The sequence below is a fragment of the Budorcas taxicolor genome, chromosome 15, assembly GCF_023091745.1.
Source record: "Budorcas taxicolor isolate Tak-1 chromosome 15, Takin1.1, whole genome shotgun sequence".
In the NCBI taxonomy this organism is placed as follows: Eukaryota; Metazoa; Chordata; class Mammalia; order Artiodactyla; family Bovidae; genus Budorcas; species Budorcas taxicolor.
This window is the reverse complement of record NC_068924.1, coordinates 76,384,892-76,456,980: the sequence shown is the minus strand read 5'-3', so window position 1 is coordinate 76,456,980 and position 72,089 is coordinate 76,384,892. Positions and strand designations below refer to the sequence as shown.

The 72,089-nt window shown below is 38.1% G+C and overlaps 6 protein-coding genes and 1 pseudogene across 6 annotated transcripts; 3 read left to right on the top strand and 4 right to left on the bottom strand.

The window, feature by feature from the left end:
* Positions 1-11,779: 11,779 nt before the first annotated feature.
* On the top strand, positions 11,780-12,706 carry LOC128060513 (olfactory receptor 5W2-like; the record flags this gene model as incomplete). The annotated part of the gene is made up of 1 exon (XM_052652916.1): positions 11,780-12,706. A coding segment is annotated over exon 1 (924 nt), but the record flags the coding sequence as incomplete, so codon positions are not given.
* A 5,332-nt stretch (positions 12,707-18,038) lies between these two features.
* LOC128060455 (olfactory receptor 5W2-like) lies at positions 18,039-18,968 on the top strand. Its single transcript, XM_052652859.1, has one exon. The coding sequence runs from the start codon at positions 18,039-18,041 to the stop codon at positions 18,966-18,968; it is 930 nt and encodes a 309-aa protein (XP_052508819.1).
* Positions 18,969-34,262: 15,294 nt separating this feature from the next.
* Positions 34,263-35,189, top strand: LOC128060469 (olfactory receptor 5W2-like). Its single transcript, XM_052652874.1, has one exon. It carries the CDS (start codon positions 34,263-34,265, stop codon positions 35,187-35,189), a length of 927 nt encoding a protein of 308 aa, XP_052508834.1.
* A 6,990-nt stretch (positions 35,190-42,179) lies between these two features.
* LOC128059954 (olfactory receptor 5D13-like) lies at positions 42,180-44,021 on the bottom strand (annotated as a pseudogene).
* Positions 44,022-50,088: 6,067 nt separating this feature from the next.
* LOC128059953 (olfactory receptor 5D13-like) lies at positions 50,089-51,039 on the bottom strand. The gene has a single exon (XM_052652194.1). It carries the CDS (start codon positions 51,037-51,039, stop codon positions 50,089-50,091), a length of 951 nt encoding a protein of 316 aa, XP_052508154.1.
* Positions 51,040-59,078: 8,039 nt separating this feature from the next.
* Positions 59,079-62,624, bottom strand: LOC128059952 (olfactory receptor 1165-like). Its single transcript, XM_052652193.1, has 2 exons — positions 62,615-62,624; positions 59,079-60,034 (listed from the first exon to the last, which is right to left on the bottom strand). The coding sequence occupies exons 1-2, from the start codon at positions 62,622-62,624 to the stop codon at positions 59,079-59,081; spliced, it is 966 nt and encodes a 321-aa protein (XP_052508153.1).
* A 5,241-nt stretch (positions 62,625-67,865) lies between these two features.
* On the bottom strand, positions 67,866-71,044 carry LOC128059950 (olfactory receptor 1165-like). The gene is made up of 2 exons (XM_052652192.1): positions 70,139-71,044; positions 67,866-67,973 (listed from the first exon to the last, which is right to left on the bottom strand). Exons 1-2 carry the CDS (start codon positions 71,042-71,044, stop codon positions 67,866-67,868), a joined length of 1,014 nt encoding a protein of 337 aa, XP_052508152.1.
* Between the last annotated feature and the right edge of the window lie 1,045 nt (positions 71,045-72,089).

Below are 72,089 nucleotides of genomic sequence, written 5' to 3'. Positions count from 1 at the left end.
TATTATAGTATCTAAAGACTAATTTCACCTAAAATTGGCTCATTTTATTAGATCTACTTGTGTGGTATAAAAAAGAAAAAAGAAAAACAAGCCCATTAAATGGAAGGCCAACATGGAATTGACTGACTGATTCTGCCTCTCCCAGAATTTGCATGGTTGCTGCTGCTGCTGCTGCTGCTAAGTTGCTTCAGTCGTGTCTGACTCTGTGCAACCCCATAGATGGCAGCCCACCAGGCCCCTCCGTCCCTGGGATTCTCCAAGCAAGAGTACTGGAGTGGGTTGCCATTGCCTTCTCCTTGCATGGTTGAATAACCAATTATGAGAAAATTATTTTTGGAATCAAAAACTAAAATTTTAAAAAATGTATAAGAATGTATAATAACTCTTCCATCTTGAGATTTTACAAAATAAGAAATCTGCACTAAAGACATTGATGTGTTCTAGCCTATCTGCTTCAATCTCATCACTTCACTCCCCTTCTTACATCACTTCCATCTCGTATATCCACCAATGACTAATAGAAAGTGTCATCGTACAACTGCAGTGTTATCAAAGACAGTGTTCAGTACACTAATTTGTGTTTGTATACTCAGTCCCTCAGTTGTGTCCAACTGTTGTGGCACAATGAACTGTACCCTGCCAGGCCCATCTGTTCACAGAACTTTCCTGCTAAGACTACTGGAGTGGGTTGCCATTTCCTCCTCCAGGGGATCTTCCCCGCCTAGGAGTTGAACCTGTGTCTCTTGTGTCTCCTGCATTGACAGGCATATTCTTTACCACTGTGCACCTGGGAACCCCGTTGGTAGACTACCACTATAGTCAAGTTCCTGTAGTTTGACCCCTTCATCTTTGCAACTGAAATGTGTGTATGTGCTTAGTTGCTCAGTCATGTCTGACTCTTTGCAGCCCCATGGAACCTGCCAGGCTCCTCTGTCGATGGAATTCTCAGTCAAGAATACTGCAGTGAGTTGCCATTTCCTTCTCCAGGACATCTTCCAGACCCAGGGATCAAACCCACAACTCCTATGTCTCCTGAATCGCAGGTAGATTCTGTAAGTGTTGAGCCATCAAAGAAGCATCTGTCACTGAAATACTTAAGTACAAATATGATGCAACAATGATAGATTTGAGCATATGTCCAATGCAGAAAATAGAGAGATACATGTGGGTCACTGGCTGTATAACTATATTTGTGAAAATAGAGCAGTATGAGTGTTCAGCAATTCAATAAGCACAAAGTTCTGTGTTAAATACAGAGGCAGCAACATTTAATGTCCCTAGATATCTCTCTCTAGAAACGTGCTATGATTCAGGTAGCAGTGCAACTCTAAAGCAAAACTTCTTTTCAATGCCTCTGAGCCCCCTGTGTAAAACAAGACTTCAACTAGATTACCTGTAATGTTCTCTCCAGCTGATACACTCTTTGTCTATAAAATATGACTCTGCTGATGTTTCAATCCATGCCTACTATTGAAAAGTACTAGAAATTTGGAAAATGTTTTAAAAAAGTCATTTAATTTCAAGGGAAAAAATTATACTATTAATCTAGGCTGTATTAACCTGCAATAATGATGACATGAAGCTTTGGGGATAGAATGAGTTTCAGGAAGCCATAAGCTTTTAATCATGGCTCTTTGGTGTGGCTTGTTATTCAAATTCAGAATCATATAGACTCCTCACAGAAGTGGATATCCAAATTTAGTAGCCCTCCAGTGCCAGAAGCCAGTGTGAGGAATCCCACCCATGACAAGGTCATGAGGAAGGAAGCTGACATATGCAAGGTCCTGATCAGACTTCAGGAGGTCCCCCTGGCATTTCCTGAGCATGTACCCACAAAACCAAAAATCTGCCGGCCTTTGTACTCTGCATTTCCACTCTTCTGATATTCTCCGGAAAAAAAGTCAATTCAGGGCTTTAGTCTTCTGCATTTGAAAGGGATGTTTCAGTTAAACCTCCTCTGATTGCTCTCTAGCTTGCCTAATAGCTTCCCTGACCTCTTACAGCTTGTGAATTGCTTGCAGCCCCCAACCGGGAGAGGCACAAAGCTTAAAAGCATTTTAAAGATACAGAGCCTTTTCTAAAGAGTTAAAAATCATATTGGTGACAGGTTTTCACTGTTGACTCAATGATTGCTGCCAGGCCTCCATATTCTTTATCTTTTAGGCACCTGGGAGGATGTTAATCAATGTAAACGGGATATGGAAAAAGATATATAGTAGTTTTGATGTTAGCAACACTAGACTTTTGAGTTAATTACTTTTCTCTTTGTTATATATCACTGCATTCCTCTTGTGTCCTTGCTATGTAAGAATGTAACTTTATTTAGTGCTTTCTGAGAATGGCACCAGACTTTGGGAAGATCAACACAAATAAGGCTTCTGGTTGGCAAACCCTTATCAGAAAAAAGGCTGTAAAAAGTTAATTGGCCCTTTTGGCTGGAAGATGATGTAAATTACCTTAGACTTGTGTATACAACTAGGTATGCAGAGAGAAAAGCCTGGTTTTGATAAGAGTCTGGGCTGCTAACGCTGCATAACTTTGTGTTACCCATTGATCTCCATGTTTTATCAAAAGTATAAAAGGCCTTCTGAACAATAGAGGACGGAGCCAGTCGCTGGACTGGTTTCCCCCGTGTCTCTCTCTCTCTCTCCTTTTCTCCCTTTCCCTCCCTCTCCTCTTTACTTTAATTTCAGGCTGAATTCCCATCTGGGGCACGGAGACTCGCCAAGTCTACTTACTTGCCCTGGCTGTTAAGACCCGTGCGAAAGGGAGACTAAGGTGAGGCACCCTTAGATATTCAAGCGAGCACCGGTGGCCCAACGTAGATGGTGCAAATTCCTTGTCTGGAATTTTATTGGTCTTCCACGTAATCCAAGTTATTCAGCCCTCTTTCTCCACTTAATTTTCCTACTATACTATTGTTTCTTAATCTAATCTTATATCAATAAACAAATAAGTCTTTCCACGCCAATGCTGTCCCCGCTTCGAGTTCCCTGGATCCACTGGGGCTGGACCCAGCAATCCAGTAAGTAAAACAAATTAAAAGATAACAGTAAATAAACACAGTATTATGATCCATCTAGAGATTTTCTTCATTGTTCAGTCACTAAATCGTCCAATTATCTGTGACCCCATGAACTGTAGCACCAGGTTTCCCTGTCTTTCATGATCTCCCAGAGTTTGCTCAAGCTCATGTCCACTGAGACAGTGATGCCATCCAACCATCTCATCCTCTGTCACCCTCTTCTCCTCCTGCCCTCAACCTTTCCCACCATCAGGGTCTTTTCCAATGAGTCAGCCCTTCACATCAGGTGGTCAAAGTATTGGAGCTCTGTTTTCAGCACCAGTCCTTCCAATAAATATCCAGGGCTGATTTCCTTAGGATTGACTGGTTTGATCAAATTGATCAAATTAATCAACCTAAAAGATTGCAAGATGCAAATATTTGAATTAGAAACTCTTGGTGAGGATGTGGCACAACCATGACTTTGACACATTAACAGCAGAATAAAAATTGTTGCTACACTTTGTAAAACTGAAGTCGCTCAGTCATGCCTGACTCTTTGCAACCCCATGGGTAGTAGCCTGCAATGCACCAAGCTCCTCCATCCATGGGATTTTCAAGACAAGAGTACTGGAGTGGGTTGCCATTTCCTTCTCCAGGGAATCTTCCCAACCCAGGGATCAAACCCAGGTCTCTCACATTGTAGACAGACGCTTTATCATCTGAGCCACCAGGGAAGTCTTGTAAAACTATAAGGGGGTTTAATACAGCTGGACATGTACATGCCATACAACTCAAAAAATGCAATTCTTTGAATGTTACCCAAAATAAATGAGTGACTATGCCAACCAAAAGATGTACACAAACTATTCTTCATTGCTTTATTTATAATAATATAGAACTAAAATTTTCTTCAGCTTTTCTTCTTAAACTCAATTTTCTTCAACACATTAAAGACCTAACAAACTTTTAAGTAGTGTTCATAATGTACATTTTAGAGGTCACAGTTCATAAACTTTGTCACAACCCTCAGGTTTTCTCTGAATCATGAAAGCAACCATGAATAGCATATAAATAAATGGTATGTTCAGTTCCAATGAAAACTTATAGGTCAAGTATACTGACACCTGCTCTTGATTAAATAAATTACTATATGGTACGTTTATAGCTTGGAAGACTACACAACATTGAGGATGAATGAACTGCCTTGAGACACAAAAGTGTAGAGAAATTTCATAAAAAAATATTGAGTGGAAGAAGTCAGAAATGAAAATATAAAACCTATGATTATACTACTATATAACTCAAAATATTAAAACTAACTTATTGTGGTGGTGGTGGTGGTAGTTTTGTTGCTAAGTCTTGTCTGACTCTTTTGCAATCCCATAGATCCACAAGGCTCCTCTATTCATGGGATTTCTTAGACAAGAATACTGGAGTTTGTGCCATTCCCTCTTCTCAGGTGATCTTCCTGACCCAGGGATAGAACCCGTGTCTCCTGCATTGCAGGCAGATTCTTTACCACTGAGCCATCAGGGAAACACAAAGCACTGTATTGGACATCAATTTGTGACAGATGTGGGATGACAGTTTCTGAGACACTAGGCGCGTTTTATCTTTGGTGTTCTGGGATTAGCATCTTTTCATTATTGAAAATTTTCTTGTAGTATACTTTTATAGGAGAATGTTTTCTTTATGTGTATCATACTCTAAAAAGAAATTTCCATAAACAAAGTATGCTCACTGCAGGTTGTTAACTTTTTATCTAACAATTTCCTGTGCAAATAAGTGTTGATATATTTGTGAAAATGATGTGGTGCATTGTTTCATAGATTATCTCAGTGCATAATTAATCTTTATGCTTCTAGAGTGTTGATCTGTTTGTGGAACAGCACAGTCTGTATCCGTTCACAGGTTCTCCTAGTCTTACTCCCACCAACAGTGGGACATAATGAACTTTGGTGCCCGATCATGCAGTGAACTCTGCATCTCAATACTCCAAGTGTGAGGAACATACAGCTGTGTCCTGAAAAAGTGACCTTCTGGGTAGACATTTACCTACACACAATTGTACTGTCACCAGGGGCACTAGAAAAACTCTAAGTATAGATTGCTTTTCTCTCACTTGTTTGTACCAGAGGAATATATTTTCTCCTTAAGACATGTTTTCCAATTATTTAAGGTCTCCATTTGTAATGAGACATAGATCCCTTTGGGAAATACTTTAGTTTATCCAACTTACAATTGTAATGTAGCTATCCAACCTCAGTTTTAAGTGGCTAGGTGGGACCAGATTGAAGCCACAATAGTCTACATGGTTTTGAGGAGCTGTTACAAAGCTAAAGTCAGGTTCTGGGGGAATAAAATGCAACTCAAGGGATTTCTGAATCCCAGAAGATCAGGAAGTACCTGAGGGAAAATTAATTTGGATAGAAATAGAATTAGGTAATCAAGGACAATTCTACATACAGCAAATATGTGCCAGAGAGGTTAATAATGACACTGAAATTCTTTTGTGACATAAATGCATCAATTCCTTGATTTTAACCAGTGGAAAATTATTTTGCAATTAGCCATGTGGTTTGAGCTTTGTCTCAACAATATCTCCACAGTAATACATTAGATATTCGATTTTTTTCATAAGTCATAGTTCTTTTATTTTTTAATCTTTTTGTTTTGTATTGGGGTACAGCCATTTAACAATGTTGTGGTAGTTTCAGGTGAACAGTGAAGGGACTCAGCTATATCTGAGTATTGGGTTGATCACACCAAGAATGGCAACACATTAAAAATGAATCAACAATTGTCCCTATAAATCTTTCTTCCCAAATTAAAAATGTGCTAATGATACAAAATTTAGCTTGATGAGTTTCTTAGGGTTACACACACACACAAAAAGCAGGAAACAAACAAATAGAAATGTAACCCAAACAAATAAAAATATAATCTTTGTTCCTGTTAAATACCAAATGAAAATTCAGATAAAACAGAAAATTAGGCATGATCATAATTTACTTTATTGTCTTGTCCCTAAGAAGTAAAGATGCTGAGCAAACTGTTATACATGACCTTGCTATTTATACATCTTCTTGGTGAGATTACCTATCCAATCCTTTGTATAAATTTTATTAATTTGATTTTTATTATTTATGAGATTTTCATAAAGTTTGGATACAAGTTCTTTGTCAGATATATACATACATGATTTTCAAACATTTTCCTCACTTTCCAATATTGTTATTATTGTTCAGTTGCCAAGTCATGTTGGACTCTTTGTGACCCCATGAGCTGTAGCATGCCAGGCTCTCCTATCCTCCAGTATCTCTCGGAGTTTGCTTAAACTCATGTCCAATGAGTCAGTGATGCCATCCAACAATCTCATACACTGTAACCCCCTTCTCCTGCCCTCAATCTTTCCCAGCATCAAGGTCTTTTCCAGTGAGTTGGCTCTTCATAGCAGATGGCCAAAATATTGGAGCTTCAGCATCAGCATCAGTCTTTGCAATGAATATTCAGGGTTGATATCTTTCAGGATTGACTGATTTGATCCCTTTGCTCCTAAGGGACTTTCAAGAGTCTTTTCCAGCACCACAATTTGAAAGCATCCATTCTTCAGCCCTCAGCCTTCTTTATGGTCCTACTCTCGCAACCTTACATGACTACTGGGAAAACCATAGCTTTAGCTGTTTGGGTCTTTGTCAGCAAAGTGGTATCTCTGCTTTTTAATACACACTCTAGGTTTGTCATAGCTTTCCTTCCAAGGAGCAAGCATCTTTTAATTTCAATGTCCATAGGGATTTTGAAACCCAAGAAAATAAAATCTATCACTGCTTCCACTTTTTCCCCATCTATTTGCCATGAAGTGATGGGACCAGATGCTGTAATCTTTGTTTTTTGAAAGTTGAGTTTTAAGACATCGTTTTCACTCTCTTCTTTCACCTTCATCAAGAGACTCTTTAGTTCCTCTTCATTTCTGCCATTAGAGTGGTATCATCTGCATATCTGAGGTTGTTGATATTTCTTAAGGCAATCTTGATTCCGGCTTGGGCTTCATCCTATCTGGAATTTTGAGCAATGTACTCTGCATATACAAGCTAAATAAACATGGTGACAATATACAACCTTGATGTAAGTCCAATTCTGACTGTTGTTTCTTGACTGCATACAGGTTTATCAGGAGGCAAGTAATGTGGTCTGGTATTTACATCTCTTTAAGAATTTTCCACAGTTCTTTGTGATCCACACAGTCAAAGGCTTTTGCACAGTCAATGAAGCAGAAGTAAATGGTTTTTTTTTTCTGGAATAACTGATGTTGGCAATTTGATCTCTGGTTCCTCTGCCCTTTCTAAAGCCAGCTTGTACATCTGGAAGCTCTTACATCATGTCTGTTGAAGCCTAGCTTGAAGGATTTTGAGCATTTCCTTGGCAAGCATGTGTAATGAGCACAATTCCATGGTAGTCTGAGCATTCTTTGCCATTGCTCTTCTTTCAGATTGGAATGAAATCTGACCTTTTCCAGTCTTGTGAGTTTTCCAAGTTTGCTGGCATATTGAATGCAGCACTTTAACAGCATCTTTTTAAGATTTGAAATAACTCAGCTATAATTCCATCACCTCCACTAGCTTTGTTCATAGTACTTCTTTCCAAGGCCCACTTGGCTGCACACTCTAGGATGTCTGGCTTTAAGTTTGTGTCCACACCATCGTGGTTATCCAGGTCACTAAGACCTTTTTTTGTATAATTGAGCTATATCTGTAGAAAAATTTTCAAAGCAGGTATACTACTATTTTTACATTGTTTTCCCAGGTGGCTCAGTGATAAAGAATCTGCAAGCCAGTGCAGGAGATGCAGGAGACACAGGTTCCATCCTTGGGTTGGGAAGATAGACTGGAGGAGTATCAGTTTTCTTGCTGGGAAAATTCCATGGACAGAGGATCCTGGCTGATTATGGTCCAGGGGGTTGCAAACAGTTGCACATGATCAAGCAACTGAGCACAGCACATTATTTTCTACCCTTATAGTCATAAATATTTAATGGCAAATATTTAGAAAGTACTACCTTTTCAAATCCTTGTGCCATTAAGTTTAGAAAATACAAAATAATCAGTGTTCTAATTTACGAGGTCTTAAATTTAGCAGAGATTCTTACAAGAACAAATTAACATAACTCAGAAAAAAAGTGCATAGTTTAGAGAATGTGAGGGAGACATAAAATCTATGAAATATCCTTTGGTATGTGGTTGGACGATAGGAGTAAGATAATGTTTGGTGATGATGCCTGCCTTGAAAGGTAGCATTGACAAGAATAACATAGCATCATTATCCATGACAGATAAAGAGTAGAAACAACCCAACATTTATCCAACTGAACAATGGGTCAATAAGTGTGTAATATCCATAAAAGGAAATATTGTTTTGCCCTTCAATGAAACAAAATTCTGATTCTGACACATGAACAACATGGATGAGCCTTGATAATATTTCACTGAAGAAAAGAAGCTTGAGAGAAGAAAAAATACAATACATATTGCATAATTCTGTTTATATGCAAGACTAAGAAACTGCTCAGAGTCAGAATATAGATTAGTGGTTGCCAGGGCTGGGGTCAGCAGGGATAGGGAATGAGAGCTAATAGGTGTGGGCTTTTTACTGAACTGATGCAAGTGTTCTGGAGGTAGATACTAGCGATGACTGAAAATCCTTGACAACACAATAAAACTAAAAAAAAAAAACTATCTACATTAAAAGGGTGAATTTTATGGTATATGTGATATGAGTATTATATTTCAATATAAAAGAAAATACAATAGGAATGTAGTAATACTCCTAAATGAGGTATGAAGAGAATGTTTCAAAAACAATGAATAATGTGAAGAAGTTAGAAGTGATGGAGGGAGGGACCTTTTTTGAGTTTCCTTAGGTTTCCTGTTTTACGAGAGAAGGAGGAAATGGTTTCAGGATAACTGTTAAGCAGTCCTAAAATTTGCAGTTTTCTTCCTAACACAAAGCAACTTGGTAACAATAGTGAAGCACAAAAACTCAGCTGGTACTAAGTTGTTTTGAATTCTCAAGGGAATATAGAGAAACAGAAATATAATTAATGGAGTGTTTATATAACATCAAAGCCTAAGGGCAGTAGCGCTAGGATTTAAGTCCTAATGTACCTGGTAAAATAAAAGGCCACCTGCCTGTGGGTCTTCCCTGGTGGCTCAGATGGTAAAGAGCCTGCTTGCAGTACAAGAGACCGAGGTGTGATCCCTGGATGGGGAAGATCCCTGGGAGAAGGGAATAGCAACCCACTCCAGTATTCTTGCTTGGAGAAGTCCATGGACAGAGGAGCCAGAGAGGGTCACACGGGGTCACAAAGAGCGGGACACGACTGAGTGACTAACACACCCTGGTTGTTGTTCAGCTACTCAAGCCCTGCTCATCTCAGGTAAGTTTCTAGATCCTAACTTAAGGAATATAGGAGCGAACACTTAACTTTTTGAGAAAAAGTTTTGTAAATGGAATATTTTATACCTCCTATTCTCTAAAATCTGCATTTAATGGCTAGTAATATTTTCTTCTCAGAACTGAATGAGTCTGAACTTGATAATATCCACACATAATTATTTTTAATTTATTTCATTTTATTCTTGGTTCATGGGAACACCTTCACTCTTTTTATCATTTTGTAAGTAATAAAAAACAATTTAAGGTATATATTGTTTTATTGAAAAAATAGTGTAGGTACCACAGTAAAAATAAAAACATGTAGAAATTCATCTCCACATGAACCATATGCCCTGGGGGTCACAAAGAGTCAGATATGACTGAGCAACTGAACTGAACTAAGGGAAAAAGTCTATTACTTATATTCTGTTCTCAGATACATTAAACATGTATATACACATTCACACACATAAATACATACGTATAACATAGGGAGAAGTCTATGTATTTTAGAAGTATTTATTGTCACTCTTTTCATTTATATTTTATTAAATTAAAGGAGATTTTTTTGTATTTAAAATCACTTTACTGCTAAAAAATACCAGAACAATCACAACAGTAACATCAAAAATCACTGATCACCATAACAAACATAGTAATAATGAAAAAGTTTGAAATATTGTGAGCATTACCAACATGTGACCCCAAGACACAAAGTGAGCAGATGCTGTTTGAAAAATGGCGCCAGTAGACTTGCTCAATGAAGGAGTGCCACAGTCCTTCAATCTATGAAACACACAACATGCAAGAAGCACAATGAAGTGAAGCCCAACAAAACAAGCTATGCCTGCACTTTGGGGAGTTGCGTAACATTTGCTGATATACTCATGAAAGCTCATATGGGGTAACAGGATCTGAGATTTCAGGGGAAAGAACATGAGGTACCTGGCAATGAATAGATACATGGCTGCTAATGCCTTGCTGGTCCAGGCTCAGGGACAGCTCTGCACCCAGGAAACCTTAATCCCAGACAAACTGGGACGGCTGGTCACCCACACCACCCTCTGTTCTTACAGAACCATCCCGGTGCTAAACCTTTCCCCTTTCCTTCAGCACTGCCTTCACCTTGGCAGGCCTGCAGGCCGGGCCTTCTCCTAACCACAGGAATGATGCTATTTTACAGGGGAAAGGCAACTTGGTGACTTAGCCTCAAGGTCAGGCCTAATTAATTCTCTCCCAGGCTTCCCACAGCCCCAGAAAGTGCACCTTCCTCTGGGAAGTCCCTACAAATCCTTGTTGATGAGCCAGAAAGCGCATTTGGCTTTTTCTTCAGATTTCTTTTTTATGGCATGCTGTTGTTCCTACACTTTTCTATTGCTTTCTCACTCGTGGACTCCATTTACCTCCAAATTACTTTTGCCAACTGCTATGCTGAATCTTTTTTTAGACTACTGATTTGATACTTTGGTGCTGAAATAACTAAGCCATCTCTGAACGGTCCAGTGTTTACAAACTGAGATAGAAATATGTTCCTATCATAAATTGAATCCAGAAAGGAGATTTAAAATCTAAAGTGATGCAAATGTATGTGGTACATTCTGTTGCTTTTATTTCTTTTTAACTTTTTTCTTCCACTGGTCAATAGATTCATCCCTTGACTACAACTATTACAAAAGAGATAATGAGCATTGTGGAAAAGCAATTATAAATTTCTAGCAAAAAGGTAAATGATACTTCATGTATCTCCAAATACTAAACACAACATAAACTAAAATCTGTACCATAATTATTTTTTTATTACTGCTAGACAGTGTTATACTCATTGTTTCTGGAACTAAGTTAAAGACTCTTAAATTTATCATGTGTTTTTGAGAAACATAAATTTTGTAATTATCTTTTCTAATCATTTTTTGTATTCAAGTGAATATTTTCAAGCATAGAAAATGCTTAGTCTCATGTCTTAAACCTGGCTTCTCTATCACTGGTGTCTCTTACAAATTATTTTGAAGAGATAAGGAGAGTGGAATTTGTTGATATCTACCCACTGAGATAAGGAAAATAATGCTCAGAGAAGAGCTTGTAGAAAGGAGCATACCTCATGAATGATATCTAAATTTACATCACTATTTCTCAAAGCTCAATTCTAGATAATTTTTATTACTGCTTAGCATACAGATATCCCTCTTCAAGCGTACATACACCTGACATGAATTATTTTCTAAATATAAAAATATAGAAAAAAATCATGCTCTATCTTATATTTTGCAGATGTGCAGAAGTGTTACACATCCAGGTGTCATTTTCTTGATCACTTGCTAAAACTTTAGACAAGAACAAAGAAGAATGAGTAGAGAGAATTGCTCCTCCTTGACTGAGTTCATTTTCTTAGGAATTACTGATAACACTGAGAACAAAGTGATCCTATTTACCATGGTTCTCCTTGTTTATCTCATCAATCTTCTGGCAAATCTGGGAATGATCACCCTGATTAGGATGGATCCCCAGCTGCACACACCCATGTACTTTTTCCTCAGCCACCTCTCCTTCTGTGACCTCTGCTATTCCACAGCCATTGGCCCTAAGATGCTGGTGGACCTATTTGCCAAGGACAAGTCAATCTCTTTCTGTGGCTGCGCTCTGCAATTCTTGGTCTTCTGTATCTTTGCCGATTCTGAGTGTCTCCTGCTGGCAGTGATGGCCTATGACCGGTACAAGGCCATCAGCAGCCCCTTGCTATACGCAGTCAGCATGTCCAGCAGGGTGCGCTCCCTGCTCGTGGCTGGGGTTTACCTGGTGGCAATGGCAGATGCTCTGATACACACGACATTAGCATTCCGTTTATGTTTCTGTGGGTCAAATGTGATTAACCATTTCTTCTGTGATTTACCTCCACTTTTCCTCCTTTCCTGCTCTGATATACAGGTCAATGAGTTGGTGGTGTTTATTGTTTTCGGTTTCATTGAGCTGAGTACAATTTCAGGAGTCCTTGTCTCTTACTGTTATATCATCCTTTCAGTCTTGAAAATCCACTCTGCTGAGGGGAGGTTCAAAGCTTTCTCCACCTGCACTTTCCACCTCACTGCTGTGGCCATTTTCCAGGGAACCCTGCTTTTCATGAATTTCCGACCAAGCTCTTCCTACTCTCTAGATCAAGACAAAATGACCTCATTGTTTTACACCCTTGTGATTCCCATGTTAAACCCTCTGATTTATAGTTTGCAGAACAATGATGTAAAAGAGGCCCTAGAAAAATTGAAAAATAAACTATATTTTTCAATATTTTATTATATATCTGTACATATGGCTATACACATATAGTAATTGCTTAATTAAAATTATATGGCATGATACAAGAGAAACATAATTTTTCCAGATTCCTAAATGAACAATTATTTGTATTAAACCCCGCTCTTAAGAGATATTGCAGTTCCCTTCAAATGTTATGCTTAGTATGTGGCCACAGTTTCTATAAGGCACTTGCTATTTTTGAAAAAGCTTTTGACATTTCTAGTTGTGCTAATTCTGAAGTAATTTTCCATTCAAACATTATTTCAATTTCACTAAGACATTATGCATGTATTGAGCAATCTTCCACCACTTAGGTTCTTTATATTTTATATAGTACATTTTTTTAGATTTTAATGAACTTAAGTTGGTGCTAATATTAGACAATAATGAACTAAACAGTCAAGTAAGTCATAATTAGACTTAAAATCATCATGGAATAAAAAATTGAGTGCTATAAATCCAAAAGCAAACTATATAAAACTAGTATAAAGTAAAAGCATCTTTGGATAAAGATATTCCATCTCATATCTAAGAAAGATCCATTTTGGGTGATGAACAGATAGCAGTCAGAGGATGTGACCATTGGACAAGTCTTGAAGTAGAGAATCCCCTGTCTTTAGCGGTAAAGAAGTCATGTTTTCTGCAACATGGAATATTCCAAGGATGTTAGCCTAAGTAAACTATGTCAGTCGGAGAAAAACTAGTAATGTATGATCTCATGTACATGTGTGATCTAAAAAGGTAGAATGAACTCATAGAAACAGAAAGAAGATTATTGGTTGCTAGGAGTTGGAAGGTGGGAGAAATGGGTGATGCTGTTCAAAGTGTGCAAAGCTTTTGTTATTACATTTGACGAATAAGTTCTGGGGATCTAATATCCATGGTGACTCTAGTTAACCATGCCATATTATAAGCTTGAAATTAGCTACAAAAGTGGATCTTAAATGGTCTCACTATACACACACTACAATGGTAACTATGTGAGGTGTGAATGCGTTAACCAATTTTAGTGTGGTAATCATTTCACAGTGTATACATCTATCAAATCATCACTTTGTATATCTAATGAATGTAAATGCTATTTGACAGTTATATCTCAATAAATAAGGGGAAAAAAGAAGAAAGGAAGTTGGAAATTAGGTTACAAAGAGCAGTGGGGAAAGCCTTGGTAATCTGCATTACTGCGCTGCCATTATCAGCTATCAACACTGTGTCATATCACCTAAGACAATTTCCTTTCCTTTTCCCCCATTTTCCGCCATTGTTAAACATCTTTCTTTGTCTCTTTGAGTTCCACAAGCAACCATCTACTTAAGGCATTATTTTACTTTCTGTGACCTTAGGAAGCAGCCCAGTCACACCAGATACCAAGATGGTAGGCCATGTTTGAGGAGTATGGAGAATTCAGTTGCTATCTGTTTGGGAGGGCTTAAGGAGGACATAAAGTGTAATGTCCAAGATGTTTTTTCCAATTTTATATATAACTAATATAAATAATAGAAAACAAATTATTTTAAGAAAAACATTACAACTGGACATGGAACAACAGACTGGTTCCAAATAGGAAAAGGAGTGTGTCAAGGCTGTATATTGTCACCCTGCTTATTTAACTTCTATGCAGAGTACATCATGAGAAACGCTGGGCTGGAAGAAGCACAAGGTGGAATCAAGATTGCCAGGAGAAATATCAGTAATCTCAGATATGCAGATGACACCACCCTTATGGCAGAAAGTGAAGAGGAACTAAAAAGCCTCTTGATGAAAGTGAAAGAGGAGAGTGAAAAAGTTGGCTTAAAGCTCAACATTCAGAAAACTAGGATTATGGCATCTGGTCCCATCACTTCATGGGAAATAGATGGGGAAACAGTGGAAACAGTGGCCGACTTTATTTTGGGGGGCTCCAAAATCACTGCAGATGGTGATTGCAGCCATGAAATTAAAAGACACTTACTCCTTGGAAGGAAAGTTATGACCAACCTAGATAGCATATTCAAAAGCAGAGACATTACTTTGCCAGCAAAGATCTGTCTAGTCAAGGCTATGGTTTTTCCAGTGGTCATGTATGCATGTGAGAGTTGGACTGTGAAGAAAGCTGAGCACCGAAGAATTGGTGCTTTTGAACCGTGGTGTTGGAGAAGACTCTTGAGAGTCCCTTGGACTGCCAGGAGATCCAACCAGTCCATTCTAAAGGAGGTCAGTCCCAGGTGTTCTTTGGAAGGAATGATGCTAAAGTTGAAACTCCAGTACTTTGGCCACCTCATGCGAAGAGTTGACTCATTGGAAAAGACTGATGCTGGGAGGGATTGGTGGTGGGGGCAGGAGGAGAAGGGGACGACAGAGGATGAGATGGCTGGATGGCATCACGGACTTGATGGACGTGAGTCTGAGTGAACTCCAGGAGTTGGTGATGGACAGGGAGGCCTGGTGTGCTGCGATTCATGGGGTCACAAAGAGTCGGACACGACTGAGCAACTAAACTGAACTGAATGGAACTGAACTGAATAGAATGCTGCTGATTTAGAAAAAATCGTCACCATGCACAATTTTTAAAATGAGACATCTTCACTCATGTGATCTATATACATAAAAAATTCCCAAAACAAGTATGTTTTTATCCTTGTAATTGTTCTCTGTTCTTCATTTGATAGTGAAAAATGCATAACAATAAATATTTAGAAACCACTAACTTTACAAATCCTAGTACCATTAGTTTAGGAAGTACAAAGCAGCCATTGATTTCATTCCCGTGGCCTTTAATGTAGTAAAAAAAAAAATTTTTTAATAAAGAAAATAAATATAATTCAGAAAAGAGTGCACTATTTAGACAATGTGATGAAGTCACAAAAGCAGTGAAATGTCCTTGGATGATATGTGGTTGGAGAAAGGGAAAAAGCTGATATTTGGTGAAGAGGGCTATCTTGACAGGGATTGACAGGAATGTTTACAGGGTCATTAGTCATATCAGCTGAATAGTAGAAGCAAGCCAGTGTCCATCCTTCCGAAAAATGGATCGCCAAATTATATTATATCCTTAACATGAAATGCTATTCAGCCACATAATGAAACAAAATTCTAACGCATGCAACAACATGGATGAAACTTGCAAATATTTTACCGAAGAAAATAAACCTGACAAGAAGCACACACACACAGCATGATTCTCTTTATACGCAAGGCCAATAATAGGAAACCACACAGGATCAGAAAGTAGATTAGCAGTTGCCAGGCCCGAGAGGGAGGAAAGGAGAGTGAGAGCTGGAAGGTGTAGGCCTCTTCCGGGGCTGATGAGGATGCTCTGGAGGTAGCCTGTAGTAATGAGCGAGCAAATCCGCAAGTGCACTAAAAATCAAAGAACTGCATACACTAGAAGGATGCTTTACGGCGTAGGATTATATTCCAAGATAAAAGAAAATGCGATCAGAGTGTAATATTCTGACATGAGGTAGTGAAGGAGAAGATTTTGTGTTCAAAAACACAATGAACAATCAAAAAGAGCTGGATAAAGGGGGATCGTTTAGAATCTCACTAAGTTTCCTCTTTGACTCGAGAAGGAGCAGGTAGTTTTCGGGTAGCTGACACACACCATACACACCATTTGCTGTACCCTTCCTTCCATAGAGCAATTTGGACACAATAATGAAGCACAAAAAACGCCGCTTCTGCTAAATTGTTTCTGAATTCACAGGGGAATGTTGTGCTGGTCGTCCTGTTTCAAAGTCTGTCTGACTCTGCACCCTCAGGGATGGCAGCGCACCAGGCTCCTCTGTCCTCCACTATCTCCCAGAGTTTGCTCAAATTAACGTCCATTGAGTCAGTGATGCTATCTAGCCATGTCTTCCTCTGCCAGGGGAATATACGGAAGCAGAAATATAATGAATGAAGTGTTTGAATAACACTACAGCCTAAGGGCCATAGCACAGGGATTTAAGTCCCAATATACCTGGTGAAATAAAAGACCAAATGCTCATTACTGTTCAGCTACCCAAGACCTGCTCTTTCCAGGTACGTTTCCAGATCCTAACTGAAGAAAAATAAGAGAAAATATTTAAACTGGGGGGAAAATAAAAGTTTGTAAATGAAGGACTTTATGCCTACCTACTCACCAAAATCTGCATTTAATGGCAAATAATATTTTCTTCACAAAATTGGAAGAATCTGTCTGAACTTGTTAACATTCATAACGTAATTTTATTTTCATGCTGGCTCACATAAAAGTCTTTGCTCTTTTTTCAATGAGCAACTGTACATGAATTTAAAGTGTGTTTTGTTTTACAGAAACAAAAAAATTAACGTGTGTTTTCTTTTATAGCATAGATATCACAATAAAAACAAAAACATTTACAAATTCACCTCCATGTAGACCAGGTACTATATTTACTTAGGTCTAAAGAAAAAGTCCATTGCTTTCAATTACATTAAAATATATACACAGGCATTCACATAAACACAACAGAGAGAGCAAAGTCTTTGCATTTTAGAAGGATTTATTGTCCCTTATCTAATTTACATTCAATTAAATTGAAAGTCATTTAAAATCTAAAGTGATGCAAATATATGTGGTACTTTCAGTTGTTTTCACTTCTTTTAGCTCTTTTTCTTCCACTGGTCAAGAGAGTCATCCTAGACGGTAACCTCTCCACAAAGAGGTAATGAGCATTATGGGAAAGCAATAGCAAATTTCTAGGAGCAGGTCAGTAATAACTTATTTCATGTCTCACCAAATGCTAAGCAGATGATAAGCTAAAACCAGTAACACAATGATTTTTTTTATTACTAGTCAGGGATGTACTCACTGTTTCTGGAACTAAGAAGAACATTCTTAAACCAATCATGTCTTTTTGAGAGACGAAAAATAGTTATCTTTTTTGTATTCAAGTGAATATTTTTAAACAAAGGGAAAGCTCAGTCCGAAGTCTTAGAATCTGGTCTTGCTAACACTGGTGTCTCTTCCATGTGGTTTTAAAGAATTGAAGAAAGGTAAAATCATCCAGCTCTTCTCTCTGATATAAGAAAAATAAGGCTCAGAGAAGAGTTTGTAGAAAGTAGCAACCCCATGAATGGCATCTGGATTGACTTGAAACGTTCTCAAAGTCTTCCTCATGTGCCTTTTATTATTGCAGAATAGACAGTTATGCCTCTTTAAGGAGTAGATACAAGACTGGATTACTTTCTAAGAATAAAAAGACAATTAAGGGAAAAAAAACAGCTCTGCCTTATGATTTGTTGTTGTTGTTGTTGTGTAGAAGCATTAAACATGCATATGTGATTTTCTTGATAACTTTCTCAAAAGTTTGCACAAGATCTAAGAAGAATGGAAGGAGAGAATTGCTCCTCCTTGACTGAATTCATTTTCTTGGAAATTACTGATAACACTGAGAACAAAGTGATCCTATTTACAATGTTTCTCCTTGTTTATCTCATCAATCTTCTGGCAAATCTGGGAATGATCACCCTGATTAGGATGGATCCCCAGCTGCACACACCCATGTACTTTTTCCTCAGCCACCTCTCCTTCTGTGACCTCTGCTATTCCACAGCCATTGGCCCTAAGATGCTGGTGGACCTATTTGCCAAGGACAAGTCAATCTCTTTCTGTGGCTGCGCTCTGCAATTCTTGGTCTTCTGTATCTTTGCCGATTCTGAGTGTCTCCTGCTGGCAGTGATGGCCTATGACCGGTACAAGGCCATCAGCAGCCCCTTGCTATACGCAGTCAGCATGTCCAGCAGGGTGCGCTCCCTGCTCGTGGCTGGGGTTTACCTGGTGGCAATGGCAGATGCTCTGATACACACGACATTAGCATTCCGTTTATGTTTCTGTGGGTCAAATGTGATTAACCATTTCTTCTGTGATTTACCTCCACTTTTCCTCCTTTCCTGCTCTGATATACAGGTCAATGAGTTGGTGGTGTTTATTGTTTTCGGTTTCATTGAGCTGAGTACAATTTCAGGAGTCCTTGTCTCTTACTGTTATATCATCCTTTCAGTCTTGAAAATCCACTCTGTTGAGGGGAGGTTCAAAGCTTTCTCCACCTGCATCTCCCATCTAACTGCTGTGGCCATTTTCCAGGGAACCCTGCTCTTCATGTATTTCAGGCCGAGTTCATCCTACTCTCTAGATCAAGACAAAATGGCCTCATTGTTTTACACCCTTGTGATTCCCATGTTAAACCCTCTGATTTACAGCCTAAGGAACAAGGATGTAAAACAGGTCCTGGAAAAATTGAAACATAAATGGTTTTAGTTATTTGTATTAGGCATTTGTGTACACCTACGCATTCATATACATATATTGTTTGTTCATTTACTAAAATTAAATGATAGGATACATGAGAATAATAATTTCTCAAATTTTTAAAGTGATATTTGTATTAAATCCTAATTTTATTCCCCCACACATGTCATGTTTCATTATGCTTTAAGGATTTGTGTGTGTGTGTGTGTGTGTGTAGCACTTTGTGTGAAAAATTTTCTGTCTTTCCCATTGTAGTAATTTTGTTCATTGTTTAATTCAAACATCGTTTTCAACTACACTAAGATTTACTGTGCATTTACTCAGTGATCTTTGAGCCTGTAGCCTTTTTGTATATTATTCTAGATCTTATAGTTTATGCACTACGGAAGTTAGTACTAAAAACAAATTTTAAAAATAGTCAAGTAATTCATAATTGGCTTCAAATTCATCATGACATAAAATATAAAGGGATGTAATTTCAAAACAAAAGTATCTAAAACTATTCAAAAAGAAAAGCTACTTTGGATAGAGATCTTCAGTCAAATTTTAAAAAGATTCAATCTGGGAAATGAAAAGGTTGTAGTCAAAGGATCTGACAGTTATTCAGATCTCAAAGTGGCATTACTGACTCGATGGACATGAGTTTAAGTAAACTCCAGCATTGGTGATGGACAAGGAGGCCTGGCGTCCTACAGTCCATGGGGTCCCAAAGAGTTGGACACAACTGAGTGACTGAACTGAACTGAACTGAGGTGTACATGTCTATGTTTTTAGAAGTCATGTTTTCTACAACGTGGAAGAACTGTGAGGTCATGTGTTATGTGAAATATTAATAGAGAGGAAGACAAGTACTATATGATCTCACATATGTGTAAAATCTAAAAGGTCAAATTCAGAAACTCCCTGACAGCCCAGTGATTAGAACTCAATGCGTTCACGAACTGGGTCCAGTTTGATCCCTGATCAGGGAACTAAGATCTCGGCAAGCTGAGTGCTACAGTCCAAAAAAAATAAAAAGATGAAATTCACAAAAACAGACTGAGTTGAATGTTGCTAGGGCCCAAAAGGTAGGGGAAATTGGTGATATTGGAGAAAGTGTTCAAACTTTGTTATTTGATGAATAATTTAGGGGGATCTAAATGTATATGGTATATCTAGTTAGCAATAATGAAAACATGAGAAATTTGCAAAAAAAAGTATATCTTAACTGTCCTCACCATACACACACTCAAAATGGTAACACTGTGAGATGAAGCCTGTGTTAATCAACCTTATTGTACTAATCATTTCTCAATGTATACATTACATCACATTCTGTACTTACAATTACACATGGTGTTAGCCAGTTACGTTTGAATAAGTTCACTTCAGTTCAGTCGCTCAGTCGTGTCTGACTCTTTGTGACCCCATGAATCGCAGCACGCCAGGCCTCCCTGTCCATCACTAACTCCCAGAGTTTACCCAAACTCATGTCCATTGAGTCGGTGATGCCATCCAGCCATCTCATCCTCTGTCATCCCCTTCTCCTCCTGCCCCCAATCCCTCCCAGCATCAGAGTCTTTCCCAATGAGTCAACTCTTCACATGAGGCAGCCAAAGTGCTGGAGTTTCAGCTTTAGCATCAGTCCTTTCAGTGAATATTCAGGGTTGATTTCCTTTAGGATGGACCGGTTGGATCTCCTTTCAGTCCAAGGGACTCTCAAGAGTCTTCTCCAACACCACAGTTCAAAAGCATCAATTCTTCGGTGCTCAGCTTTCTTCACAGTCCAACTCTCACATCCATACATAACCACTGGAAAAACCAAAACCTTGACTAGACGGACCTTTGTTGGCAAAGTAATGTCTCTGCTTTTGAATAGGCTATCTAGGTTGCTCATAACTTTCCTTCCAAGGAGTAAGTGTCTTTTAATTTCATGGCTGCAGTCACCATCTGCAGTGATGTTGAAGCCCCCAAAAATAAAGTCTTGTGACACTGTTTCCACTGTCTCCCCATCTATTTCCCATGAAGTAATGGGACCAGATGCCATGATCTTTGTTTTCTGAATGTTGAGCTTTAAGCCAACTTTTTCACTCTCCTCTTTCATTCTCATCAGGAGGCTTTTTAGTTCCTCTTCACTTTCTGCCATAAGGGTGGTGTCATATGCATATCTAAGGTTATTGATATTTCTCCCAGCAATCTTGATTCCAGCTTGTGCTTCTTCCAGCCCAGCGTTTCTCATGATGTACTCTGCATATAAGTTAAAGTTAGATAAAAATAAGATATCTAAAGATTAGAGTTTAAAGACATACAGAAGAGCTGTCTACTTGTTAAAGTACAATATCGTGTTGTTGTTATCAACTATCAATTCTCCTGCACTTCTTCCAAGATAATTTTCTTTCCTGCCTCCTCATTTTCAACCCTGGTTAAATGCCCACCTCTGTGTGGTTTACAAATGATCACCTTTAAGGCATTGCTTTATATCACCCTTTTTGTGAGCATTCTTTGCTAAAGAACTAGTATTTCATCCTTGTTAACAAGCACTGAATTTTGCCTGGGATATAAAATAAATTAACATGAATTTACCTAAAAATAGTCAGCAACATTTTTTGACTATTACTTATGTCTCAATAACACAAAATTCATTGAAGATTTGTTAAGTATCTTAACACACACACACACACACACATAGACACATATCTCACAACAGTGTATATATATTGTATGTATATACACAACAGTTTTTTGGAAGGTGCATAAAATTGTTATGGACACTAAGATAATATTCTTATAAAGACACATGTATTTGTTAATTGCACTAGAAGTAAGAAGCTATAACTTCTTGATATTTGACTATTACATCTGACTTTAATATGGCTTCCTGAAGGCTAAAACACTGAATCAGTTTGCTGAGGAAGCTAGGCTACAATCCAATCATATATTTGAAATGCCATAAACTACTGAAGAACAGTCTTATTTACACATTAAAATTGCAAAGTTAAAAGCCTCAGATGGTCTTAAATTTTCCAGCTGCCATTGTAAATAAAATGTCCTTATGTAAAACTATTTCAGAATGAAAAAATAAAGCCAATGAAATTCCTTTGTTATTCATGGTGGTATTTGTAAAACACTATGGTGATTGCAGCCATGAAATTAAAAGATGCTTACTCCTTGGAAGAAAAGTTATGAGCAAACTAGATAGCATATTCAAAAGCAGAGACATTACTTTGCCGACTAAAGTCTATCTAGTCAAGACTATGGTTTTTCCTGTGGTCATATATGGATGTGAGAGTTGGACTGTGAAGAAGGCTGACTGCTGAAGAAGTGATGCCTTTGAACTGTGGTGTCGGAGAAGACTCTTGAGAGTCCCTTGGACTGAAAGGAGATCCAACCAGTCCATTCTGAAGGAGATCAATCCTGGGATTTCTTTGGATGGAATGATGCTAAAGCTGAAACTCCAGTACTTTGGCCACCTCATGCGAAGAGTTGACTCATTGCGAAAGACTCTGATGCTGGGAGGGATTGGGGGCAGAAGAAGGGGACGACAGAGGACGAGATGGCTCGATAGCATTACTGACTTGATGGACGAGAGTCTGAGAGAACTCTGGGAGTTGGTGTTGGACAGGGAGGCCTGGCGTGCTGCAATTCATGGGGTGGCAAAGAGTCAGACACGACTGAGTGACTGAACTGAACTGAAGTGATGGCATGTTAAGAAGAGTTATCATGGTAAAAACACCGTAAAATAGCTATTCTATAATATAAAAGATTTATGGGTTTCTGTTTCTAGTATATTTTATTACTTCACTCAAACTTCTTTTCAACTGTTGCTTATGAAGAGTAACGTGGCAGAAAACATTGGCTGGAATATATTAAAGTCAGATAAAATATGGTGTCAATGAGTGAGTGAAAGGCATTCAGTCGTGTCTGACTCTTTGCCACCTCATGGACTAAACAGTCCATGGAATTCTTCAGGCCAGAATACTGGAGTGGGTAGCTGTTCCCTTCTCCAGGGGACCTTCCCAACCCAGAGATCAAACCCAGGGCTCTCGCATTGCAGGCAAATTCTTTACCAGCTGAGCCACAAGGGAAGCCCATGGTGTCAATGTTATGCCATTAATTATTGGCTTACTAATATATGTTAACACTCTGTCTATCTCAAGAGTCTTCATTCTTTTCCTATTTAATCTTTCTTTTTTTTTTAATTTTTATTTTTACTTTATTTTACTTTACAATACTGTATTGATTTTGCCATGCATTGACATGAATCCACCACAGGTGTACATGAGTTCCCAAACATGAACCCCCCTCCCACCTCCCTCCCCATATCATCTCTCTGGATCCTCCCCATGCACCAGCCCCAAGCATCCTGTATCCTGTATCGAACATAGACTGGTGATTCGTTGCTTACATGATAGTATACATGTTTCAATGTCATTCTCCCAAATCATCCCACACTCTCCCTCTCCCTCACAGTCCAAAAGTCCATTCTATACATCTGTGTCTCTTTTGCTGTCTTGCATACAGGGTCATCATTACCATCTTTCTAAATTCCATATATGTGTGTTAGTATACTGTATTGGTGTTTTTCTTTATGGCTTACTTCACTCTGTATAATCAGCTCCAGTTTCACCCACCTCATTAGAACTGATTCAAATGTATTCTTTTTAATGGCTGAGTAATACTCCATTGTGTATATGTACCACAGCTTTCTTATCCATTCATCTGCTGATAGACATCTAGGTTGTTTCCATCTCCTAGCTATTATAAACAGTGCTGTGATGAACATTGGGGTACACATGTCTCTTTCAATTCTGGTTTCCTCGGTGTGTATGCCCAGCAGTGGGATTGCTGGGTCATAAGGCAGTTCTGTTTCTGGTTTTTTAAGGAATCTCCACACTGTTCTCCATAGTGGCTGTACTAGTTTGCATTCCTACCAACAGTGGAAGAGGGTTCCCTTTTCTCCACACCCTCTCCAGCATTTATTGCTTGTAGGCTTTTGTATCACAGCCTTACATGTGAAATGGTACCTCATTGTGGTCTTGATTTGCATTTCTCTGATAATGAGTGATATTGAGCATCTTTTCATGTGTTTGTTAGCCATCCATATGTCTTCTTTGGAGAAATGTCTATTTAGTTCTTTGGCCCATTTTTTGATTGGGTCATTTATTTTTCTGAAATTGAGCTGCAGGAGTTGCTTGTATATTTTTGAGATTAGTTGTTTGTCATTTGCTTCATTTGCTATTATTTTCTCCCATTCAGAAGGCTGTCTTCTCACCTTGCTTATATTTTCCTTCTTTGTGCAGAAACTTTTAATTTTAATTAGATCCCACTTGTTTATTTTTGCTTTTATTTCCAGTATTCTGGGAAGTGGATCATAAGGGATCCTGCTGTTATTTTTGTCGGAGAGTGTTTTGCCTATGTTCTCCTCTAGGAGTTTTATAGTTTCTGGTCTTACATTTAGATCTTTAATCCATTTTGAGTTTATTTTTGTGTATGGTGTTAGAAAGTGATCTAATTTCATTCTTTTACCAGGAAATTACTAGAGCTAATCAATGAATATAGTAAAGTTGCAGGATATAAAATCAACACACAGAAATCCCTTGCATTCCTATACACTATAGTGAGAAAGTAGAAAAAGAAATTAAGGAAACAATTCCATTCACCATTACAATGAAAAGAATAAAATACTTAGGAATATATCTACCTAAAGAAACTAAAGACCTATGTATAGAAAACTATAAAACACTGATTAAAGAAATCAAAGAGGACGCTAATAGATGGAGAAATATACCATGTTCATGGATTGGAAGAATCAATATAGTGAAAATGAGTATACTACCGAAAGCAACCTACAGATTCAATGCAATCCCTATCAAGCTACCAGCGGTATTTTTCACAGAGCTAGAACAAATAATTTCACAATTTGTATGGAAATACAAAAAACCTCGAATAGCCAAAGCAATCTTGAGAAAGAAGAATGGAACTGGAGGAATCAACCTTCCTGACTTGAGGCACTACTACAAAGCCGCAGTCATCAAGACAGTAGATACAAAGATAGAAATATAGATCAAGGGAACAAAATAGAAAGCCCAGAGATAAATCCACACACCTATAGACACTTTATCTTCGACAAAGGAGGCAAAAATATACAATGGAGTAAAGACAATCTCTTTAACAATTGGTCCTGGAAAACTGGTCAACCCATTTAATCTTTCAACACCACATTCTTCTCACACAACCAGTGCAGTGTGTGATGGTAAATATCATTGTCCAAATGCAATTTATCAATGAGTGTGACATGTGTTAATATTATAGTCATATGTCTTGATCTCTTCCTTCATCCTTGCCACTGAAATAAAAAGTGTAAATATGACAAAAACGATGTTAGATTTGGGTAAATGTCTAACTCATCTCACACGCTAGTAATGTTCAAAATTCTCCAAGCCAGGCTTCAGCAATATATGAACCATGAAATTCCAGATGTTCAAGCTGGTTTTACAAAAGGCAGAGGAACCAGAGATCAAACTGCCAACATCCGCTGGATCATGGAAAAAGCAAGAGAGTTACAGAAAAACATCTATTTCTGCTTTATTGACTATACCAAAGCCTTTGACTGTGTGGATCACAACAAACTGTGGAAAATTCTGAAAGACATGGGAATACCAGACCACCTAACCTGCCTCTTGAGAAACCTATATGCAGTCCAGGAAGCAACAGTTAGAACTGGACATGGAACAAGAGACTGGTTCCAAATAGGAAAAGGAGTGTGTCAAGGCTTATATTGTCACCCTGCTTATTGAAGTTATATGCAGAGTACATCATGAGAAATGCTGGGCTGGAAGAAGCACAAGCTGGAATCAAGATTGCAGGGAGAAATATCAATCACCTCAGATATGCAGATGACACCACCCTTGTGGCAGAAAGTGAAGAGGAACTAAAAAGCCTCTTGATGAAAGTGAAAGAGGAGAGTGAAAAGGTTGGCTTAAAGCTCAACATTCAGAAAACGAAGATTATGGCATCTGATCCCATCACTTCATGTGAAATAGATGAGGAAACAGTGGAAACAGTATCAGACTTTATTTTTTTGGGCTCCAAAATCACTGCAGATGGTGACTGCAGCCATGAAATTAAAAGACACTTACTCCTTGGAAGGAAAGTTATGAGCAACCTAGATAACGTATTCAAAAGCAGAGACATTACTTTGCCGACTAAGGTCCATCTAGTCAAGGCTATTGTTTTTCCTGTGGTCATGTATGGATGTGAGAGTTGGACTGTGAAGAAGGCTGAATGCCGAAGAATTGATGTTTTTGAACTGTGGTGTTGGAGAAGACTCTTGAGAGTCCCTTGGACTGCAAGGAGATCCAACCAGTCCATTCTGAAGGAGATCAGCCCTGGGATTTCTTTGGAAGGAATGATGCTAAAGCTGAAACTCCAGTATTTTGGCCACCTCATGCAGAGTTGACTCCTTGGAAAAGACTCTGATGCTGGGAGGGATTGGGGGCAGGATGAAAAGGGGATGACAGAGGATGGGATGGCTGGATGGCATCACTAACTCGATGGACCTGAGTCTGAGTAAACTCCAGGTGGTGGTGATGGACAGGGAGGCCTGGCATGCTGCAATTCATGGGGTTGCAGAGAGTCGGACACGACTGAGCAACTGAACTGAATTGAACTGAAGGTGTCTGAGGCTTGTCTTAGTCACATATTTTCTTTAACCCCAGAGCTAATGATTACACAAAACAACTCCTCTTGCTCAGGGGTGTGTTTTTACTTAAGCTCTGTACTAAAATGGCACCCCACTCCAGTACTCTTGCCTGGAAAATCCCATGGACTGAGAAGCCTGGTAGGCTACAGTCCATGGGGTCACAAAGAGTCAGACACGACTGAGCAAGTTCACTCTCTCACTCAGTGATTATGTAACAACAATGTATCTCGCTTAAGGACATGTTTCTCCTTCTTAACAAGAATCTTCTGACTAATCTTGCTCTTTTAAAACCTATGTTGTGGGAGTGTGGTGATAAGACCTTTCTATTGCTAGTTTTAATCTTGTTTACTTAAGATATATGTTGGGGGAATGGGTTTGGTAAATGTATATAAAGTGAAGTTGCTCAGTCGTGTCCGACTGTTTGCAACCCTACCAGGCTTCCCAGTCCATGGGATTTTCCAGGCAATAGTAATGGAGTGGATTGCCATTTCCTTCTCCAGGGGTTCTTCCTGACCCAGGGATCGAACCCAGGTCTCCCACATTGCAGACAGACACTAAACCGTCTGAGCCACCAGGGAAGTCCCTGGCTCAAGGTATATAAGGGCTTGATAAAACTAGTGAGTGGGACACTCTCCACCCCCTTCTGATGCCTGTGTCAGAAGCTTTCTCGGTCTTTTTTTCACTGTATTAAAACTTCTGCCACACAAAAGCTCTGAGTGATCAAGCCTGGTCCCTGGTCCTGAAGCAAAATCTTCTTTGGAGATCACAACTCCGACATTGTTCACTGTAAACTATCAGTATGAGATTGAAGGATGGGAATAAGCTGATGTTTGGTTTTGAAGGCTGCCTTGACAGGCAAAGTTGACATAAATGTTAAAACATCATTGTTCATAATAGATAAAGAGTAGAGACAAGCCACATCCATCCGTCTGAAGAATGGATCAATAAAATGTGTTGTATCTATAAAATGCAGTATTGTTGTGCCATTTAATGAAACAAAATTCCAATGCATTCAGCAACATGACTTAACCTTAAAGACACTGAACTGAAGAAAAGAAACCTGACAGGACACATACATATATACACATTATTTCATGATTCTTTGTATGTGAATTGGCCAGAAGATGCAATTACTTAGGCTCAGAAAGAAGATTATTGTTTGCCAGAGCTGGGCAAGGGAAAAAGAGGTAGTGACAGACACTAGCATGAGTGTTTCATTGATGCAAATGTTCCAGAAGGAGATAATGGTGACGGGTGAGCAACCTTGAAAATATATTTAAACCCAAAGAACTATTTATATGAAATATATATATATAAAACATTTAAATAAAAATAAATATGGTCAAAGTGTAGTAATATTTCCACATGAGGTAGTTAAGGAGAATGCTTCAAAAACACAATGAACAATCCAAAGAATTTGGAAAAGAGGGATCTATTTGATTTTTACTAGATTTCCTCTGACTAAAGAAGGAGAATATTGATGGAGGTGTCAACTACAAATTAGCACTTGCCAAAAATCTTTGCCAACAACTGAACAACAACAAGGGCATTTGCCACCTGCCTGTGTGGAGATTGAACCCCGTGCTGCAGCTGCTGCTGACCTGTGACACACCCTGAGGGGAATTCAGGGTGGAGAGGGAGGCACTCTGTGCCCCAGGGAAACTGGTGGAACTTGGTCTTTAGATGTTAGATATTTTCAGAAACTGATTTTATGATCCAAATCCTTGCATCCATTCATACCTAGAAAATCACTAAATCCCTTCATGGAGACATTAGCTCCTTGTGACCATCAGAAAAGCTTTTGTAAAATAAGCATTTGATTGCATAGAACTCTCCCTTCATCAAAATTTCATATATTGATCTTTTGCCAGTGCCTCTTTGGAGAAATCTCTCAGAGCTACCTGAGCTGCTATCTCCAGGCTGCAGTCCTCATTTTGCCCCAAATAAAATTTAACTCACAACTCTCAACTGGTGCACCTTTTTGAGCAGATAGAGCACAACTGTGGGGAGCACCTTAAATACCTTTGCGGTCTTCTTCATACCATAGATTAATTTGGTGACAATAGTGAAGCATAAAAGTTCAGACTTTGCTAAGTTGTTTCTGAATTCACAAGGGGACACAGAAGCAGAAATAACTTTAATGATGTGTTTGCATAATGTCAAAACCTAGACACACTAGCAGAGGGATTTAAGTCCCACTGTGCCTGGTAATGTGGAACAAAGCAAGACAAAGACTAATCAAGTTTTGCCAAGAAAATGAATCGGTCATAGCAAACACCGTCTTCCAACAACACAAGAGAAGACTCTACACATGGACATCACCAGATGGTCAACAGCGAAATCAGATTGATTATATTCTTTGCAGCCAAAGATGGAGAAGCTCTAAACAGTCAACAAAAACAAGACCAGGAGCTGACTGTGGCTCAGATCATGAACTCCTTATTACCAAATTCAGACTTAAATTGAAGAAAGTAGGGAAAACCACTAGACCATTCAGGTATGACCTAAATCAAATCACTTATGATTATACAGTGGCAGTGAGAAATAGATTTAAGGGCCTACATCTGATAGATAGAGTGCCTGATGAACTATGGAATGAGGTTCGTGACATTGTAAAGGAGACAAGGATCAAGACCATCCCCATGGAAAAGAAATACAAAAAAGCAAAATGGCTGTCTGCGGAGGCCTTACAAATAGCTGTGAAAAGAAGAGAGATGAAAAACAAAGGAGAAAGGAAAGATATAAGCATCTGAATGCAGAGTTCCAAAGAATAGCAAGAAGAGATAAGAAAGCCTTCTTCAGTGATCAATGCAAAGAAATAGAGGAAAACAGAATGGGAAAGACTAGAGTTCTCTTCAAGAAAATTAGAGACTCCAAGGGAACATTTCATACAAAGATGGGATCGATAAAGGACAGAAATGGTCTGGACTTAACAGAAGCAGAAGATATTAAGAAGAGGTGGCAAGAATACACAGAAGAAACTGTACAAAAAAGATCTTCATGACCCAGATAATCGCGATGGTGTGATCACTCATCTAGAGCCAGACATCCTGGAGTGTGAAGTCAAGTGTGCCTTAGAAAGCATCATTATGAACAAAGCTAGTGGAGGTGATGGAATTCCAGTGGAGCTATTTCAAATCCTGAAAGATGATGCTGTGAAAGTGCTGCACTCAATATGCCAGCAAATTTGGAAAACTCAGCAGTGGCCACAGGACTGGAAAAGGTCAGTTTTCATTCCAATCCCAAAGAAAGACAATGCCAAAGAATGCTCAAACTACTGCACAATGAAATCATCTCACACGCTAGTAAAGTAATGCTCAAAAGTCTCCAAGCCAGGCTTCAGCAATATGTGAACTGTGAACTTCCTGATGTTCAAGCTAGTTTTAGAAAAGGCAGAGGAACCAGAGATCAAATTGCCAACATCCGCTGGATCATGGAAAAAACAAGAGAGTTCCAGGAAAACATCTATTTCTGCTTTACTGACTATGCCAAAGCCTTTGACTTTGTGAATCACAATGAAAGAGATGGGAATACCAGACCACCTAGCCTGCCTCTTGAGAAATCTGTGTGCCAGTCAGGAAGCAACAGTTAGAACTGGACATAGAACAACAGACTGGTTCCAAATAGGAAAAGGAGTATGTCAAGGCTGTATATTGTCACCCTGCTTATTGAAGTTATATGCAGAGTACATCATGAGAAACGCTGGGCTGGAAAAGCACAAGCTAGAATCAAGATTGCTGGGAGAAATGTCAATCACCTCAGATATGCAGATGACACCACCCTTGTGGCAGAAAGTGAAGAGGAACTAAAAAGCCTCCTGATGAAAGTGAAAGTGGAGAGTGAAAAAGTTGGCTTAAAGCTCAACATTCAGAAAACGAAGATCATGGCATCCGGTCCCATCACTTCATGGGAAATAGATGGGAAGACAGTGGAAACAGTGTCAGACTTTATTTTGGGGGGCTCCAAAATCACTGCAGATGGTGATTGCAGCCATGAAATTAAAAAACACTAACTCCTTGGAAGGAAAGTTGTGAGCAACCTAGACAGCCTATTCAAAAGCAGAGACATTACTTTGCTGACTAAGGTCCATCTAGTCAAGGCTATGGTTTTTCCTGTGGTCATGTATGGATTTGAGAGTTGGACTGTGAAGAGGGCTGAGTGCCAAAGAATTGATGTTTTTGAACTGTGGTGTTGGAGAAGACTCTTGAGAGTCCCTTGGACTGCAAGGAGATTCAACCAGTCCATTTTGAAGGAGATCAACCCTGGGTGTTCTTTGGAAGGAATGATGCTAAAGCTGAAACTCCAGTATTTTGGCCACCTCATGAGAAGAGTTGACTCATTGGAAAAGACCCTGATGCTGGGAGGGATTGGGGGCAGGAGGAGAAGCGGACGACCGAGGATGAGATTGCTGGATGGCATCACCGACTCGATGGATGTGAGTCTGAGTGAACTCCGGGAGTTGGTGATGGACAGGGAGGCCTGGCGTGCTACGATTCATGGGGTCGCAAAGAGTTGGACACGACTGAGCGACTGATCTGATCTGTGCCTGGTAACATAAAAGCCTATCTGCTTATTCAGCTGCCCAAGACCTACTCATCTCAGGTAAAGTTTCCAGGTAATGATTTCAAGACTCTAGAACAAATAGCTACTGTTTTGGTAAAATAAATTTCTTAATAAAACATTTTATGCCTGCTGCTGCTGCTGTTAAGTCACTTCAGTCGTGTCCAACTCTTTGCGTCCTCATGTATTGTAGCACACCAGGCCTCCCTGTCCATCACCAACTCCCGGAGTTCACTCAAACTCACGTCCATCGAGTCAGTAATGCCATCCAGCCATCTCATCCTCTGTTGTCCCCTTCTCCTCCTGCCCCCAATCCTTCCCAGCATCAGCGTCTTTTCCAATGAGTCAACTCTTTGCATGAGGTGGCCAAAGTATTGGAGTTTCGGCTTTAGCACCAGTCCTTCCAATGAACATTCAGCACTGATCTCCTTTAGGATGGACTGGTTGGATCTCCTTGCAGTCCAAGAGACTCTCAAGAGTCTTCTCCAACATCACAGTTCAAAAGCATCTATTCTTTGGTGCTCAGCTTTCTTCACAGTCCAACTCTCACATCCATATATGACCACTGGAAAAACTATAGCCTTGATAGACGGAGCTTTGTTGGCAAAGTAATGTCTCTGCACTTTAATATGCTATTTAGGTTGGTCATAACTTTCTTTCCAAGGTTAGTCCTAGCTTTTCTTCCAAGGCACAGTGAAGTGAAGTCACTCAGTTGTGTCCAACTCTTTGCGACAACATAGACTGGGGCCTACCAGGCTCCTCTAACCATGGGATTTTCCCAGGCAATAGTACTGGAGTGGATTGCCATTTCCTTCTCCAGGGGATCTTCCCAACCCAGGGCTCGAACCCAGGTCTCCTGCACTGTAGACAGATGCTTTACCACGTGAGCCACCAGGAAAGTCACAAGCATCTTTTAATTTCATGGCTGTAGTCACCATCTGCAGTGATTTTGAAGCCTAAGAGGACTTAAATTCATCATCAATTCTCTTTACACATATCTCAAATACACATATCTTGTTTTTGCCTTTTTAATAAGAGAGGGAATTGTGAGTCATAAAAAGGCTTTAACACCTCAGTCAATCTTTGTTCTAAAAAGATAAAGTGCAGGTATAAAATAAGTGCATTTTCCCCACTTTTCATTTCTAATGTTTGTTAGTGGAATCCAAGTATCCCCACAAACTACATCAAATCATTGCTTTAATCAAAAATAATTGATTTTAGGTATTGATTATTTGAATCTATTGGCTTTTCATGCATTGCTTTGACATTTCTTCATATACTTTTATTACTGGAAATATTGCCAAATGACATAGAGAAGGTGAATATTTCAAAAAGGAAGAAACCAAATGAATAATAGGAAGATGTAAATTACTAAGTTGGGAAATCTTGTAATTCATCGGATCTCTGCTTTGACTAGGTAAGGGGAGTTTAGATTCAGTGTAACTGTGCAGCTTAGACTAAACATAATCTGTATTTTTCTTACTGTCAGATCAATATGTTGACAATAGTGAAGAAATAAAGCTTAATTTTTGCAAAGGTTGTTACTGTTTTCACAGGGGAAAATACAGAGCAGAAAATAGAATTAATCAAATGTTAGCAAACACTGAGCCAGAGGGCGGATTCTTCAGAGACTTAAGTCCCAAATGCTACCTGGCAAAATAAAAGGTTAGCTGTTTATTTTTTAGACATCAGTAGCAAGGACATGGAGTCGCACAGAGTCGGACACGACTGAAGCAACTTAGCAGCAGCAGCAGCAGCAGCAGCAAGGACAGAAAGCCCTGCTCATTCCAGGTATGTTCTTGAGTCTCCAGATTTAAGAATACAGGAAAAAAGCTTAGCATTAAAAAATGAGAAATTTATCAATTAATTACTTATGCCTACCAATTCAATATAATAAACTCATGAGTTTAAAAATCAGAAGATATTTTCTTCTCAGAATTGGAAGAATCTGTCTCTAGCATCTATAAAATGACTGTTTTAATTATTTTCTTTTAATTTAGATTCACAGGAAAGCCTTTACTCTTTGTCACTGGGGAAGCATATACATACTTTTTTAAAATTTTATTTCAAACATAATATAGGTAGAATACTATAAATAGCAATATTTGGAAACTTAACTCCATGTAAATCATATGCCAATATATACTTAAAGAAAACCTGTCACCAATGTGCTAATTCTTAAATCAATAGAGACATACAGACATGACGCAAGCAGATACATACACAAGGACACTCGACACATCGGAAGTGTTCATTACACCGCATCTCATTTTCTTTTTAATACAAAAGTCAATTAAAATCAAAGACACACAAATGTGTGTGTTAAATTCTGTTGTTTTCACTTCTTTGTGTCGTTCTTCTTTGGCTGGTCAAGGGATCCACCCTCTGGCACCAGGGCGAAGCAGAGATCAGTAATGAGAAGTGTGGCGAAGGAGCAACACGTTTCTACAGTAAAGGTCAATAAGGCCTATTTTATGTCTACCAGATGCTGAAGGTAACAGACCAGGACAGCAACATAGTAATTTTCATTATGAATGGTTGCTGATATGCTCTAGAATGTATAGACAATCGTTTCAAATCAACATTAGCTGAGCTGTATTCTGAGAAACATAACAATGGTAACAAATTTTTCTGCCCGAATGACTATTTCCAGAGATGGAAAATGCTTAATCCTATACCTGACAGCCAGGTCTCTCAAACATTGGTGTGTCTTCTATGGTATTTTGAACATGAAATAAGACATTAATTCTTCCAATTATACCTCCAGAGATAAGAAGGCAAAAACCTAGGAAAATGAAAAACTCGTAGAGTTTTATATACATCATAATGACATGCAGACTTAGATAAAACTTTTTCAACGTGTAATGTAGTCTTTTGTTTGTTTTTATTTTTCCAGGTAGGTAACAATGTTCCTTCAAAAAGTAGGGACATGACTGGGTGATTTTCTGAGTATAGAATGACATTTACACAAAGAGACTGTGCTCTCCTTTGCAGATATCCGCACATTTATCTATACTTTTCCTGATCATTTTGTCAAAAAATTAGATAAGAAAAATTAAAGAATGGAGAAAGAAAATTGCTCCTCTGTGACTGAATTCATTTTCTTGGGGATTACCAGTGATCTGGAAGTGAAAGTGACCTTATTTGCCATGTTGCTGATGGTCTATCTCATTAATCTTCTGGGAAATCTTGGAATGATAATTTTGATTAGAATGGATCCCCAGCTGCAAACGCCAATGTACTTTTTCCTCAGCCACCTCTCCTTCTGTGACCTCTGCTATTCCACAGCCATTGGGCCCAAAATGCTGGTTGACCTTTTGGCCAAGAACAAATCAATCCCCTTCTACGGCTGTGCCCTACAGTTCTTGATTGCCTGTACCTTTGCAGATTCTGAGTGTCTCCTGCTGGCAGTGATGGCCTATGATCGATACAGGGCCATCAGCAGGCCCTTGCTCTATGCGGTCAGCATGTCCAGTGGGGTGTGCTCCCTGCTCGTGGCTGGGGTTTACCTGGTGGGAATGACAGATGCTTTGATCCACACGACATTAGCATTCCACTTATGCTTTTGTGGGTCAAATGAGATTAACCACTTCTTCTGTGACTTACCTCCACTCTACCTTCTTTCCTGCTCTGATACACAGGTCAATGAATGGACAGTGTTTATTGTTTTCGGCTTCATTGAATTGAGCTCAATTTCAGGAGTTCTTGTCTCTTACTGTTATATCATCCTAGCAGTCTCAAAGATCCATTCTACTAAGGGGAGGTTCAAAGCTTTCTCCACCTGCACCTCCCACTTAACTGCTGTGGCAATTTTCCAGGGAACTATGCTTTTTATGTACTTTAGGCCAAGTTCAATCTACTCTTTAGATCAAGACAAAATGACCTCATTGTTTTACACCCTTATGATTCCCATGTTAAATCCTCTGATTTATAGCCTACGGAACAAGGATGTGAAAAATGCTCTAGGAAAACTAAAAAATAAAAGATAGTTTCAAAGATTTATATAACACACATGCACACACATACAGTAGTTATTATTTTTGCAAAATTATATGGTATGATGCATGAGAAATATAATTTTATCAAATTATTTAATAAATGAGTATCTATACTAAAGTTCAGCCATAGGAAATTGTTGCAGTTTTCAAAACTTGTCATGCTTCATTTTATGTCTTGACCTTATCTGTGAAACCCTGTGTAAAACTTCCTGGCTCTTCAAATTCTATCATACGTTTTGTATGTATCCATTCATTCAAACATTATTATTTCAAGTGTATTAATATTTATCAACTATTTAATTCTTCTTTTTCTGCCTCTAAGTGCTTTACATTTCTTTAAAAACCCATTAGTTTGTATAAAAATGAACCGTATAATCTAGATGAATAAAGAAACATTTACTAACTAACCACACATAAAATTCATAGTAAAGTTTAAGACTTTCATTAATTAAAAACAAAAACAAAAAAAAAGTAGGGTTAAAAATCTAGGAACAAATGTCAAAACATAGTGTGCAGAAGAAAGGTTTTCTTTAAAGGAGATATTGTCAGATCTAAAACTTTGGGAAGGAAATGATTCTAGGAAGATAATTTGACACTTATAGAGGTCTTGAGTTGAGCAGCTGTATACCTTTTCAGGGGATTCCCAGTGCCTCAGTGGTAAACAATCTGCCTGCCAATGCAAGAGATGCAGGGGACTCGGATTTAATCCTTGGGTCAGGTATATCCTCTGGAATAGGAAATGGCAACTTGCTCCAGTATTCTTGCTTGGAAAGTTCCATGAACTGAGGAGCTGGGCAGGCTGTGGTTCCTGGGGTCACAAAGAGCTGGATGCAACTGAACACACAGACACATACATACACACACCTTTTTAGAATTAAGAAATCCAAAACTGAAAGCAATTTGAACTCTGTGGGAGAGGGAGAGGGTGGGATGATTTGGGAGAATGGCATTGAAACATGTATAATATCATATATGAAACGAATCACCAGTCAAGGTTTGATGCAGGATACTGGATGCTTGGGGCTGGTGCCCTGAGACTACCCAGAGGGATGGTACGGGAAGGGAGGAGGGAGAGGGGTTCAGGATGGGGAACACGTGTATACCTGTGGCGGATTCATGTTGATGTATGGCAAAACCAATACAATATTGTAAAGTAATTAACCTCTAATTAAAATAAATAAATTTATATTTAAAAAATAAATAAATAAATAAAATTACATTTCCCTAGCAGAAACAAATAAATAAAAAATAAGGTGCCTTGGTAAATTGCATAGTTTTCCTTAATAGTTAGCTATCAACTCCTCCCATTCTTAGCTCTGATTAAATGTTCCTTTTCATAGTTCACAGACAACCATTTTCTTTAATCATTCTATTTAATATTGTCCTGTTTGTGAAATCATGGCCTACAGTATGAGATTGTGAACAATCTTTGCTCAAGGATTCTACATTCTGTCTGTATTATCCAAAGAACTTACCTAATGTTTGGGACACAAATGCAGAAAGAGAGAGAGAGAATGAAGTAAAGAAAAAGAAAGGAATAAAAAGAGTACATAACATTTGTGAGTGTTTATTAGACATCAATAATTAACAAAATAAAAATTAACTGAAGATACAGTATGTGGCTTGAACATATATATATATATATAATAAATTTTAAGAAAGAATATAAAATGGTTGTGAATACCAGGGTGCTGATCTATAAAGAAGATACGTATTACACTAGAAGTAAAGAGCGTTCATCTGGATACACTCTTAATGTGTATCTATTTTGTGGGTTTCTGCTCTAGAATCTGATGCTAAAGCACTGAATCAGCATGTCTAAACAATGCAGATATATTTGAAGAAACATGTAAAATTCATGTACTTATTTATTACAGTTGCAAAAGTTAAAAAACCCACTGTTTGTTAGATTTTCTAGCTATTATTGTAGAGTGACTTTGTGCAAAAAACATTTCAGAATGAAATTAAAGCCCAAGAAGATTCTCTGGCTTCCACAGGGGCATTTGTGAGAAACTGACCTCTTCCACAGAATCATACTGGAAAGAACTTATGAATAATTTTTTTTTTAAAAAAAGAATTCAGGGGTTTTCACCAGTACTATGTTTCCTCATTTTACACACAATATTTTAGAACTGTTATTTATCAGCAGAAACATGGTAGAAATCATTTTTTGAGCTATATTGTCCAAGAAAAATGGAGTGTTGGTGGATTGTTGCTAATTTAGGGAATATAAATGTGTAATCTGGTTAAGTAATCTCTCTCTATTTGACTGCCCTGTATCAGAGCATGTAAAAATTCATTTGATCTACAAATTGGCTGTTATTATGAGATCTAGTGGATGTGAACTAAAGGCTAGAATATTTTAAGTCCTATAAATGGAATTATAAAATTAAAATTGACTTATTCAATTGTCTGAGGGCTTCCAACCCCAATTTACCAGTATCTCCCTGGAAGGAACTTGTACACATAGATATACCTCAGCTTTTGTGACTATCCTTAGGGATATGGTAAAGAATCTGCCTGGAATATGGGAGACCTGGGTTTGACCCCTGGGTCTGGAAGATCCCTTGGAGAAGGGAATGGCTACCCACTTCAGTATGCTTGCCTGGAGAATTCTGTGGACATAGGTGCCTGGTGGGTTACAGTCCATGAGGTCACAAAGAGTCTGACGTGACTGAGTGACTAACGCTTTAAGGGCTGACACATCTCCAGATCATCTGACTCTGGCAGACAGTGAGACCTTCATTCAAGGATATCACAGAAAATCTAAGCCATATCCAACACTTTCCCAACCCCGACAGTGTAAAACTAGAACTCAGCTAGAGAAATGAGTTTTAAAATTTACAAATGTATGGAGATTAAACATATCTGTGAACAACCAGTAGTTTAGAGAAGAAATCAGAAAAGAATTTAAAAATATCCTGAGACAAATGGAAATAGAAAAATATCATGACCAAAATCAGAGGACAATAACAAATTACAATAAACACAGCTTTAAGAGAAAAGTTTGCAGTGAAAAAATGCTTACATTAAGAAGAGGAAGAAAAAAAAAGCTAGACCTTTTATTCCCCAAGGAACTAGAAACGCAGAACATGCTAAGTCAAAAGTTAGTAAAAGAGAAGTAATAACAAAGATCAGAGTTTAAAAAAATGAAATAGAAAAAGTCAATCAACATAAAGGCTGTACTTTTGAAAAGGTAAGCAAAATAGAAGAAAAAATAGCTAAATTTATCAAGAATAAGGGAGAAGTCTTAAATAAATAATACTATAAATGGCAGAAGGGATATGACCATTAATACTACACAAAAACCAAGGGTCATAAGAAACTGCTATGAACAATATACATCCCTTCCCCCCCCAAAAAAAAATAATCAAATGACTTAGAAGAAATTGTTAAATTCCTAAAGCACAACACCCTACAAAGACTGAATGATGAAAAAATAGAAAATCTGAATAGACAAAATACTAATAAGAAGAATGAATCAGTTATCCAAAGCTCCCCCAAAAGATAAGCCCAGGACCACATGGCTTCATTGGTGAACTCTAACATTTGAAGAATTAATAATTTTTAAACTTTTCAAAAAAAAAAATAGAAGCACAGGCAGTACTTCCAAACTCATTTTATGAATCCAGCATTACCTTGATCTCAATACCAGACAAAACACATCAAGGAATGAAAATTAAGAGTCAATATTCCCGATGAACATAAATGCAAAAATTTCTCTCAGAAAACCAAATTCAAAACTGCATTGGAAAGATCATACACTATGATCAAGTGTTATTTATTCCAAGCATGCAAGGACAGTTCAACATGTGCAAATCAATTAATGTGATATACCACATTAATAAACACAAGTAAAAGTAATTAATCATCTCAATAAATGCAGAAAACAAATGACAAAATTCAAATTTTTTTGATGATGAAATTCTCAGTAAACCAGTTAAAGAGGGAACCTATCTCAACATAAATAAAGGACATATGTGACAAACTCAGCTTACATGACATTAAATAGTGAAAAGGCAAAATCTTTCCCTCAAAGATAAGGAACAAGACAAGAATTTAAGTGCTTCTTAACAGAGTGAAAGCCTAAGAGATCTGCTATCCCTGGAAATAGAGAAGTGCCTGATGGAAAAAGTGATTTTGGAAAATAATCATAGTGAAGTAAGCAAGGATAAACTCCAACGTTCAAATATGTGACTAGAGAAGTAGATAATGGTAGCTAAGCTCTTGAGTGACACAAACACCCTCAGTTTCAGTTCAGTTCAGTCGCTCAGTCGTGTCCAACTCTGTGCGAACCCATGAACCACAGAGCGCGAGGCCTCCCTGTCCATCACCAACTCCCGGTGTTTACCCAAATCAATGTCCGTCGAGTTGGTGATGCCATCCAACCATCTCATCCTCTGTCGTCCCCTTCTCCTTCTGCCCTCAATCTTTCCCAGCATCAGGGTCTTTTCAAATGAGTCAGCTCTTCACATTAGATGGCCAAAGTATTAGAGTTTCAGCTTCAACATCTGTCCTTCCAATGAACACACAGAACTGATCTCCTTTAGAATGGACTAGTTGGATCTCCTTGCAGTCCAGAGACTCTCAAGAGTCTTCTCCAACACCACAGTTCAAAAGCATCAATTCTTTGGCCCTCAGCTTTCTTTACAGCCCAACTCTCACATCCATACATGACTACTGGAAAAACCATAGCCTTGACTAGATGGACCTTCGTTGACAAAGCAATGTCTCTGCTTTTTAGTATGCTGTCTAAGTTGGTCATAACTTTCCTTCCAAAGAGTAAACGCCTTTTAATTTCACGGCTGCAATCACAATCTGCAGTGATTTTGGAGCCCAAAAAATTTAAGTCAGCCACTGTTTCCACTGTTTCCCCATCTATTTCCCATGAAGTGATGGGACCAGATGCCATAATTTTAGTTTTCTGAATGTTGAGCTTTAAGCCAACTTTTTCACTCTCCTCTTTCACTTTCATCAAGAGGCTCTTTAGTTCTTCTTCACTTTCTGCCATAAGGGTGATGTCATCTGCTAACTGAGGTTATTGACATTTCTCCCAGCAATCTTGATTCCAGCTTGTTCTTCCTCCAGCCCAGCATTTCTCATGATGTACTCTGCATAGAAGTTAAATAAGCAGGGTGACAATATACAGCCTTGACGTACTCCTTTTCCTATTTGGAACCAGTCTGTTGTTCCATGTCCAGTTCTAACTGTTACTTCCTGACCTGCATACAGATTTCTCAAGAGGCAGGTCCAGCGGTTTGGTATTCCCATCTCCTTCAGAATTTCTCACAGTTTATTGTGATCCACACAGTCAAAGACTTTGGCATTGTCAATAAAGCAGAAATAGATGTTTTTCTGAAACTCTCTTGCTTTTTTGATGATCCAGCAGATGTTGGCAATTTGATCTCTGGTTCCTCTGCCTTTTCTAAAGCTTGAACATCTGGAAGTTCACGATTCATATATTGTTGAAGCCTGGCTTGGAGAAATTTGAATAAACTCTTCAGGTTTTCTGAAATCGGTATTAGCTTAGAAAGGGCAAGATCTCTAAATTGAACATAACCAGTGTTAATAAACTACATTCAAGGACTATTTGTGAGATACCCTTTTGATAATGGAAGTGTCATTTTGTGGTTCTGAAAATTGCAGGAGAGTCAAATGTTTATAGAATGTGCAGCTATAGCTAAAGAGTTAAAAGTAGACAAAGAAATATACTTCAAGTTAGAGTACTCAGCAATAGAAGCACTCGTATAAGTCATTGAGTGTATTATGTATGCAATTTTAGCTTTCTAAATCTCATGTGACAACTATATTCATTAAGGAGACATCATCTAAAGTCTTACCCAGGTGAAGAGTTAGTCACCTAGTCGTGTCCATCTCTTTGTGACCCCATGGACTGTAGCTAGGCTACTCTGTCCCTGGGATTTTCCAGACAAGAATACTGGAGTGGGTTGCCATTCCTTCTCCAGGGCATCTTCCTGACCCAGGGATTGAACCTGGGTCTCCTGCATTGCAGGGAGATTCTTTACCATCTGAACCACCAGGGAAGCTCCCTTACCTAGGTGAGCACAGTAGTAAATGTTGTGAATTTAGTCAGAAATTTTCATTTTTATTCATCCAACAAGTATTCATTGAAGGCCAAATGTGTTTTCTAGGTAAATTTCTAGGCATTAGAGATATAAGATCCAATAATAATACCAGAAATTTCTACTCTCTTGGAGTGTATAGAGGGAGAAGGAAATGAGGCAAATAAATTATTGCATGTATTTAACATATCATCTGTTCCTACAAAAAAATTATCATTAAGGGGGTAAAGAGTAATTATCTCATTTTATTAGATTTTCAGAAAAGACCTTTCTTGGTAGGTGGTATTTGAATAGGCACATACATGATTTAATAGAAATATATTTATTAACAGTAGATTGAGCACTAAAATATTTTGGAGCCTATTAACTTCCTTACAAGGTGTTTCATCTTTCTCCATTTCAAGCTATTATGTCAGTGAGTGTGGCAGTATGTATACTGTATGTCACTGAGTTCAGTGTGAGGATTGGCATGGTATAAAACAGACTCTACTTGAACAATCACTTATGAGCATTTGGAACTGAGCATACTATAGAGGGCTTCCCAGTTGGCACTCGTGATAAAGTACCTGCAGGAGACATAAGCGATTCTGGTTCAGTCCCTGCGTCTGGGAGGTGCCCTGGAGGAAGGCTTGGCAACCAACTCCAGTATTCTTGCCTGGAGAGTCCCATGGGCAGAGGAGCCTGGCAGGCTACAGACCAGGGTCTCAAAGAGCCAGACATGAGTGAAGTGACTTAGCACACAGCATGCACGTGCTATAGAGGGAAAGGATGATGATGTGTGGAAGGCACAGGTAGACAGGACTCTGTGATGCCCACAGGTAGAAGGTATCTTTAAAATAGTGACAGAAGGGAAAGCTAGGAAATGATGGCTATGAACTTTCTTAGTTCATTGAATTGGCTAAAGTAAAACAAGATCCAAAAGGGCAGCAGAATACTCATACAAAATATGTTTACTAAGATGGACTAACAGTAGGGAGTACAACTGAAAGGATGAGTGTAAGAAACAGTCTATGCTCAGCTGTAGCACCAGCCAGAAGGATGGAACACAGCTTCTGGGGCACAACAGCTGTGTAAAGTGCAGGTTTACAAACAACCAGGAAGCAGTTATGTACAACAATACTAAAAATTAGTTGTTGTTGTTGTTTAAGAGTTGTATGTGGTTTAGGAGGAAAGAGAGAGAAGCGGAAGTCACACACCCTCCTTCCCTGTGTCTCTGTGTATCTTCTGTCTCTTATAAGGACACTCTCATTGGATTTTGGGTTCACTTTAAGGTCATCTTGACTCTTACTTTAATTACATCTGCAAAGCTCTAAATTCCAAATAAGGTGACATTCTGAGTGCTGGGTGACATGGATATTTGGGAGACACTCTTCACCCACAGCGCTTCCATGTTGGCTCAGAAGTTGAAGAAGCTCCCTGAAATGCAGGAAACCCAGGTTTAATCCCTGGGTCAGGAAGATCCCCTGGAGAAGGCAATGGCTACCCACTCCATTATTCTTTCCTGGAGACTTCCATGGACAGAAGAACCTAGCAGGCTATAGTCCGTGGGGTGGCAAAGAGTCAAACATGACTGAACAACTCACAGTTTCACTTTTCATACACGCACAACACACATCATTTTACACATGATATACAGCGATTTTATTTGATATTGAACTGAACAAAAACTAAGATATCAAATAGCCAATTTATGGCTCTAAATTTACGATCTAGTGAGTTGACTACATAATTTGACTCATCATCTCTACAACAAGATTTAATCAACACTATGTAATAGATCATATTTCTTTTGGACATAACAGATCTTCGACCAAATTGTATTAAGTGATTCATTAATTTCCTGACACTCTCTTTCACATCTTTGTTCCTGAGGCTATAGATCAGAGGGTTCAGCATGTATATAAAACACAGAACCTACTTTGACCCTGAGCCATGAGTTTCTGGGCCTGGGTACACTATAAAGGAACAGGATTATCCCGTGGAACATGATGATGGCGGTCAGATGGGAGGCACAAGTAGAGAAGGCTTTTTGGTGCCCCCCAGCAGAGGGCATTTTTATGATAGTGCCAAAAATGGAAATATACGTAGTGAGGATAATTGCCAGGTTGCTCACCTCGTTGAATATGGAGATGGCAAAAGAGATCACTTGGCTGATAAAGGGGTCAGAGCGGGAGACGGAGACAATGGCAGAGTGCTCACAGGGGAAATTATTCATGATGTTAGACCCACAGAAGGATAATGTCTGGAGAGGACAGGTGAGTGTCAGGGAGGAGACTACACCCCACATGTAGGGACAGGCCACTAAGGATGCACAGAGCTTTGGGGACATGACTGCTGTGGAGAGCAGAGGCTTACAAACGGCCACAAATCAGTCATAGGCTATCACTGCCAACATGAATGCCTCTGCCACTGCAAACATACAAGCCGAGAACAATTGCATGATGCATCCCGTGAACGAGAGGGTTCTGTCTTCCACAACCAAATTTTCCAAGAGTTTGGGTGTAACTGTGGTGGAATAGCAGAAATCAACCAAGGACAAGTGACTGAGAAAAAAGTACATGGGGGTGTGGAGTTTGGGACTGATACTGATGATGGTGACCATGCCCAGGTTCCCCACCACGGTGACTGCATAGATGGTGAGGAAAACCAGGAACAAGGGAACCTGGAGGTCGGGATATTCTGAGAAGCCCAAGAAGGTGAACATGGCTCCAGCACTCTGATTTCCTTCAGCAAACCACATAATTGTTGTTGGAGAAAATCTGAGACAGTGATAATAAAATGATAACAATGATAATGATGACAGTGCATGGATATCTCATTTATCGTGCAGCAGACATTGTCTTAAAATATTAGCACCTTAGTTTTGACCACTTCGGAGAAGGCAATGGCAACCCACTCCAGTACTCTTGCCTGGAAAATCCCATGGATGAAGGAGCCTGGTAGGCTGCAGTCAATGGGGTCGCTAAGAGTCGGGCATGACTGAATGACTTCACTTTCACTTTTCACTTTCCTGCATTGGAGAAAGAAATGGCAACCCACTCCGGTGTTCTTGCCTGGAGAATCCCAGAGACAGGGGAGCCTGGTGGGCTGCCGTCTATGGGGTCGAACAGAGTCGGACACGACTGAAGCAACTTGGCAGTAGCAGTTTTGACCACTAAATAAGTCTTTGAAAAAAAAGACTTTGAATTTCAAAACAAGCAGTCTCATATTTTACAAAGGGAAATGGAACCATATCTGAGTTAAGACACTTGTTTGAATTAACACAGCGTGCTAGTGATGAGTTAGGTTTGAAGTTGATCATGAGTGACAGAAATTGAATTTAGTGTAGAGTGAGAGAGAAATATTTTCTATAGTGTTGCAGAAAAACATGTTTTTCACAGTTACACCATTCTGAAGGTCTGTGTTGTTTAGTGGGAGTAACAGAACAATAAAGGAAAACATGGCACTCAGATTTATTTTTAAAAGCAGGAGGCCGTAGTACTTCTATCGTTACGTTCTAACTGAAGATCATTGAAAAGGCAGAGGTCATGAGTCACCACAAGAATTTTCACAACTTGGAAAGCATAAATGGACATTGAAGAAAATAAAACTCTATCTTCAAGTTTTCCAGTGATTGCAGTTTGATGCTAAAATTACTGGCCTTGGGTTCAACACAGCGACCTGGTAAAGTCATGAAGCTGTATTATAATTTGTACCCTCCCTTTTGTTTCTTTCCTATTTGTGACCATTTATCATTTTATCTCACACAGCGCCATTGATGTCTCTCAGCTTCTCACTGATGCTCTCAATATAGCCTTTTAAACTCTTTGATCAATATCTCTTAACCTGCTATCAATATTTCTAATCCAATAAATTTATTAGGAATCTTATAGCATTAAAGGCTTATAGAATATCTGAATTACAGAGTAACTTAAAATATATTTTGCTCAACTCTTTCACATTCTATACTGTTTCTCAAGAAAATCAGAGAATATAGTAATAAATACAAGAGGTTACATTATCACCCTCAAAACTTCTGGTGACAGGAATATTGAGTTTGATTAAAACTACAGGTGATAATCTTGCTTTGAGTCATACAGTCATTATTTGTATACATTATTTTGAGAAACCAAAAGCATCTTGTACTGGTAAGCAGTTTATAACAACAGAAGTATATTTATTTAGCAAAGATTTTTAAATAAGTTTAACCAATAACAAGCACACATCTGAAATATTCATTAATAAAGGGACTATTAGTTCGAATCTCATAAACACAGAAGCAATTTTAGTTTTGTCTGACCCTGTGAAGGGAGAAAAAATTCATTATTTCTTAATAGCTTCACGGTACTTTTGACACTCAAAAAAATGTTTTTCCTATATGCAGAAAAGGGAATTGGTGGGAAGTGAAAGAGAGTTAGTGACAGACAGACTGGCACAGTGAAAGAAGCAAGGAGTTGGAAACATAGATTTAAATTCAGCTCCAAGCTTTGGCAATTACTGTATGATCTTTGGTGAATCACTCAGATTTTTTGAGCCTCAGCTTCTTTATCAATAATAATGACATGATAATATATATTTTATAGGCGTATAAGTATTAAGTTAGGAGATGACATTAATATAATTAGCACAAAGTCTGACAGTTGTGCAATTCAAAATATATAGGTTTTCCCACCCTCATCCATTTTTATTCTTAATACTCTGAATAATTGGTATTATTTTTAAACACCTATTATTTTTAACAATCTAAGAAACAGATCAAGATTCAAAGTTGGCAGCAACAGAACTGCAGGAACAGTTTGTGAGGTCAAAGAGTAGCTCAGCTCTTTTTCTGAATTTCCTCTTGGCTCTGTTCATGCTAATTCATCAATCACTGTCCTTCAGTAAACTGTCTCTGTTTCCCCTGTGTTTTCTCATCATTATCTGACTCTTATTAATCATCCCTTTTTAATCTTGTGGTCACCGAGGCTCAGCCAGCTGCTCTGTGCTGCTGGTAACCTGCACTGTGAGAAAATCACTTTCTTCTTTTCTTGATTACTGTGGCTGTTATGACAGTTTCTGACTCTTAAAAACTTTAATTTCTCCCCATTAACTAATTTATCAAATCTAAATTTCTCTGCTCCATTTTACCTAAACCCTTATCCTAGCTATATTCAATTTTCAACCCTCTTTAATCAAGTCAGTATTCTCAGAAGATAATGCCTGCAATTTCCTTTTTTCTTACACACCGATGCAGCACTTGAACAGTATATAAAGCATTTTATGCAAATTACTGTCACGAGGACATGTTTCCTTTTCACTTCAGCCATATTTTCCACACCCTTGACATACCTGCACACATTACTGTCAGAAAAATGGAATTGTATATTATGGGGTTCATTGTTATTTTATACAGATGATTCTTATCTTCTTTCGAGTCAATTTTGAGGTGTTGAGGAATTATAATATTCTTTTTAAAAAGTTCATTGTGACTACTCTGCAAAGCACAGTGTGGATATTCTCAAAGCAAAATCCAGGATGATACCCCAGTGACGGGGGAGGAGATCAAAGCTCAGCCTTCAGGAAAACGGACTTGGGAGACATTACCACACGGAGACTGACAGTGTCCACTGCTTTAGAGGTTTCAGGATCTCAGTGTTCCCCAAAGGAGGGAAAAGAAACAAGATAGATCATCCCACCTGAACCAACTCACCTGAAGATTCTGTTTCTACTATTAATTGTCTCCAGGGGAGTTTCCACTCAGAATTCAAACATCATGTAAAACCATAAGGAGTTAACCAATATAGGAGGATCCCACAAAATTTAATGTGACCAGAATATACTTCTTTCTTAACATCCAGAGAAACTCAGAGAAAAGAAGAAACAGAGAGAGGGGGAGAGAGATGTGGAAGCTGAATCTGATTCCTATGAACAAAACGTAGGGCTTGTGTATGCTTCCAGGACCTCGGGGATTTAGGCCCCAGAGAGTATTTCTTGAGGTATTTATTTTTATATCACACATGAATAAACTAGCTTGAATGCTTTTTTCATGTGGCAATTTGCAAGAAGGTAGTTCCTTCTGAATCACTGGAGATGGCACCTCAAATAGCCCATTTCATTAATTTCTTTAAAAATAATTATAAAAAAGTATATGAACTGAATAAGAAAACTTGGTGACTATAATAAAACCCCAAACAAAAGATAAATAAGCTAAAATGAAACTGTTCAGAGATATTAACTGCTATCATATATATTTCCAGTGTGATTTTTCTTTCCCATTCTGTGTATGAAGTGCATGTGTTTTGAGATATATAAACAATATAATTTGGTCTCTGATTTTATTGCTTAACCTAAATAAATATTATTGTCTTCAGAAACAGTGATGTTCTTTACTGAAACTAAACTGTGTTTTCTTATAAGCAATACATATAAGCAATCCATACTTTCAGGCTTATATTAATACAGTTAAATAATACAGTCTCATAAATGGAAAATGCATTTTGGAAACATGTTTAAATCTCTAAAACCTCTGAGTGTCAATCAATCCACTGGTTCTACCATACTGAAATATCACACAATTAGATCCACTGTCTTGCCTGGTGGCTCGGTGGTAAGAAAAAAAAAGAAAATCATCTGCAGTGCAAGAGACATAGGTTCTATCCCTGCTTAGAGTTGGGAATAACCCTTGGTAGAGAAAATGGCCACCCACTCCAGTGTTCTTGCCTGGGAAATCTTTTGGACAGAGAAGCCTGGTGGGCTGCAGTCCATGGATATGCAAAAGATTTGGACACAATTTAGTTACTAAACAGCAGCAACAAATGCTTTCCCTAGGCTCCTGACAACCTGACTAACACTTGCCAGACTCTACCATGAAGGCATAACACGCCAAAGGCTGTTTCCCACCAGGCATAGTAGTATTGTACATAGTATGGCTTGATCCAAAATCCCACAAGTCTGCATGGTTATTCTTTCACTGAGATAGGCTTGAGTTCCACAAGGCATCTTCCCCCCATTGCTGACACCTCTGTCCCCTAGACTAGCTTTGGAGCCAATATCTACACCCTAGTCACCCAGAGCTAGCAACCTTGTTGGACATTAGTTTTCCATGCTGCATAACAAATTGCCACCAACTTCGAGGCTTAAACTGCTATCACAGTTTCTGTAACATAATAATCTGGGAAGTCCTTTTGTAACTTCATAAGATACTGCTAAACTATTTTCAAAGTTATTTAACCCTGTAGTCTTATCTGAAATGCATAAGCATTTAACTTGCTCCACATTTTCACCCGTATTTGAAACTTTTATTCATTTTAGCTATTCTAAATGGAGTACAGTAGTTTCTCCTTGTGGTTTAAGCTTTAATTTTAATAAGAATGTCACTGATGACTAGCTATACTTAGCATTTTTTCATGTGTGTATTTGTGTGTTCTGTTTTGTCAAATGTGTGCTCAGATGGTTCATCAAAACCTTAAGTAGGCTTTTTTCTTGTATTGAGTATAAAGACTTCCTCTGTATGTTTTACATTGAAATCATTTATCAAATATTAGTTCTGCAAATACCTACTCACAATCTATGGCTTGTATTTTCACCTTATTAATGGTGTTATTTATGCTTAAGAAACTTCTACCAAACATTTTTTAATGCCATGAAGCTCCTTTTATTGTTTCTTAAAGATCCATCCTTTTTATGTTCATTCAAAAAATTATCATCCTAACTTTTGAAAGGTCTTTTCTGTTTTATACTAAATATTTTTTTAGTTTTCATTTTTATGTTTGCATCTATGATTCATTCATCTATGATTCCTTGGAAAGAAAGCTATGATAATCATAGACAGTGTATTAAAAAGCAGAGGCATCACTTTGTTGACAAAGGTCCATATAGTCCAAGTTATGGTTTTTCCAGTAGTCATGTATAGATGTGAGTGTTGGACCATAAAGAAGGCTGAGGGCTGAATTGTAGCTTTCAAATTGTGGTGCTGGAGAAAACTCTTAAGAGTCCATTGAACAGCAAGGAGATCAAACCAGGTCAGTCCTACAGGAGATCAACCCTGAATTCTCATTGGAAAGACTGAGGCTGAAGCTGAAGCTGAAGCTCCAACACTTTGGCCACCAAATGAGAAGAGCTGACTCACTGGAAAAGACCCTGATGCTGGGAAAGGTTGAGGGCAGGCAGAGAAGTGGTCAACAGAGGATGAGATAGTTGGATAGCTTCACTGGCTTAATGGACATGAGTATGAGCAAACTCTGGGATATAGTGAAGGACAGATTGCTGTCATGCATGCCTAAACACTTTAGTCTAAGACAACACTTGGTCATTGCACGATTGGAATAATTGCGTTGTTGGTTGGTTACTCATATTTTTTTGTTACTCTGTGTTGGATTGATTAGTTCCTGGAGTCCATGTTGCCCTCCAGTCTTTAATTTTCCCAGACTTGTGTTTTGAAGAGGAAGTCATAAACAGGTTTATGCCTTCTTTGTCTGAAGCTTGAACCTTCTCCTTAATCATTTTTCTTATGATGTACATGCCAACAGGCCAAGGCAGAAAAAAATAGTTTATTTCATCATATACCCATAAACTTTTAATCCATTTGAATTCACTCAAAAATGACTTACAAATACTACAAAAAGCAGTCATTTTTTTAAATTTTGGTTTACATATGGTTTATGGCTATTTTACTAAACATTGATGTATATAAAACTCAATAATCATCAATAAACTGCTATCCTGCCATAGATATATTAACCTAAAGCATATTTATCAAAAGATTTGAATCATCAATTGCACTGCAAGAACTGAACAATCTGTAGCATAGGATATCATTTATTTTTTCAGAAATAATGAATTTTAAAATACTATGCATAGTAACAAAGTGGTTTTGTGAAAATTAATCTTGTGAATGTATTTTTTACTTCTTTGTTCCTCAAGCTGTAGATCAAGGGGTTCAGCATAGGAATCATTACTGTGTAAAACACAGAAGTCACTTTGACTGTGAGCCAAGAAGTTTGGGGGTTAGGAATGCAGAAAAGGAAAAGGATGGTTCCATGGAAGATGCTGATGGCTGTCAGGTGGGAAGCACAGGTGGAGAAGGTTTTCCAGCGCCCACTTGCAGAAGGCATCCCCATAACAGTGATAAAAATGAATATATAGGACATCAGAATAATCACCAGGCTGCTCGCCTCATTGAATATTGCAATAATAGAACATAACATCTGAGTGATATAGGGATCTGAGCAGGAGACAGAAACAATTACAGAGTGGTCACAGATAAAATTATTTATGGTGCTAGACTTGCAGTAGGATAATGCAAGAAGGAAATACGTGAGTGTCACGGAGCACACTACACCCCATGAGTAAGAGCCAGCCACCAAGAGAGCACAGCGCTTCGGAGACATCGCAGTGGTATAGAGCAAGGGGCTGCAGACGGCCACAAAGCGGTCATAGGCCATTGCTGCTAACATGAACGTTTCTGCTACACCAAACAGGCAAGCGAAACAAAACTGTGCAATGCAGCCAGAGAAAGAGATGGTTCTGTCCTCCACAACCAAATTCTCCAACAGTTTGGGTGTAACTACAGTAGAAAAACAGAAATCGACAAAGGACAAGTGACTAAGGAAAAAGTACATGATCGTGTGGAGTTTTGAATTGACCTTGATGACTATGATCATGCCTAAATTCCCCATCACAGTGACTGTGTAGACAGACAAGAAAACAAGGAAGAGTGGGACCTGGAGTTCTGGATATTCTGAGAAACCCAGGAGAATAAATGTGGGTATGAAACTCTGGTTTCCTTCTGATAGCAGCATGACTCCTGTTGAACAAAGGACCGAACATTATTCCTGAAAAATAGAAATGAATAGAAAAGAGAAACAGAGAAGGCAGAAGCTTCCTATGTCTCCGTGGAGTTGGTATATATTCTCCGGGTATGGTCCTCAAACCACCAGCAGCAGGGACACCTAAGAATACGTCAGGGATGCAAATGCTCAAGCCCTGTCTCCAACGTCCTGAATCAAAGACTCTGGAATGGAGCCCACAGTTTGTGATTTATCCAGCCCTCCAGGTGATTTCTGATGCATGATAAATTATGAGAACCACTAAAATACAGACTATTCATCCTATCATTTAAAATTTAGCCCTTGGTTAGTATTGTTAATATACAACTAAAATATAAATTTGGAACACAAAAGAAATTGTAAATCACAAAATTTTGAGATGCCAAAAAGAAGCAGAGTACTGTGTTATGGTTCTAAGAGTTACATCAAGGATCAAGGAGATCACCTGATGTGTAAAAGGTGCCGTATAAATCTTGATATAACTTTTTTTATATTCTAGTCATATTAAAGAATTAAGCACCCATAAAGTGAGTGAATTGGCATAAATCTTAAGTTGTAACTAGTGTATGCCTTCCATCTTGTGCTTAAATTAATTATAGAATCTTATTTAGAAATAATCTTGTACCTTCCATCAAAACCTCCATTAAGGATATACTGCCTCCTGGGATGATTTTTGGGTTTTTATATTGACATTTTGCTTAACATTGAATTTAATCTAATTAACATATTAATTATTTGTAAATGTGATTTTAGATCATCTATTTTAATGTATAAGGCTTCCACAGTGGCTTAATGGTAAAGAATCCACTTTCAATGTAGGAGACACAGGTTCGATTCCTGGGTGGGGAAGATCCCCTGGAGAAGAAAATGGCAACCCACCGCAGTATTGCTGTGGGCATCCCTGATGCCTGAGTCAGTAAATAATCCACCCGCAGTACAGGAGACCACCTGCAAAGCAGGAGACCTGAGTTCAATCCCTAGGTCAGGAAGCCCCCCTGGAGGAGACGGCAACCCACTCCACTATGACTTAGCAGCTAAACCTTTTTGATATATATCTAAAATTATAAGTGAGTGTTAGTTATTTCTCCTGTCTGACTTTTTGAAAAACCATGGACTGTAGCCCACTGGCTTTCTCTGTCCATGTGATTGTCCAGGTAAGAATATTGGAGTGGATTGCCATTCCCTTCTCCCGGGCATTTTCCCAACACAGAGATCAAACCCAGGTCTACTGCAGACAGATTCTTTACTGTCTCAGCCACCAATATATAAATAAATATATAATATAGAGTATATATTATGTTATGAGAAAAAGGATATAATTTATATTTATAAATTATATATAATTATATACAATTAATTATATTCACCAACAATAATTTTATACAAAATGAATTCAAGATACAGTGAAAATTACAGATTTTCTCTACCAATGAGTAAACCTCTGTTATGATGAGGCAAACTTGGAGAAGTTGGGGAAGCAAGAGCTGCCATGCCTTAATATGAATGGCCCCGAGATACAGACATAAAACTTCAGTAAAATTAGATGGATGGTCTGCTTCATCTTAGTTTTGTCCAGATCAAGTGTCAGGCTACAGACTCAGCTCCATGAAGGCCTACTTGATATCCACTACAAACAACCCTAGACATAAACAATATGTCATCAGAATATTTTTTCCAATAGCAAGAGGGACTGGGCAGATACATTGTAAATACCCATTATTATTCAGACTATTTTAATAAATGGCTTTCCTTCAACATTTGAAAGTATTACCAATACCCTGGTATATTAGGGAGACTGGAACCACTGTTTTGGTTTACTGATGGGATACTCACATCAATAGCAAAAGAGACTGGACATTTGATTTGGTGTTCAACCTTACCAATCTCAAAGGCTTTTGGAGAAAATCAGTGGATTAATGGTAGGTTTGTACTCAAATTGGAACTAACTGTATGGAGTTACAGAATTCTATGTATTTTTACAATTTCCCTATTGCTCATTGCTGCCAGGTTCAGTAATACAAATCTTAATTGTCAAAACCACTTCATGCCATATTAGTGCACATTAAAATGTTTCTGATCATAGAAAGGGATCGTCTATAGTTTGTGGAGTAATCTATATGAGCTGTAGCTCCATCTTTTCCACTTAATTTGAAAGATACAGAAAGAAACATGAACTGACCTGAAACCAGATGTTCTTGATTAATTTACTGAGAATTTCTTTTTAGGATTAATGAATCTCAGGTATATTTCTTCTCAGCATTCAAACGTTCTTTAAGATATTAGAAGAATTTAGGCTTGCAAAAATGGTAGTATATTCCAATGTGCATGCCAGGAAAATGGCGTTTTATTTCTAGGGACATTAGAAATATCAAAAAATACAAAGAAAAATTTAAAAGCTGAATTCACAGTCTAAATTCTGCCAAACCCTGGGTCTTATATTTCCCCCCATAACCATGATTATATGAAGTACATAGAATTGTAATTGGAGTGTTACTCAGTGGACCAGACACCATTTAATTAGGTGAAACACTGTCTCTTGTGTCATTTTAGTGGATGCATTTTCTTCTAAATCATTAAAGATAATTACACCACCACATTTATCCCATTAACTACTTGTTTGATATTGAACTTTTGAAATATAGGTATTCATTGAATAAACATGAAAGCTCACCGTTCAGAAAACTAAGATCATGGCATCCGGTCCCATCACTTCATTGCAAATAGATGGGGAAACAGTGCAAACAGTGGCAGATTTTTTGGGGGGGGAGGGAAGGCTCCAAAGTCACTGCAAATGGTGACTGCAGCCAGGAAATTAAAAGACCTTTCTTCCTTGGAAGAAAAGTTATGACCAACCTAGACAGTATATTAAAAAGCAGAGATATTACTTTGCCAACAAAGATTGGTCTAGTCAAAGCTATAGTTTTTCCAGTAGTCATGTATGGATGTGAGAGCTGAACTATGAAGAAAGCTGAGCACCAAAGAACTGATGCTTTTGAACTGTGGTGCTGGAGAAGACTCTTGTGAGTCCCTTGGTGTGCAAGGAGATTCAAGCAGTCCATCCTAAAGGAAATCAGGTCTGAATACTCATTGTAAGAACTGGTGTTGAAGCTGAAACACCAATACCTTGGCCACCTCATGCGAAGAGCTGATTCACTGGAAAAGACCCTGATCCTGGGAAAGATTGAGGGTGGGAGGAGAAGGGGACGACAGAGGATGAGATGGTTGGAAGGCATCACTGAAGCAATGGACATGAGTTTGAGTAGGCTCCTGGAGTTGGTGATGGACAGGGAGGCCTGGCGTGCTGCAGTCCTTTGGGTCACAGAGTCGAACACAACTGAGTGACGGAACTGAACTGAATAGCAATTAACTTATAGGTGTTTTTGATATGAATTCTGTCCTTGTGTATCTCCCTACCGCACACTGTTTTTCATTTCTACATAATATTCACTGAATTGAATAAGAAGACTCTCTTACCATTTTTTTTGAGACAAATATAATCTTGATGGTGAAAACTAACAAGTAAAAGACAATAAAAGAAAAGGACAGAAGAACATTACTAATGATCATTGAATTTTAAATTATACATAAAATGTTGACACATTAAACCAATCAACTAAGTAAGGAAAGGTAAATATATAATGCTTATAGGAATTTTCTCAGGATAAAACATATATTTTGATTAGAACCCCTATGTTCATCGCAGCATTGTTTATAATAGCCAGGACATGGAAGCAACCTAGATGTCCATCAGCAGACAAATGGATAAGAAAGCCGAGGTACATATATACAATGGAGTATTACTCAGACATTAAAAAGAATACATTTGAATCAGTTCTAATGAGGTGGATGAAACTGGAGCCAATTATATAGAGTGAAGTAAGCCAGAAAGAAAAACACCAATACAGTATACTAACACATATATATGGAATTTAGAAAGATGGTAATAATAACCCTGTATGCGAGACAGCAAAAGAGACACAGATGTATAGAAGAGTCTTTTGGACTCTGTGGGAGAGGGCGAGGGTGGGATGATTTGGGAGAATGGCATTGAAACATGTATAATATCATATGTGAAACGAATCGCCAGTCCAGGTTCAATGCATGACACTGTATGCTTGGGGCTGGTGCACTGGGATGACCCAGAGGGATGGTATGGGGAGGGAGAGGGAGGTGGAAGGAGGGGTGCAGGATGGGGAACACGTGTATACCTGTGGCAGATTCATGTTGATGTATGGCAAAACCAATACAATATTGTAAAGTAATTAACCTCCAATTAAAATAAATAAATTTATATATTTAAAAAAGTTTTTTAATGAAATTTTTAATGAAAAATATAACTTACCACATCAAAATATTAAAGGAGTTAAAATGAGGAAAATTAGCTTGATAAATTCAACATTCACTCACTAAAAAACAAAATATAACAAACAGACACATACCAAAAAAATACATGAGATAACGTTGCTTAACATTTTAAGCATGAAATGTTAAGTACTGATACTTTCCTTTTTAGATGAGGAAGTCAAGGATATCCACTTTTGCTGTTTATTCAAAATTATACTAAAGTTTTCAGCTAGTTAACCAACCACAAGAAAAAAATAAAGGGAATAACATTGGAAACAACCTATCCGGAAAATATTTGACTAGAGATTGTATGATATGCATGTTGAAAATCCAAAATAATCTACAAATAAATTATAAAATTATTAAAAGATATTTCTAGAGTTGCCAAAATGCATTGACTCCTAACTGAAAAACAATACACATTTTATAAATGACATTTAAAATAGTGTGAAAAATAATCACAAATTGAGATTAATTTAAAAAATATGTAAGAACTTTATAAAAATATGATGCATCTTCTATTGTAAAGCATGAAGCAGACCTAAGTGAACATGATCGTGCAGCATGCTATGGTTTGGAGACCTGAGGCTGCAAGCACCACTCTCTGCACATCGACCTACAATTCTACTGTACTTCTACACTAAACCCAAACAAGAATAATTCTAAAGACTGTTTTAAAAGGTAAAGATGAAGAATATTTTTTAAATATTTTTTAAGAATATTTTTTAAACACTCTGCAAGATTAAGAGTAACTGCTTAAGAGTTGCTCAACTTGACATCAAAGCCTATTAGTTAAGGGTAGTTCTGATTATAAAACATCTAGAAGATACAGAAAGTCTAGAAACAGAACTATAGATATACTGATGTTTACTTTATGAATATTCTAGCACCACAGAGCAGTGTTAAAATGAGTAAATTTTTCAATAAGTATTTCTGGGGTAAATATATGCCAATAAGTCAAAATATAAAATTAGCTTATAGTCATGCCCCCATCAAAATTTAGTTTGAAATAAGTTGTAAAGTAATTAACCTCCACTTAAAATAAATAAATTTATATTTTTAAAAAATCAATGTAAAAAGAGAAAATAAAACCCCAAATTGAAAATAGAGGGAGTAGAATGTAAAATATAATACTGCATGAAATTTGTGATAACTTAGCACATAAAACATGAATATCTTTATTATTTTGGAGTTAAGAAGTGGATCTTAAAGAAGACATTAGAAGCACTTCACTGTGTAAAGAAACAGTTTGTTAAACATTGATTCATTAATTCATTAAACATAAGGAAATATGTGCCCCTAAATACATCGCCAACTGAATGAATAGACACGCCACAATCTAGGAGAAAATATTCATGATACACACATCAAAGGACTTTTATTTAGAATGCATAATGAAATACATTTTTCATAATAAAATATTAATAACCTAATAGAAAAATAGGTTAAAAAAAAAACCTGAATAGGCCCTTGACAAAGAAGTAAGACAAGTCAAATGACTAATAACTAAATTATAGGAATTCAGCCACATTAGTAAAGTGGAATTGAATTCATCACCAAGATGAAGTACCCCTACTTACCCATCAACCTGAAAATATTAAAATGTCTGCTATGAGAGTATTAAACGTTATCAAAAATAGACAATAATTAGAACCCACATACAATATAGTTGGAATTTAAACTAACCCATCCATTTTGGAAAATCGTTTCATTGCATCTGGCAAAAGATCAGAAACAAGAGCCCTTTGATCCAGAACATTCAGAGATAGGGCACACCTCACACAGTGAGTGCTCACGTTCAGTGAGCACATACTCGTGTAAGAATGTTCATGCAGCGTTTACGTTAAAGACAAAAAAGGTGAAATAACCAGGAGTGAAACTGCTGGCTCATATGGTAGTTCTGTTTTTACCGTGTGTGTGTGTGTGTGTGTGTGTGTGTGTGTGTGTGTGTGTGTAAAACTCCATACTGTTTTCCATACAGTATGCAGTTGGTTATACCAGGTTACATTCTCTCCCACAATGCACAGCGTTTCCCTTTACTCTAATTCTCTCCAACAATTGTTATATGCAGACTTTGTAGAGGAAAGGAGGAGGGGGGATTTAGGAGTATAAAGTCTACAAAATGCTCTGCATAAAATGGATAAGCTACAGGAAGCCGCTGCCCAGCGCCGGGAGTTATGCCTGGTATCCTTTGTGTGCTGCGCTGTGCTGTCACTTCAGTTGCGTCCAGCTCTTTGCGACCCCATGGACTCCAGCCTACCAGGCTCCTCTGCCCGTGGGACTGGGTTGCCGTGCCCTCCTCCAGGGGATATTCCCCAGCCAGGAATCAAACCCATATCTCTGGCATCACCTGCTTGCAGGCAGGTTCTTTACCCACTGAGCCACTAAGGCTTAATAGTGTCTAATCTAAAAGCATAACGAATCACTGTGTTGTGCATCTAAAATTATTATAGCACTGTAACTAAACAAGACTTCAATAGAGAAGAGGAAATAGCCAAACTCCATTTGTAGTAGTAGTATGAATAAACATATTATCATATCAATATATGTATTTTGTAGAACATTCTTCAGCACCAGAAAGGGAACTAATGTTACAGTCAACCACTTAAAAATTCTTTTGAAACAAAATGCTGAGCCAAATAAGCCAGACATAAGCGAATACACTCTAAAATTTTAATAATACAAATTTCAAAAGTGACAAAGTTAAGTTTTAACTCTCGTAACCTATTCTCTGTTTAAAAGAAAAATCTTTGAACACCGCAATGGAGTCTGTTCCTAGAGGCATCAAGAGGCACAGTGACTAGAAACATGCTCACAGAGATGCTGCAAAGAGCTGATGATGTCTTTAATTTCTTGGAGAAAGTAACATACAGGATGATTATACAAAATTACTTGTCTACCTATCTATCACATTCCATAATTTGAGAAAAAGAGAAAGGAAAGGAAGAGAGAAGAAAGAAAGAAAGAAGACATGGAACAGAAATCATTTGCAAATTCTGAGGATTTCGGGATGTGGTCAGCCTTCTGCTGCGCTGAGCTTAGCCGCTCAGTCTTATCCGACTCTTTGAGACCCTGTGGACTGCAGCCCACCAGGCTCCTCTGTCCTTGGGGATTTTCCAGGCAAGAATACTGGAGTGGGTTGTCATGCCCTCCTCGAGGGGATCTTCCCTACCCAGGGGAAGAACCCAGGTCTCCCGTATTGCAGGCAGATTCTCTACCATCTGAGGCACCAGGGAAGCCCTGGACACTGTTAGACGGTCATTATTTTGCCTATAACACTCTGAAAGTGAGACATAAACATATATATATATATATATATATATATATATTTAAACTGAATCTGACATTTTAAACTCACAGTGCAGTTTAAAAATCACATTATATTCATATGATATAAAATTTTCTCAAGAGATTGTATCCTATTGTGTCTCAGTCACTAAAGAATCAACTTGCACTTCAGGAGACGTGAGTTCCATTCCTGGCTTGGGAAGATCCCCTGGAGGAGGACATGGCAACCCACTCCAGTATTCTTGCCTAGAGATTCCCCATGGACAGAGAAGGGGTCTCAAAGAGTAGGACACTTAATCAGTGGACACTAATAACCATTAACACACTGTATAAAGCACATTTAAGAAACTGCTTTCCTCTATCTCTCTTCTCGCTCAAAATTACATTGGGTGAGAAAACATTTTGGTATTGACTAATTTTCTGATGGTCTCCTTCACATCATTATTTCTAAGGCTGTAGATAAGGGGATTTAGCATGGGGATCACTACTGTGTAAAGCACAGTGGCTACTTTGATGAAGAGCCATGAGCTTCTGGAGTTGGGTACACAGTAGAGAAGAAGGATGACCCCATGGAAAATGGTGATGGTGGTCAGGTGGGAGGCACAGGTGGAGAAGGCTTTTCGGAGTCCACCAGCTGAAGGCATCTTGATGATTGTGACAATTATGAAAATATAGGAGGCGAAGATAATCAGGAGGCTACACACCTCGTTGAGAGTAGAAATGATAAAACATATCATCTGACTGAAGTGAGAGTCAGAGCAAGAGGCAGAGACAATGGCAGAATACTCACAGCCAAAGTGATGTATGACGTTAGAACCGCAGAAGGACAGCTCCAAAAGAGAACAGGTGATTGTCAAGGAACACGATCCACCCCACATGTAGGTTCCAGCGACTAGGAGGCTGCAGAGCTTAGGAGACATAGCAACTGTGTAGAGCAGGGGGTTACAAACAGCTACAAACCGGTCATAGGCCATCACTGCTAACATGAACATCTCCGTAATCACAAGTGTGCAACCAAAGAAGAATTGCATCATGCAACCCACATAGGAGATAGTCCTTCTGTCCACAACCAAGATCTCTAAGAGTTTAGGTGTGGTTATAGAAGAGTAACAAAAATCAAGAAAGGAGAGATGGCTGAGAAAGAAGTACATGGGGGTGTGAAGTTTGGGGTTGATTCTGATGGTCACAATCATACCCAGGTTCCCCACCACAGAGACGGTGTAGACGGTGAAGAAGGCCAGGAACAGGGGCACCTGGAGCTGCGGGTATTCGGAGAAGCCCGAGAGGATGAAGGTGATTCCAGCACTCTGATTTCTCTCATCCATCACTACAGCTTCTGCCAGAGAAAGCCAGAGAGCTCACCCTAGGCAACCAGACATGACAGAAACAGAGGGTACTTTCCTCCCAGCCTGGACAGGGGACTGGCTTGCAGTGGTGACGTCTGGGATTTCCCAGGAATGCAAATAAGGTGCAGTTGGAGCCCAAATATACCGTGTGTCTACAGGTGTGGAGAGTGCAAGTCAGCTTCTGATGTAGGGGCAAGGAGAGGGTGGACTGGGAAGGACTGGGTGTCACGGTGACTCAGAAAATGTCCTTGTTTGAATTTTCTCAACCTTCTCAGCTGTCGCCCTTTTCTCCACATGGATAATTCCTTTCTTTAGCTTCGTTTAATCGAACTTGTTGATTGCACTTGCAAAGTCTTATGTTTGTTCAGGCCATTCTAACTGCTCAAGATGTCCTCTGGTTTTCTCTCACTTTTCCTTAGTGCTCTCTGATCAGAGAGAGGCTTCCCAGGTAGTGCGGTGGTAAAGAATCCTCCTGATGGTGCAGGAGATGCAAGGGACATGAGTTCAATCCCTGGGTCAGGAATATCCCCAGGGGAAAGAATCGGCACCCCACTCCAGTATCCTTGCTGGTGAAAACTGGTGGACGGAGGAGCCTGGCGGGCGACAGTCCATGGAGTCGCAAGTCACACAACTGAGAGATTCAGCGCCCACCTCATCAGAGAAGCCTCAGGTTTACCTTCCCTTAATGATTTCACCAACTGGCCAAACCTTGGTGAAAGGTCACATATTGTATCTCCTAGAGAATATGAATGATGTCTTGTTAACAGTCTAGACTCTTTAATCAAGTCAACTTGCCTTCAAATTTAACCTCAGTCACTTATTAATATGTTTCTGACAAGTTAAGCTCTCTGAAACCTTACCTTTAGAATATAATTCTAAGAATTTCTTTTTACTATACAATTATGTATAAAATATAACTTAGTGAATTATTTTCTAAAATGTTTAAGACTTTAATTTCACATGTAATAATTGCCCCCAACTAAATTTAGTTTAGAATTCTGGAGTGGGTAGCCATTCCCTTCTCCAGGGGATCTTCCTAACCCAGGGACTGAACCCAGGTCTCCCACATTACAGGTAGATTCTTTACCAGCTGAGTCACAAGGGAAGACCAGAAATACTGGAGTTCGTAGCCTATCCCTTCTCCAGCAGATCTTCCCCACCCAGGAATAGAACTGGGGTCCCATGCATTGCAGGCAGATTCTTTACCAGCTGAGCTATCAGGGAAGTCCAACTTTAATTATTTTCTAAAACATTTAAGACTAATTTCACATGTAATAAATGGCCCCCACCAAATTTAGTTTCTTCTCTTGTATTTCTAATGCTGTTTTTCATGTTTACTTTGAATTTGAAATATATAACCTCAAAATATTCTACAATGTAGCACCACCTATAATTTTATGAAGTCTGAAATGGTACAAATAGTGACAAAGAAGTAGAAAAAAATGCATACACAGAGGAAACCTTTTTCTTAATTCTTTTCTAATGTCTCCTTCTTAGCTGCACGTTTCCATTCATGTCTCAAGCCATCAAGGCACAAGCTTTGTTTCGTCCAGCTTTCCCTGTCCTTGTCTGAATCTATATGATTTCCTTTCCATCCAAGGTGGAGGCTGTGAAAAATGTAATTAGGGCAAGATGAACATATCTTCAAAATACACTCCCTATTGCTACCTGCCACACATCTATTCAGCAGCTGTCTTTATTTAGCCTACTTACAACCATCCTTCAGGACTAATTTTCATTCAGTCTTAGTTTAAAATCATGCTCAAATGCTTAGCCATATTCAAAATCATCTCCATACAAATTACCTGCAATCTGAACTCTTCTGTCTGGATTTCTGTGATCTCTAAAAGAACTAAACTACCAGTGCGGCAGACATAAGAAACACGGGCTCTATCCCTGGGTTGGGAAAATCCCCTGGAAGAGTGAATGGCAACCCACTCTGGTGTTCCTGCTTGGAGAATCCCATGGACAGAGGAGCCTGGCAGGCTACAGTCCATAGGGTTGTTTATAAAGAGTCAGAAAGGACTGAAGCGAGTTAGCACGCACAGTATCACTGCATTATCTAGACTGCTTGATAGCTACTTCTTTTGTTTCACTCAATTTTGATTTTGGTGCACAAAATACACACATTTTGGTATATAAAAGCATTATTACCTTTTAATATCAAATCCCAGGCAACATATTTCAGACTACTTTGGGGTTTAATTCAGAACTCAAGTTTTCTGTACTGCTCCAACTTGCTTTCATCTGCATGATTTTAAACTCAAAAAATTTAATGCAAAGTCTGGTATATTTCTCTACAGTTTTATAGATTTATTTTTAATATTTCCCTAATTTTTTTAATTGAAAATAAATACTACTACTTGAACGTCCACCAAGGACATCATTCAGCTATATAAGCAAAGTTCAAAAATAAGTTCAATATCTTGTATTCTTCCCCTTAAATGAATTAATTGAATACCATTTCATTGCTACTAGGGTTGCATAGGTGTTTCTCTGCCAAAAATATTGTTAATTTCAGAGTTTCCCACATCAGAATTAAAGTAAATCACTTAATTTAAACAACTCACCAGAAGCCATGTAGTCTTTACAGATTGATTTACTGAAGACTTCTTTAAATAAGAATCTTGAAAAGTATTTAACAAAAACACTTACATTTAATTAAAATTGTTGTAGCTTGTAATAAGAGTATTGTAACCTCTTCCAAAGTATATTTCAGTGAAGTCATCAAGAAAATTACATTTTTTTCTCATTAAAAAATAGAGACACTCCCAAGGGTAAACCATATACTTGTAAACTAAACTTAGGGATCATGCTGTATATTTATGTCTACCTGAGTGACTTTGGGGATTCACACCCCAGACAATTTTGATTGGGGTGTTTTCCATGACCTACAAACAAGACAATTTAAAGAAAATCCCATACTCCTCATTTAGAGTATAATTTATTTTAAATCATTAAATCATATAGGAAGCTTGAGCATGTTTATCTTATCTTAGAAAAATAACACTAGCAATCAACCTGTTTATATTTATATTTATCATGGAAGACACGAATTCCAAAATTCAGAAAGAGAAAATCACAATTACTGTTCAATAGACCAAGCATAGTGTTGTTTCTGTGTTATGTTTATTTCAGTCTTTCCTCTAAGTTTTCTTATTTGGACATCTACATTTTTGTAAAAAACACATTCAATATCACACTGAATAGAAATATGATATTATGGCATTTGCAGTTATTATATATCCCAATGTTTCCATTCTATTAAAACTTGTTGAATATACATTTTTTGATAATGCAATTGATAAAAACCTATTAATTATGTGGTATATGAATGGTCTATTTCATCATCATAAACAGCTGCAGATTCAGTGGCTTGAAAAACACTCATTTATTAATTCACAATTTTGTACGCCTGAAGTTAGGCACAATACACCTGGTCCCTCTATTCAAGTTATCGCAAGGCTGAAATCAAAGTGTCATCAAGCTTCTCATCTAGAAATTGGTTCCCTTCCAAGCTCATTCATGTTGTTGGAATAATGCAGTTCCTTGAGTTGCAGGAATAGGGTCTTGTTTCCTTGACATCTGTTTGGGGCTATTCACAGCTCCTAGAACCCGCTCCTGGGTATCCGCTTTGTTTTCTCCACTCAAGTCGCTCTCACACCTCAAATCTCTCTTTCACCACCCTCTTATAATTCACACATCTCTTTAAAGAGGGATTCAAGCATTTTTAACAAATCATCAGAGTATATGAGACCCACCAATCAGGATAGTCTTCTTTCATTATGATCAACTGATTTAAAACTAGTTATAATTTAAAATTATTTGCCAGCAGCTCCCAGATTAATGTGTAATTGAATGGCTAGTTGAAGCTATGTGTACACCAAATGGTGGGGAATCTTAAGGACTAGTTTAGAGTTCTACTAGTCACTCATAAGGTCAACATTTTTGTACTCTCTCTATTAATACCTCATTCTATTTAAAATAGCACCTACTTGCTTGAATGTTTTACTTAAGAGAAGAAATTTGATGATCTGTGATTCCATCTTAAGAAGATAAAAAAGCAAACATAGTTTTTAATCACACAATAAATAGGAGGAAAAGATGAGAATGGTGATCAACAAAATAGGAAATGGACAGTGAAATAGAAATAAGGGATTGAGCAAAACTAAAATTCTGATGTTTAAAATGATACATAAAATCAATCATCTGTTAGATAAATTTATTAAAAATAACAGATCATAACACAACTGCTACTCAAGAAAAAAAGGGGACTTCATTACAGATGCTGTCAATGTAGAAAAAATAATTAGGGAGTATTCTGTATAATTTTCTTCCAAAAAATGTAACTATCTAGTTGGTGTAGAAAAATCATTTGAACCATACAAATAAACTTACCAAAGATGAAATGCAAAATATGAATAGCCTCTATCTTCTTATGAAATTGAATTTTCAGTTAAAAATCTTCCTACAAGGAGAACCTCAGTCCCATACTGCTGCTGGTGCTGCTAAGTCACTTCAGTCGTATCCGACTCTGTGTGACCTCGTAGACGGCAGCCCACCAGGCTCCCCCGTCCCTGGGATTCTCCAGGCAAGAACACTGGACTGGGTTGCCATTTGCTTCTCCAATGCGTGAAAGTGAAGCTGCTCTGTCGTGTCCGACTTATAGCTACCCCATGGATTGCAGCCTACCAGGCTCCTCCATCCATGGGATTTTCTAGGCAAGAGAACTGGAGTGAGATGCCATTGCCTTCTCCGCAGTCCCATACTATTAAATGGTAAATTCTGTCAAGCATTTAAGTAATAAATAGCACAAAAAAAGTGCATGGATATTTGAATAAACAGAGCGATAAGAGATACATGCAACACTTTTTCTTCATCCCATTAATATAGCTCATACTCAAACTGGAGGCATTGGGATCTGAATTCAGTCAGTCTGGCCCCAGAGTTTGTGTGTATGTCATTTGATTGCAATTGGGCCATAAAAATTCTTAAAGGGGAAATTTATGACCATGGGTTTTATAGTCTCACAACTGGGAAGGTGTTGGTTGAAGGAAGGACTTGATTAGCATTTTGCTCCAGAAGGATGATTCAGACAAGAAGGGGAGGGGGAGCTAGAGGAAGAAATAAAACTGGAAATGTTATTTAAACTTGATAACATGATTGATGCTGTTACTATCTTGCCTATACCTTGTGTGAAACAAGTACTTAGGATAGTGTTTATTCGTATGTGACAGTTCTCTAATTCCCAAACATCCATGTACATAAGAATATTCCAAGAGGCTTGTTTAAAATGAACATTCCTGGGTTTCTCTGCCAAATATCCGTGAGTTCAACTGATTTCCCAGGTGCTTCTGACAGAGGTTCTAAGAAACCTCTATGATAGAAACCAAAGATTTCTGGATTTGCTTTTCAGCTACAAATATCTAGAACCCAGCGTTGTGCAAGCACAATGATCGAATTCTTTGGCCTGCTTCCTGACCTTCAGGAGCTCAGGATTTGGCTGAAGAGGCAAAGACAATTCAAACAGTAATGTACAAAACCTGAAAATGATTAATTAGTTTAGAATGTGTGAACTCCATAGTTTAAAAACTGGTAGCTGAGATGCGGGTTACCGGCAGCCATAAGTATACATACATACATGTACATATACATATACATATACATATACATATACATATACATATACATATACATATATATATCTAGTCCCCAGTAAAAAAATGCATTTCTCAAGGAGGTAAAAATTGTAAATGAAGGTACAAAGTTTATTTTTAGAGACATAGCAAAACAAGTGGGAGAGCACACAGAGAAACTGTTTAGTTAAGATCGAAGCAAGGCAGAGAGGCACGCCAGGAAAGAAAGCGTGTGGCTATCTCTGACAGTGAGGAGGGGCCACCACCAATATTTCAGATCGTTTTCTGAGTTTTTGGACATCTCTGGTGTTTCATGGGTTTCCCTGGTGGTTCAGAGGTAAAGAATCTATCTGTAGGCAGAGGACACATGTTCTATCCCTGTATCAGGAAGATCCCCTGGAGAAGGAAATGGCAATCCACTCCAGCATTCTTGCCTGGAGAATCCCATGATAGAGGAGCTTGGCAGGCTACTGTCCATGGGATTGCAAAAGAGTCAGAGACGACTTAGTAACTAATCAACAACCATCAACACCAACACCAGACAAAGATGTTGTAAACAAACAAACAAACAAAAAACATAGATCAAGATAACTAATGTACCTCATCATAGAAACACTGAATGAAATATTAGAAAATAAAATATCACAGTATATGATAGGAAAATAAACAATGACTCAGATGGAAAGAAAAAAAAATGATTACCTGTATAGCAGTAAACAAGATATATAAGAAAATTCCTTCAACCTGATAAACATCTACAAAAATACCTCTAGCTAATATTATGTCTAGTATAGAAACAGAAAATAGAAAAAAAATCCTATATAAAGTAAAATAACTTGATTTTCTCCCAACTCTGTATATAACAGCCAGGAAAATAATGTCCTTAATCACTTTTAATTCACATCTTATTTTAGATTTTTGTTCAATAAGGAAGAAAATTATAATTACTGAAAAGTAGAAAGTAAAACTGTCTTTATTTGCCAGCTAGATTCTGTATACAGAAAGTCCTAAGGAATCTATGACAAAAATATGAGAAAGTAATAACAGAATGCAGTAGTGCTGCATAAATGAGTACATATAAAAACATCAATTGTATCACTGTGTTCTAATGGTGAGCAATAGAAATGACTATTTAAAAGTGTAATTCCCAAGACTTATTCATGCAAACACGTATGCGTGTGTGTGTTGTCTCTCAGTGGTGTCCGACTCTTTGCAGTCCCATGGGCTATAGCCTGCCAGGGTCCTCTGTCCATGGAGTTCTCCAGACAAGAATACTGAAGTGGGTTACCATTTCCTTCTCCAGGGCATCTTCCTGACCCAGGGATTGAACACAGGTCTCCTGCAAGCATAAGGATTATCAAGAAACTATTGATAGATAAGTTGTAACCCCTGAATACCTTCATTACACCAAAAGAAAGCCGTTTCTGGTATTCATCATACTGGTCAACAGGTCATATTTTTCACAATGATAACCTGTTTCTGACATTCTATACTCTAACAAGAAAGTGAGAATGTTAGTCACTCAGTCATCTGAGTCTCTGAGACCCCATGGACTGTATTCTGCCAGGCTCTTCTGTCCATGGAATTTTCCAGGCAAGACTACTGGAATAGCTGACCATTCCCTTCTCTGGGGGATCTTCCCAACCTAGGGACAGAACCCTGGTCTTGTGCGTTGCAGGTAGATTCTTTGCCATATGAGTCACCAGAGAAACCCATACTCTTATCAGGAAGAGGTTAATTTCTATTCAGGACATGGATGCTAGAAATATTTGTTACAGCCATCCAGGAAGTATGAACTTTTCAATTAAAACTCTAGGGAACTTCCTTTGAATTTGTACATTCTTGAGAGATGTGAATTTAGATATATACATAGTATTACAGCCAAAGAATTTTAAAATTAATCACAGTAATTTCAATAGCTAATATGAGGATTACTTAAAGTTTCTTGTAGCTAATAACAATTTTATTAACTGTAAGTTGAGAAAAATCAACCTTTCAGAGCAGAATAAGTTTTGTATTTAACCAAATTATTTTTCTAGAACTGTATTTGCATGAATTATGTATCTTCCCTTTTATTTTCATATGTTGATTTATGGTTATTAATTCATGACTATTAAACCACTTTTCAGTTTCTGGAAAAAATCCAATGTGTTCATATTTTGTCTTGAATATTCATTAACTAACCTCATGAGAAAGATTGATCTATAAATTTATTTCTCATAATAGCTTTCTTTGAACTGATTGCTAAAATCTGACTAAGTGAATATAATGCACTATTAAGTATCCTCTTAATCTATTCCCTAGAAAGATTTGTGCATGATTGACAATATTTCTTAAATGTTTGGAGAAATTCACCAACATAACAAACAGGGCACAGGATTTCTTTGTGAGGAAGTTTTTGGAAACAAATTCCATTACTTTGGGCTCCCCAGTAACTCAGTGGTAAAGAATCCACCGGCAGTACAGAAGATGCAGGGACGGGAGTCTGATCCCGGGTTGGGGGGATTTCCCGGAGAAGGGCATGGCCCCCACTCCAGTCTTCTTGCCAGGAAAATCCCACTGACAGAGAAGCCTGGCGGGCCAAGGTCTGTCGGGTCACAAAGAGCCAGACACGACTGAGCACACACAGACCCCCATTACACTAACAGATAAGACTGTACTTACACTTTCTATTTTTATTGTATAAGACTGAATGCTGTTTTTTCAAGGTGTGTGTTGATTTCATTAAGATTTGTAATTTCCTAATATAGATTCTTCACAATATCTTACTATTTGCCATGCCTGTAGAATTTTATCAATGCCAATTTTTTCCCCTAATCAGTAAAGAAAGAGATAAAATGTGGATTATTTTTAACTCAATATGTCAAACTCAAAACATAACATGCCTTTGTTGTCTCTCTCTTCCCTTAGAAACCAAATCAATAATAGTAATGATAATGAGAAATAAATGAAATGGCCAAGCCACATTAGTAAAAACAATGGCGGGATTTCCCTGGGGTCCAGGGGTTAAGATTCTTTGCTTCCACTGCAGGGAGCACGGACTTGATCCCTGGTGAAGAAACTAGGATCTCACATGCTGTGCAGCACAGCCAAAAATAAAGATGAATAAATTAAAACAATGGTAAAATTAAAACCAGCTAATATGATCTCATCATAATTTCAGAAATGTGAAATGATTATGAAGGAGCATAGATGAATGAAGCAGAGAGGGCATGGCTACAGCCAAGAATGCTTTAACGTGCAGAGCTAAAGAACAAGTGACATAAATTTTAGAGGCCCTAAGAGTCTCAGGCTTTAAAAGAATGAACACAATAAATACTGAAGTTTGTATGAAAATGAAATGGTCAAGGATAAACAGGATCCACTTACACAGAAGAAAAGATGTCAGAAGTTGCTCTAATGGATAGTGAGATTTACTTCAAAGTTACCATAATTAAAAATATTAACCTCCAATTAAAATAAATAAATTTATATTAAAAAAAGAATATGTGGTAATGGCAGGTACTTCAAAGGAATATAAGAAAGGCTTATTAAACTGAATGAGGTAGATTCATGATTAGGTCCAGTTACTCAGAAACATCTCCGTTAATCTCATTATAATTTTTTCATACTTCATTATTGACAATGAGAATTTTTTTTCCTTTGGATCATGAGTGCAAACCTGAGACATGAACGAGTAATGGTCAGAAGAAGAGAAAATAGAGCAGTTCTTAACTTGGGCTTTATCACTGAGTAATCATCATATAGCCCTAAAAATACATTTAACTTTTTCTCAGTATTCAATTAAACACCTTTGATTGAACTATATTACACTGGTATTCAAAAAATGAGTGATGCCGACAGAGACTAGCTATTATTTTCAGGATCTTCTTGCTTAAAATCAGGTAATACTTTTTATAAGGCAGACTCAAAACTCCTCATTTTACCGGGTGTAAAATAAAGTTTTGAGAAGAGCTAAAAGTTGCATTTTATAAAACTGAATCAGAAGAGTTAGTTATGAGAACCTAAGTGCAAATTTAACCCTAACCCTAACACTAACCCTAACCTTAACCCTGACACTGAACACTGTTATCATCTGTGTTTGCAGCATTATTACAAACCACAACATAAACTGTAGCGGAAGGAATGAGCCTCTAACTATATATCCCTTTTCATCACTCTGACTTCCATAATGTATTATTTCTCTATCAACCGAGACGTAATTGCAGCTCATCTGACCATCAAAAAAAAATGTAAAATACAACATACAATTTATTTGAAACATAATCATATATTTACTTATAATAAAGATAAACTAGCATCAGAAATATATATGAAAATTATAAGGCATAATATGAACACAAGCATATTTATCTGGCTAATACCCAGGCTGACTTTAATTCAAGTGGTTTCTCAGTCCCACTGGACTTCTGAATATATTGAGGGAGAAAGCAGTCTCATAGTTATCCAACTCCTGACTGTCTCTTTCACATCTTTATTCCTAAGGCTATAGATAAGAGGGTTCAGCATAGGAATCATGACAGTAAAAAACACAGTGGCTACTTTGACGAGGAGCCATGAGCTTTTGGAGTTGGGTACACAATAAAGGAACAGAACAGTCCCATGGAAAATGGTGATGGCAGTCAGATGGGAGGCACAGGTGGAGAAGGCTTTTCGGAGTCCAGCAGCTGAAGGCATCTTAATGATTGTGACAACTATGAAAGCATAGGACGTGAGGATAATCAGGAGGCTACATACCTCATTTAGTGTAGAAATGAGGAAACACATCAGTTGACTGAAATGGGTGTCAGAACAGGAAACAGAGATGATGGCAGAATACTCACAGCCAAAGTGATGTATGACGTTAGAACCACAGAAGGACAGCTCCAAAAGAGAACATATGATTGTCCAGGAACACATTCCACCCCACGTGTAAGTCCCAGCGACCAGGAGGCTGCAGAGCTTAGGAGACATAGCAGCTGTGTAGAGCAGGGGGTTACAAACAGCCACAAACCGGTCATAGGCCATGACTGCTAGCATGGACATCTCCGTAATCACAAATGCACAGCCAAAGAAAAACTGTGCCATGCATCCTTTGAAAGAGATAACTCTGTCTTCCACAAGCAAAATACCTAGGAGTTTGGGTGTAAATACGCTGGAAGAGCAAATATCCAAAAAGGAGAGATGGCTGAGAAAAAAATACATGGGTGTGTGGAGTTTGGGACTGGTCCTTATGACCACAATTATGCCAAGGTTCCCCACAAGAGTGACTGTGTAAATGGTCAAGAACACCAGGAAAAGGGGTGCCTGGAGGCATGGGTATTCTGAGAAGCCCAAGAGGATCAACATGGTCACAGAGCTCTGATTTCCTTCACTCAGTACCATGGCTCTTGATTTAAAAAACAAAAATAAAGAAGAATTAAAATTGAGCAGTGGAACATGAGAAGGTGGAGTGAAAGAAACTGAAGATAGCTCCACCTATGCTAGTGAAGGCAGTGTGGTCAGTATGAACACAGGAATGCTCTGAAGTGTCAAGCTGAAGTCTTTACAACTTAAGTAAAGTTGATTATGGGAAATTAGCTTTATCCTTTAGAACTTTTGTTTCTTCACCTGGAAAATAAGAAAATAATAGTATTTATCAATAGTAGTAGTATAAGTAAAGGATTCCTATATGAATGTGATGCTTAGAGCATTAAATATCCCCAAGATAGAATATAATTCTGTGAAAACACAGGCTACATAGAAGGAAATCAGGAAAAAAAAAAAAAGAACTAAACAAATCATTGGTTGGATTATGGCAGTCACATGATAAGAGCAGAATTAAGGTGGGAAAGATTAAACACTTTTAATACATAAAGAAAAACATAGTAGTAAATTCCTGTTGGGTTAAACATATAGCCGCACATGCACGACGGTCCTGGGACTAATAAAAGTAGAATTTAGCCTGTAGATTGCTGTTTTCAGCTCCTATAGGTTTCCTCTGCCAAAAACCCTCTGGATTCCATATCCCTCAGATCAGAGTGAAAGGATGATCCTAGGTTGAATCAACTCACCAGATGCCAGATATCCTCGGTGTATTTTTATGATGGATTCCTTGCTAACACTAATATGCTGCATCCATGTTTTGTATCAAAATTGAAATTTTGACTTAAATGTTTCCAGTCCTTTCATCAGAAAGCTGAGGATTCCTGCAAAATATAGTTAATAAAGATAGCAAGAAATATCATCTGTCATTTTTGCAAGTCAAGAAATTTAAGGAGCATTAACACACCCTTGAGTAATAGATAGACCTAGAAATTATACTTCACAATGGTATTTTAATTTGTTTTATATCTAACCACCTATCCCTGGGGACTCAAACCCTGAAGAATTCTTACAGAGTTTATTGTCATGAGCTACAAACAGAATAACCAAAGGAAACTTCCTCTTC

What these genes read in the sequence shown, in the direction of transcription:
- LOC128060455 (XM_052652859.1), top strand. Translation starts at nt 18,039, where the DNA reads ATGGAAGGAGAGAATTGCTCCTCCTTGACTGAATTCATTTTCTTGGAA.
- LOC128060469 (XM_052652874.1), top strand. Translation starts at nt 34,263, where the DNA reads ATGGAGAAAGAAAATTGCTCCTCTGTGACTGAATTCATTTTCTTGGGG.
- LOC128059953 (XM_052652194.1), bottom strand. Translation starts at nt 51,039, where the DNA reads ATGCTGCTATCAGAAGGAAACCAGAGTTTCATACCCACATTTATTCTC.
- LOC128059950 (XM_052652192.1), bottom strand. Translation starts at nt 71,044, where the DNA reads ATGGTACTGAGTGAAGGAAATCAGAGCTCTGTGACCATGTTGATCCTC. An exon ending in ATAAAGATGTGAAAGAGACA is followed by an intron (nt 67,974 to 70,138) that starts GTCAGGAGTTGG and finishes TCTAGGGAATAG; the next exon opens with ATTAAGAGGATACTTAATAG.